The 70,467-nt window shown below is 45.6% G+C and overlaps 4 protein-coding genes across 6 annotated transcripts; 1 reads left to right on the forward strand and 3 right to left on the reverse strand.

Moving 5' to 3' along the window:
• Positions 1–4,675: 4,675 nt before the first annotated feature.
• On the forward strand, positions 4,676–12,633 carry PPP2R5B (protein phosphatase 2 regulatory subunit B'beta). The gene is made up of 14 exons (XM_080913503.1): positions 4,676–5,002; positions 5,423–5,885; positions 6,555–6,751; positions 7,650–7,751; positions 7,898–7,990; positions 8,119–8,249; positions 9,347–9,406; positions 9,511–9,619; positions 9,949–10,002; positions 10,068–10,118; positions 10,231–10,350; positions 11,127–11,254; positions 11,447–11,548; positions 11,911–12,633. Exons 2-14 carry the CDS (start codon positions 5,687–5,689, stop codon positions 12,056–12,058), a joined length of 1,494 nt encoding a protein of 497 aa, XP_080769629.1. The 5' UTR covers positions 4,676–5,002; positions 5,423–5,686; the 3' UTR covers positions 12,059–12,633.
• A 115-nt stretch (positions 12,634–12,748) lies between these two features.
• GPHA2 (glycoprotein hormone subunit alpha 2) lies at positions 12,749–17,463 on the reverse strand. Of its 2 annotated transcripts, none has more exons than XM_080913528.1 (4): positions 17,324–17,463; positions 13,373–13,472; positions 13,065–13,249; positions 12,749–12,979 (listed from the first exon to the last, which is right to left on the reverse strand). In XM_080913528.1, the coding sequence occupies exons 2-4, from the start codon at positions 13,470–13,472 to the stop codon at positions 12,878–12,880; spliced, it is 387 nt and encodes a 128-aa protein (XP_080769654.1). In that variant the 5' UTR covers positions 17,324–17,463; the 3' UTR covers positions 12,749–12,877. The 2 variants fall into 2 exon arrangements, with proteins under 2 accessions (XP_080769654.1, XP_080769655.1); XM_080913529.1 differs by lacking the exon at positions 17,324–17,463 and adding an exon at positions 13,787–13,818.
• On the reverse strand, positions 16,454–37,800 carry MAJIN (membrane anchored junction protein; the record flags this gene model as incomplete). Its single annotated transcript, XM_080912957.1, has 10 exons — positions 16,454–16,538; positions 17,324–17,432; positions 18,360–18,432; positions 24,591–24,654; positions 26,164–26,255; positions 26,511–26,542; positions 27,352–27,477; positions 27,763–27,838; positions 32,782–32,827; positions 37,700–37,800. The coding sequence occupies 10 exons, from the start codon at positions 37,798–37,800 to the stop codon at positions 16,454–16,456; spliced, it is 804 nt and encodes a 267-aa protein (XP_080769083.1).
• Positions 37,801–62,026: 24,226 nt separating this feature from the next.
• On the reverse strand, positions 62,027–70,389 carry BATF2 (basic leucine zipper ATF-like transcription factor 2; the record flags this gene model as incomplete). 2 transcript variants are annotated; one of them, XM_080913519.1, is made up of 3 exons in its annotated part: positions 62,027–62,716; positions 68,383–68,484; positions 70,351–70,389. In XM_080913519.1, the coding sequence occupies 3 exons, from the start codon at positions 70,387–70,389 to the stop codon at positions 62,027–62,029; spliced, it is 831 nt and encodes a 276-aa protein (XP_080769645.1). The 2 variants fall into 2 exon arrangements, with proteins under 2 accessions (XP_080769645.1, XP_080769644.1); XM_080913518.1 differs by having other exon boundaries at positions 68,380–68,484.
• Positions 70,390–70,467: the final 78 nt, after the last annotated feature.

A 70,467-nucleotide genomic window follows, 5' to 3' on the forward strand; every position in this document is an offset into this window, starting at 1 on the left:
CAGTATATAACCAAAGGTTAGCTTAGAGGAGTCCGGTGTGGTCAGCCCGGTTTCCATAAGGACCCTGGGAGGTGGGGGTGGGCTGTAGATGTAGCTCAGTTGGCACAGGACTTGCCTAGTGAGCATGAAGCCCTCCCTGGATCCAGTCCCCACCACTGCATACACTAAGTGTGTGGTCCACCCTGTAAACCCAGAGTTTGGGAGATGAGGAAAAGAGAATAAGAAACTTAAGGTCATCCTCCACCACATAGCGAGTTCCTGGATAGGCTAGGGGACATCTCCCTTCCTTCCTCTCGTTCTCTTTATTTCCTTCCCTCATTCCTTCCTTACTGTCTTCTTTTTCCTTCCTCCCCCTTTTTCTCTCTCTTGCTCTTTCCTTTCTTCTTTCCTTCCTTCCTTCCTTCCTTTCTTCCTTCCTTCCTTTCTTTCTTTTTCTTTCTTTCTTTCTTGCTTTCTTTCTTTCTTTCTTTCTTTCTTTCTTTCTTTCTTTCTTTCTTTCTTTCTTTCTGGTTTTTCAAGACAGGGTTGTTCTCTCTGTGTGTGGCGGCCCTGGCTATTCTGGAACTCACTTTGTAAACCAGGCTAGTCTCAACTCACCGGCCTCTGCCTCCCACTCAGGACACCCACCACACCCAGCTCAGAGAGACCCTTTATTAAAAACAAAGAAATTGTGTAGAGGCAGGCATAAGCAAAAATCCTGGCTTGGGGCAGACAGTGACCTGGCTTCTCAGCTCTTGATAAGTGATAGGTTGTTGCCCCCACAGCTTGTGAAATGAGCCAATTCAGGACATCTTAAATTATATTAAAGGCAGATTTATTGGAAAGCTGTACTCAGGTGAGTTCATTGGCCCCAAGGAAAGATACCATGGGGCTGGAGAAGGGGAAGGGGATGAGAGCAGAGAGAGAAGGACGAGAGAGAGAGAGACCAAAATGTCTGGATTCTATAGGCAAGAGTAGCTGAGGAAGAGCAGCCCAGCCTCTGGGCTGGAAAGTTCAAGATTGAGGGTGGGATATGCCAGGAAGGAACTGAGGGATGCTGGGAGAACCTAGAGGCCAGGTCTGCTTTGGTATGTAAAATACCAAAGTCCCTTGTCCTGGGGTTCAAAACCAAATACAAATTATTAAACTCTGAGCTTCAAGACCAGGTTTGACAGTTTGGGCTGCTTAAAAACTGTAGTCAAGACTGGCCTGGAATTCCTACTCCTCTGCTGTCTTTTACGTGTGCTGGAACTTCAGGCTTGCTTCTTCAGGCCCAACGGGAGATTCTATTGTTATTTATTGTTGGTTTGTTATTTGTTGCTGTTTAGGTTTTTGTTTGTTTGTTTTGCTTTTAGCAATTTTGGGGATTGAATCCAGGTCCTTATACACATTAAATACATACTTCCACTGAGCTGTATCCTTGATTCGCCTTTTAAAAAAGATTTGTTTTATTTATATGAGTACACTATAGCTGTCCAGAAGACAGCATCGGGTCCCATTACAGATCGTTGTGAGCCACCATGTGGTTGCCGGGATTTGAACTCAGGATCTCTGGAAGAGCAGTCAGTGCTCTTTACTACTGAGCCATCTCTCCAGTCCTGATTTGCTTTTTTTATGTTTACATTTCCCACCTTTCTGTTATGATGGCATCATGACAGCTCATTTTATAGTAGTGTCTTTAGAGAGCCTCCAAGAGAAGTGAGAAACTATTCGAGGCTCGATTCAAAGAGATAGATTGATGGTGGGAGCCATTTTGAAAGTGTTTATGGAATGAATCAAGAGATCTATCTGTCCTTGACAGGCTTGAGTAGTCCTATGTCCATCATTGTATATTTAATTAATAATAGTAACAACTGGACAACATTAGGGCTAGGAATGTAGCTCAGTTGGTAAAGCACTTGCTTAGCATGCACAAAGCTCTGGGTTTCATCACTAGCATAATTTGGACTTGGTGATACCAAATTTGTAATCACTGGGAAGTGGAGGCAGAAGGATCAATTGAAAGTTATCCTAGGCAACATAAAAAGGGTGAGGTCAGTCTGGGCTACCTGAGACCATTTCTAAATAAATAAATAAAATAAAAACATGTACTACTACTAATAAAGTAGATATAGTAGCTCACACCTGCAAACCCAGCAACAGAGAAAGGAAAGCAGAGGGTTGGCTGTAAAACAACCAGCCTGAACTATATTGTAAGCTTTAGGTAAGCCTGGGCTAGAGAATAAAATAACCAAACTGGTTGTCCTGCACCTTTAATCTCAGCCCTTGATAATCAGAGGAAGGTTCTGTGGACTCCAGGCTGGCCTGGCCTTCATAGTGAGTTCCAGGAAAAGCCAGGGCTACATAAAGGGACCCTGGCTCCAAACATGTGAACTGTTTAAGTATGTACACAGGCGTGGCAGTAGCATAGCATACCTTAAAGTCCTGCACTGGAGGCAGAGACAGTTCAAAGCCAGCCTGGTCTGCACAGTGAGTTCCAATCTGCACAGTGTCTCAAACTTGTAAAGAATGGCCGAAAATATAAAAGAGTCACTCAAAAATCCCACGCAGAGAGTCCCCACATAGCTAGGATGACAGACACAGGCACACAGAGATAGAAATAAATATAATGAAACATTACTAAGAGTAAGAGTTTAAAAAGTAAGAGTTTAAAGGTGTGGCCTTTGCGGTGCACACCTTTAATCCCGGCGCTTGGGAGGCAGAAGCAGGCAGATCTCTGAGTTTGGGGTCAGCCTGGGCTGCAGAGTGAGTTCCAGGACAGTCATGGCTTCATAGAGAAACCCCTTCTCAAAAACAAACAAACAAACAAACCCAGAACAACAACTCCTCCCAACTTAAAAATAGTAAGAAAGGACTTTTTAACCCAACCCTTTATCTTTAATGTCTGTTTGAAAGTTAATTTAAGGAGCCAGAGAGATGGCTCAGAGGTTAAGGGCACTGACTGCTCTTCCAGGTCCTGAGGTTCAATTCCTAGGAACCACATGGAGGCTCACAACCATCTGTAATGGAACCTGATGCCCTCTTCTGGTGTGACTGAAGACAGTGACAGTGTAGTCATATAATTAAAATAAATGAGTCTTTAAAAAAATACAGAAAAAGTTTTTTCTTTTTTTCTTTCTTTTTTTTTTTTTAAAGAAAGTTAATTTAAATTCTACTTCTGAGGTAAGGGATGTAGCTCAAAGTAAGCATGTGTGAAGCCTTAATCTCATCCTCAGCATCCAAAGCAGAGACTCTCAAAGCCACGTCTTCCACTTGTCTTATTCCTGCATCGTCTAGGCCCCTGCTCGGCACGGCCAGTTGGCTTTAGTCAGCGGGGCCTGAAAACTGCAGCAGGGAGAGTCTGTGGAGAGCACTACAGTGTTCCAGGCAAGGCTTTCCTCCTGTCTTGGCATCTGGGTCCTGGTCTGGTGGTAAGAGGCTCTGTGGGTCTGGCTTCCCAAGCTTATTATTAAGGAGTAAGGAGAGGGAGGCAATGTCTGAGCCTTGGAGGTGGGGCAAGTAGTAGTTTAGAGGTTCCTGTTCTGTCTGGCAGATTAAAAGCAGGAAGTCAAGACCTGCTATTCCTAGGCAAAGGGAATACTGTCTCTGGGCATTTATTTATTTAGGTGCCAGATTCTAGGCCAGCTGAAATGTCCTCAATATAGACCTCTGCTGTTTGTTGCTCTACAGGTGGGCACTTCTTGGGTATACAGACTTCTTTTGCAGCACTAAGTGATCACCAGGGTCTATAAATGGGTGGGGCACAAAGCACCACTGTTTCCCCAACCTCATTTTCTCTCCTGCTGCTCAGCTTGGACCAGTTTGTCACCCAGGTAAAACTTCAGGGTAAAGATCTCAGTCACTGAAGAAATGGAGTGTTAGAGTGTTGGGTTCCAGGTACTATGAAGGGACCCCAGGACTGCAGACTGGGAACTTTTGGCCAGAATGCCAAACTCTTGGAATACAGCTGAGCCTTCATACCCAGGGTTTTGATCCAGAACTTCCCACTCTCCAGGGCACATCTTGGAGCCAGAGGAGACTAGAGGTTCTGTGCCTTAGGATGGGGGCAGCTCCAGAGTAGCAAGCACCTTCTCCCCTACTTGCTTTGGCATCCCAGGGCTGTCCCTTTAAACTACAGACCATGATGTCACCACAGACTGTAAGTGACAGGAGGGGCACTGCAGGCCCGGAGAATGGACTGCATTTCCCAGGAGCCTGTAGTGAACCACACCCCTCCCAGCAGGCGCTAGCGCAAAGCAGACCAGTAACCCCTTCAACGCCGGATTCTAGGGGTTTTGTAAGTGTCGGGCCTCATTCTGGGCTGAGTATGAGGATCCTGTGGGGGATGGCCTGAGGCACAGATTGCTCAGACCAAATTGTGGACCTGGTACACGGTGCTAGGCCTCTGTCCTGCTGCACTCCTGGCATTAGCATGTTCCAACACCAAAGTCTTCTTTCCCTACACAGTGTCCCTTCCAGAATTCTGGAGTCCAGTTCTGAGCTGGGGTCTGTCCCACTTTGCTTGCAGGTTTTAAAATCCTTATCTTTGTTTCAGGAGTGCGGAGTTCCTCCCTTTGCTCCGAGGTTACCCGTAAGGTTCGGTAGCTTCCTTTAAGCAGAGTAATGACTACATTTCCCAGCGGCCCTGAGTCCTCCCTGACGCAGCCCCCCCTAGCGGAGGGAGGTGCGGGTCGGGAGGGGGGAGGTGACTTGATGTCATCCTGAGCAGCTGGGCGGCGGGTGCCGGTGCGCAGCGAGCCGGGTCTCCCGCTGCGCTGCACCGCGCTGATCTGAGTCCGGAGATATCTGTCGAGGGTCGCGTGCTGCCGGGGCCCAGCCCAGAGCCCACCGAGAGCCCGACCCCTTTGGGGGCTGAGCTAGGGGTATGCTCCAGCACCCCCAGAGCCTGGGAGCGAACCCAGGAGCGCCGCCGCCCAGCCCCAGCGCCCCGAGCGGCGGAACCACCGCTAAGGACCCCTGAACCGTTGTCCCCTCCACCGAAGCAACCTTTAGGGTCGGCGACCAAAGTCTGGGTTTTTGAGGAGTGAGTGTGTACCCCAGTACCACATTGAGGTTTGGAGACTAGGAAGGAGCGGGATATGGGGAAGAATGCTAGGGTCTGAAAGGGGGTGCACGAGAACAGGACCCTCTTTTTGGGGGGGGGTTGAGTGCACCGGGACGGGAGACATTGATGGAGCTGGAAAGTCACACTGCTGTAAGGAGCTGGGGATGCTGGACAGAGTCCCCATCCTGAGTAGAAGCCATAGGCCGTATTTGGGGAGGGGCTACTTTAGAGCTTGGGTCTGGAAGAAGGGAGGGGCATGATTGCACCCTTGTTTTGGGGTCTAGCGAGGGAAGGAGGGAAAAGAAGTGAGGGAGTAACTGCAGCACGCGGGCTGTCTTTGGAAAGAACCGACCTGCTCGCTATGTCTCTCCTGCTGACCTTTCTAACCTGACTTCTCAGAAGAGCCAGCGTGGGAACCCCGACTGGACTCTTCTGGACCTCCAGGAAAGACCTGAGCCATTGCCTTTCTACTTTGCCTGCCCCCCCAGGACTGGGCAGTTGCCAGAGGCCCTGGGGGGGGTCAGGACTGTGGTCGTTCTCCCCATCCCCTCCAACACGCTGGACAGGATGGGTCCCAGTTAGTGCGTGTGGCTTCATTCAACTTACTCCAGACCTACAAGGAGCCCCTTGGGCTCTGAAAGATTGACGTGTTACCTACTGGCCATGGAGACGAAGCTGCCCCCTGCGAGCACCCCCACAAGCCCCTCCTCCCCAGGGCTGTCTCCAGTGCCACCACCAGACAAGGTGGATGGCTTCTCCCGCCGGTCCCTCCGCAGGGCTCGGCCCCGTCGCTCACATAGCTCTTCTCAGTTCCGCTATCAGAGTAACCAGCAAGAGCTCACTCCACTGCCCCTGCTCAAAGGTGAGCTGTTGGTGGTTGCCTGAGTACCTTAGCCCAGAAGGAAGCAAGGTGGGGGAGGACCAAGGGAGAAGCAGCTGTCAGGTAGGGTTTGGATACTCTTTTAGGCTAGGAACTCTACTGGAACTGACCCCCGGTCTCCAGGCCTCTGCTGACGCATAGCCTGACTGGCCTGTCATCTATGGAGGTGGGGCATCTGAAAGTGGTGCCAGGGGCAGGCAAGGGCCAAGGGTGGGGCACACAGCCTAGGTTTCAGGAGGCTACTATCAGTCCAGCCAGCTGCCTATGTCCTGGGGTAAGTGTTTGGCATGCTTCCCTGGGATCACCACATCCCCCCACCTTACTCCAGTCCTGCTTTCTACTTTTGGCTCATAGATACACGTGCAGAGGGAGGTAGTGACTGTTGGGGGGCATGCCTGCATATCCAGGGTTTGTGATCTTGCTTTAAAGTCATGAGGTCTCTGATCCTGGATTAGAAGAGAGGACCACTTTCCTACACTGACTTCCAGGAGTGAAGGATGGGACTAGAACTGTTTGCTCGCTGTACCCAGTACCTTGTATGGGGGCAGTTGAAGCTTCCTGGATAGTCAGCCTGAGGGATGAGCAGTTCTACCCCTGTCCAGAGCCCTGGCAGCTTGATCCAAGCTGTCTCCTTTTGTCCCTCCCTCCCAGATGTGCCAGCCTCTGAGTTACATGAGTTGCTGAGCCGGAAACTGGCCCAATGTGGGGTGATGTTTGACTTCTTGGACTGTGTGGCTGACCTCAAGGGCAAGGAGGTGAAGCGTGCAGCCCTCAATGAACTGGTGGAATGTGTGGGGAGCACCCGGGGGGTCCTCATCGAGCCCGTCTACCCAGACATCATCCGCATGGTAAGCACTGTGCCCAGTGGGACAAGATAGGGGACAAGAATCCTATCAATCTACCTCTAGGACTCCTGTGGCAAGAATTAATGTAAACCCTTCCGCTTGGTCTCGGGGCCTCACTTCCATTTCCACAAAGTCCCACTGCTGCCCACCTTCTCAGGATTTCCTCTCCCTGCTGTCCCTACACTTGAGTGAGCTGGGCCTAGGGTACCTGTCCTTCAGGCCACTCGTCTTCCATGGTCTGACTCGGGCATGGGCTAGTCTATAAAACCCTCTCTCACAGTCTGGCCAGAAACACTTTGGCTCTGAATGCTTGGGGATTTCACTTCTTTCAACCTTACCATCACTGCTGAATCACATCCAAATACAGATGTGTCAAGCCACCCTTGGGTCTCCAGCCCTTGGCGTAGGGCTTGCCCGAACTTGGTGTTTAGATGAAGATTGCCCAGAGGACTGAGTTGTTTGCTGGGGGGTAGGTCAGTCTAGGAGAATCAGATGAGGGCTGGTGGTAAGACTCAGTGCAGGGCCTCAGGTTCAAGCCCCGTGTACTTAGAAAGTGCTTGGGCATGCTAGGCAGTGGTGGCATGCATACCTTTAATACCAACACTTGGGAGGTGGAGGGAGGTGCATCTCTGAGTTCCAGGCCAGCCTGGCCAGAGAGAGTTCCAGGATAGTCAGAGCTCTGTTACACAGATAAAACCCTGTCTCAACAAACAAAAAAACAAACAACAACAAAGTGTTTCTCCTGATATTGCATGCCTGTAATTCTAGTTACTTAGAAGGCTGAGGCAGGAAGGCCACAAATTTATTTCCTGCCTGGGCTATAGAGAACTTTGAGAGTGCCCAAAACTTCTGCTTCTATGGTCTCATCCTTCAGCTCCCCCCAACCCCTTTCCTCTACTAGATATCAGTAAATATCTTCCGGACCCTGCCACCTAGTGAGAACCCTGAATTTGACCCTGAAGAAGATGAGCCCAACCTTGAGCCTTCATGGCCACATCTACAGGTGTGAAGGGCTGGGGAGTAGGGTCTGCATTTCAGAGTGGACTGGATGATTTGGGGAGACCCTGACTGTTGGCCAAGAGCTGCAGGGTAAGGGAAGTGGACAAGGTTGTAGTTAAACTCACTGTTTCCTCTGTCTCCCACCCCCAGCTGGTATACGAGTTTTTCCTGCGGTTTTTGGAGAGTCCAGATTTCCAGCCCTCTGTGGCCAAGAGATACGTGGATCAAAAGTTTGTCCTGATGGTGACTTGGGGAGCCCAGGCTGGGTGGTACCATACAGCAGGCACAGACTATCAGAGGGACATGGGATAGGATGGGAAAAAAACAGGTTGACATCTGACTTTATCTTACCCTGACCCTGGGTCCTGCAGCTCCTGGAGCTATTTGACAGCGAGGACCCCCGGGAACGTGAGTACCTCAAGACCATCTTGCATCGGGTGTATGGCAAGTTCCTGGGTCTCCGGGCCTACATCCGAAAACAGTGCAACCACATCTTCCTCCGGTACGTTGCACTGCCGAGATCTGGGAGGGAAACAGGGAAGAAGGGACCTGCTGGGCCTCATTGGGTATATGTTCAAGTTCTGAGTGTGCAATGTAGTATTGATTATATGAAGCCCATGAAATCATCAGAAAATAAGTATTCATTCCCATTTACAGATGAGAAAATAGAGGCTAAGTGAGAATACTATAGGAAGTTAGAGGCCTGTTAAGTAGTTCAGAGGAACCAGGGCAGCTCAGAGGGATGTAGGAGCTATAACTTCTAATCCTTATCAGCCTGGTCTATAATGACCCAGAGAAATTCTCTCTACAAACATGGTCAGAACACCATATCCACTGGACATGGGGAGTCCCTGTGACCTTGTAGTTGAGACCATGGCTGTATATTTGAGTTTGGTTCCAGTATTTGGGTGAACTTGGGCAGGTCCTTGAAGTTCTCCTCTTGCTTCATCCTTTGAAGTGGGCACACTGCCTGTTCTAATGTGGGGCCATTCTCCAGATAAAGCCAGATGGGCCTCTAAAGCACCTGGCATAGCTGCTGGCCTGAGGTAGGGCCTCTGAAACATTAGCTGTTGTTTCTAGTGATAAAGTAGAGAAGCCCTGACCCATGTTCTCCAGGAGCTCAGAGTCCATTAACTCCCCACTTATTAACTTGGAGGTGAGTAGCCTTTAGCTACAGAGTCTCAACTTCAGCTCTGTGATGGCTTTCATGGGCCTTGCCTCCTAGGGGGATTTTGAGAATTACAGTGCAGGGTAAAGGTGTTTTTGCCTTCACTTTGGTTGATTGCATGAAAGTTGAAAGTCCTAGGCTGGTGCCTGCTGGCTGGGTACCAGGTAAGGAGGGCTAGGGATCTGAAAAAGTGAGCTGGGGCTGTGTCAGGGAAGAGACTGCTGGGACTGACAGTGGTTGTGATGCCTGGACTGGGAAAGACATTTTGCAGGTGGGTGTGGACTCAATGGGGGCTGGTTTGGGGCACCAGGAAGGGAGCACTCCCGTGGGGAAAGTTGGACAGCTGTGTGGGATGAGTCAGAATTTCTGGCAGGACGGGTGAGAGAGCTCCCAAAGCTCCCAACCCTCCAAATTCATCTCTTCTCCTACAGGTTCATCTATGAGCTGGAACACTTCAATGGTGTGGCTGAGCTGTTAGAGATCTTAGGAAGGTGATTCTCCGTGGGCTTTTGCTGGAGCTGGGGTTTCTGGTAGGAGGTTCTGGGGGGCCTGCTTGGCTGAGCTCTGCTCTTCTTTTTTTTTGTCCACTCCAAAGCATCATCAATGGCTTTGCGCTGCCCCTGAAGACTGAGCACAAACAGTTCCTGGTTCGAGTCCTGATCCCCTTGCACTCTGTCAAGTCACTATCGGTTTTTCATGCTCAGGTGAGCCTAGGCCTGGCCTTGCAGCAGCAGCCGCCTTTGCTGACGTTCAGGGCTGCCTGTGGGGCGAGGAAGTCAAATTGACACTTACTAATCCTGTCTCACCCCCGAGTCTCTACTAATTCAGTGTCCTGTACCTTAACGCTGACCTCACACTCCAGCTCTGTGCCTCTCCAGCACTCAGAGCTGGGTGCCTCATAGGTCCAAGTGCTCAGTGAACAAGAGTGTGAAGGCAGTAATGAGCAGATGCCTGGCACACTGTCCTAGGCAGCTAGTTCTTGGCTCCTGGCCCTTCCTGACCTTGGCTACTTCTTTCCACCCTGGCCCTGCAGCTGGCATACTGTGTGGTGCAGTTCTTGGAGAAGGATGCAACCTTGACAGAGCATGTGAGTACCTTGGAGGGAAGGTGGGCCCCTCACTCTTCAGGTCTGACTCCTTCTCCACCCTATAGGTTATCCGGGGGCTCCTCAAATACTGGCCTAAAACCTGCACCCAGAAGGAGGTATGAAGGGCTCTCACAACCCTGACAGGAGTGGGGAGGGCTGTTTCTGGAAGGCAAGCGAGCAGGTGTTTACTTTAGGGGAATGTGAGCTGCTGCCCTGCCCTCTCCCCAGGTGATGTTCCTAGGGGAGATGGAAGAGATTCTCGATGTCATCGAGCCCTCCCAGTTTGTGAAGATCCAGGAGCCCCTCTTCAAGCAGGTGGCTCGCTGTGTCTCCAGCCCCCATTTCCAGGTATGTGACAAAGGGAGGTGGGATTAGGGCAGGGGCATAGCTTGGCAAGGATTCTCAGTTGCCCCAACATAGCCTTTTCTCACTCAGCTTCTCTTCCAGCCTGAGGCCTGGTAAGAGGGGGATGATAGCCTAGGGCCAGCCCTCAGATATGTATTCCACTGGCTGAGCGGCCTTTGGGTAAATCACTTGTCTAAGTGGGGTTCCCTGACTAAAAGATGGGCCAACATTTCATATTGAGAGGAACAAGAGTTGTCAACACACCAGGAAAACTGCCCCAGAATGGGCTGCAGAGCTGTGGGGCCCGCTTTTCTTGGTAACTTTAGACTTCATGGTCCCACTTTCTGGTCAGAAGGTTCAATTCCCTGTGGTATTCTATACTCACTCCCTAGGAGTCATAACCTGGTGGGAGTTTGTTCTTCTTCATGATGGCTCTGGATTTCACTTTTAAAACACCTCAAAGTATGGGACCTTCTTTCATTCTGACAACAGCTGGTGGAGATGGGCATTCATACCCCATTCACACAGCAGACAGCTGAGGCTAGGAAGCTAACTGCCTTGCAAGGCTGCACACGTGGGCTCTGGAGGAGTCAGGACTACCCATGTTGACTATAAAGTCAGAGCTTTCTCCCCTCCATTTGTTTTCTCCAGTGGGTCAGATAAGCCCTCAGAATGGGGTGTGGAGGTTAGGGGTTTGGAGTTTGAGGGTAAGGAGAAAAAACAGACCTTGCACACCCAAAAGCCATGACCAGGCCCTCTCTACTGCTTCACCTGCCCAGGTTGCAGAGCGGGCTCTGTATTTCTGGAACAATGAGTACATCCTGAGCCTCATTGAGGACAACTGCCACACTGTGCTGCCTGCGGTATTTGGGACCCTCTACCAAGTGTCCAAGGAGCACTGGAATCAGTGAGTGTCCAAGCTTTCCCACCCTTTGGAGACAGACACCACTAGTCCAGCCCCTGGGGCCTGTCCTAGTCATGAGCAAATGTCAGGATGTCAGAGGGAGGTAAAAGCAGTGACGTGAATGGGCAGTGCTCTGGGACTGGGCACAAGCAGAACAGTGGGTGAATCTCCTCACACCTCTCCTTGCTGTGTCAGAACCATTGTGTCCCTGATCTACAACGTGCTCAAGACTTTCATGGAGATGAATGGCAAGCTGTTTGATGAGCTTACAGCCTCCTACAAACTGGAAAAACAGCAGTGAGTACCGGCTAGGCTAGCCACTGGGGAGGGACAGAGAAATGAGAAGGATCAGACCCTCAGGCTGAGGGGGAATGAAGAGAACCCATCCTGGTGTGCTCAGCCTCATCCTATCTGTCCTGTGCAAGTTCAGCTGCCCACTGCACCCCGGCCATTCCTTTCAGTGCCCATGCACACTGGCTGCTCTGACCGGTGCCTCAGTCAGGACAGCTCAAGGCCCAGCCCTCCCTCTCCTTTCTCTCCTTACTTCTCCCCTAAGCTGAGGGTTCCCATGGAGTCCTAATCACTTTACAGTGGGGTGGCAGTGAAGTTAGACTGCTGGCAGCCAGAAGGGGAAGGGCTGCCTCACTCTCTCTCCCCAGGGAGCAGCAGAAGGCCCAGGAGCGGCAGGAGCTATGGCGAGGCTTGGAGGAACTGCGGCTACGCCGGCTACAGGGGACCCAAGGGGCCAAGGAAGCCCCTATTCCACAGCCTACGCCCCAGGTGGCTGCCAGTGGAGGTCAGAGCTAGATAAATCTAGAACAGGAGACGCTAAACCCAGAGCTATCAGCCCCTCCATCCCTTCTGTCCAGGGGCCCAGTGAGGCCCACGCCTCCCTGCGGCCTTGCCAGAGTGGCTCTAGGACTCCCTACCAGCCCCATGGGAAAAGCTTTCATGGAGGGGAGACAAGAAGGCAAGATGGTAGTCTTGGCAGCAGAACTCTCAGGCCTTTGTGGCAAGATTCTGGCAAGACTATACCAGGGCAAGTCTGCGACTGGGAAGCTGCCATCAGGGATCTTCCCCTGCCCTACACAGCTAGGCTCCAGGCGACAGCTGGGCTTCTACCCCTGCTCCTGGCCTGGGGCATGGACACTCAGTACCTGGCTTGGCCTGCCTCAGCCTGGCCAGGATCTTCCTCATCCCCACCATGGGGGTACAGTCTATTTATTCTGCCCAGCTCACCCTCAACAAGACACTGTCCAGGGACATCCTCCTCTCCTCTCCCTTGCCCTGAACTTCCTTATCCCCTTTTTATTTATTGGGCAGGGGGAGGGGTGAGGGCACAGGCAAGAAGAGATTCACATTGTCCTGGGGTGAGGGAGGGGGTCACAGTAATCATGGTCTGCCCCCTTCACCTGGCTAGGGGGCAGACTTAATAAAGAGCGAAACTCAAGCATTGTTTGCTTTATTGAGGACAGGAGCGAAGGAGAATGTGGCATGAGACTGCTGAGAAGGCCAGGTAAAAAGAGGTGAAACCCCACGTTCACAGGCCCTAAGAGGGTCAGAGGCCCTCGGCTGAGAGACTCATGACAAATCAGTGGCAGGACTGGACCCTGAGCCCCTCAGGGACTAGTAGCGGGAGAGACGGCACATATCACACTGGCAGGCCCTGGCAGTGAAGATCTCAAGTTCCCCACGATGGTTCCCCACGCAGTGTAGCCACACCCTTACCTGTCGGAGGTGGACCCAAGTTTGTTCCTATTCCTCCCACCCTGGATCCCCACCCTCACGCCCCCACCAGGGTCAGGCCCCTTACCTTCTTAAGGCTGCTGACGGTGCAGCACTGAGACGCAGAGGTGATGTTGTGTCGATAGCTACTAGCCACCAGCACAGAGTACCGAGAGGGGAAAGCACTAGACTCACAGTGTCCTACACACGCCTGTGCCACATGGGAGCCCTGGCAGGTGCCGTGCCGATCACTTCGAACTGTCACGTTGAAGGCTGGAAGGAGATGAGAAAGTAGCCTGTGAAGGCTGTGCTACCTGTGCTTCTTGTTTGAAGCTCGGCTCTTCCCCCCCTCGCTGCCCCCCCCCCCCAGTCCACTTTCTGAGTAGAGTAACTCACGGTGCAAGTGGCAGCCTGGGATGGCTGCCTCTGGGCCATGCCCTTCAGTGACTGCCAGGCCCAGTAGGCAGAGAAGCAAGACTCGTGGTGCCATGGGCATCTGAAAAGGAGTGGGTGGGAAGGGAAGTCTTTGAAGCTGTGCCTCTCCACCAGCAAGCCAGGCTTCTGGGTCTTCTGACTGGTAAGGTGTGCCTGGGTGGTATTGTTTATCCTCTCTGCTTTTGGTGGGAATGTGTGGGGTGTTTGCTTCCCTCAGCTAGTCTAGAAGGCTAGCCACTTGTATGTCATCTTCCTATGCAGACTTCCCTGGACTGTCTTTCACTGTCTGGGGTACATACCAATTCCTCCATCCATGTGCCACTGGCCTACAAGGCCCTGGCCCACCACCCTCCCTCCCTAGCACTACTTGCTTACCAGTCCAGCAGGAACTGTAGATTCTCGGTGCCTTCTGCTGGTCTCCAAACTGGTGCTGGCTCTCCAGGCTTTTATTTGCTGGTGTTTTGAGCCCCACCCTCCAAGATATCAGCTTTCAGGCCCCTCCTAGCCTGAAGCCTCACCACCTGGAGAATTCTTTTCTTCAGAATGCAGTCTGACTTTTCCCGTGCCCATTAGGCTGTTTAGTGTTGCTTGCATACTAGAGGGGGTGAGGCAGGCCCAGGAGTGGGCAGTGTGACATGTAGGCAGTTGGGTTTTCTTCACCCTCTGTGAGCTTTGGCAGGACTCTTACCTGTTCAGCCATTCTGTCTAAAAACTATTACCCTCATCCCTGCTGCCAATCTGTCTTTTAGTGATTGCAAAGGAATGGAACTGAAAATCAACTTTTTTCTTAAAAGACAATCTCATGCATCCCAGAGGCAACCTTGAACTTGATCCTCCTGCCTCCACCTCCTAAGTCCTGGAATCCCAGGCATGAACCACCATATTCAGTTCATGCTATTCTTGGGTCAAGCCAGGGCCTCCTGAATGCTAAGGAGGCATTCTACCAGTGGAGTTACATCCCCAGTCCAAGAACAAGATTCTTTGTTCAAGGGCACCCCACTAGCGAGGGTACTAGTGTGCTTGGTGGCAGTCTAGGGGTAGGTCCTGAGAACACTTAACTATCATGTGGCCAAGCTGTAGAGTAGAGTTCTGAGCTGGACCAGTCTACATGTGAGCAGAGCTAGACTCCAACCTCATTGAGTCTAACTCTGCTTACAGAGGCTCCCTATAAAAGTCACACATCATATTATCTAACCATGTGCTAAGTGACACCTGAGACACAAATGTGACAGTTGAGGGCTATGGATGTGGTTCCATGGCAGAGCACTTGTCTGGAAGCTTGGGGTTCTGGGTTCCATCCATTTTTTGGGCACCAGAACACAAGCAAACAATAAGAAAAGCCTTAGTCAACATTAGCTGGAAGTTGAATGAAGACGTGCCCAGACCAGAGGTCTGTGGTGATCGCAAGCGGCCCCTCTTAGACCACCACCACACCGAGGGCTCCTCGGAGTTCTTCAAATCCAACCTTTCACTTTCCAGATGATAAAAAAGGGCAGCCGAAGCCCTGTTAGCTGGTCCCAGTCAGCATGGGCACTCAGCACTCCAGGCTTTGGAGCTGTGCTCTTTGGCAGCAGCTGTCAGTGAAGTTATGCTCGGGATTATAGGACAAATGTAGTGAACAGGGTTTGGGAGAAACTGGTACTACCCATGTTGCTCACCCCTATCCCTACACCCTTGCTTGTCATTTGGTGTCCCCTGGGTTGCCTGTGCCAGCCCCCCAGAACTGTACTTCCTTTTCCCTATCAAAGGTAGAGACAACCAGGCAAAGAGACTCAGAGAAACCCAGCACTTTAGGCCCAGGCTTCCCATTAGGGACCTTGTGGCATGGGACAGACAAATGGCTTTATTTAAAAAAAAAGATTTATTTATTTATTTTTATATGAATACACTGTAGCTGTTTTCAGACACATCAGAAGAGGGCATCTGATCCCAGATGGTTTTGAGCCACCATGTGGTTGCTGGGAACTGAACTCGGAACCTTTGGAAGAGCAGTCAGTGCTCTTAACTACTGAGCCAACTCTCTAGTCCGACAAATGGCTCTTTAAAGACCGGGCATGGGGGTAGTCCATCTTAATATTGGACTTTACTAAAAAGCCAAAATGGGTTTTTCTAAATTCCTAACCATTATTCTTTTGGCTCTCTGAAGTCACATAAGCCCAAGACAGGTCTCTAGATGGCCCTGGGGTGAAGAAAGGGCTTAGGTACCTTAGGGAACATTTCACATTCTAGGCACTATCCTTTGGGGCCAAAATGAGGATGGGATAGTTTCTTTGGGGCAGTGGAATGAGACTCAAGCCAGTGAACCTTGTGTGGCCTTATTCCCTGAACCCTAGTAAAGAACTATAATTGCTGAAGGCAGGTATACATCTTGTGTAGTTCACTAAACAACAACAGGAGACTGGGGGTTCGGGGGAAGGCCCATGGATGCTTCTCTGTTCTCTTAGGCCCTGGTTCACCAAGTTCAACCAATGGTTCATCATGAGCAGTTATCGGCATTAGAGTCCTAAATACTAGAGACAAAAGACTTAAACCTTAGGGCAGTAGAATTCTGTAGTGTTTCGTTTATTTATTTAACTTATTTATCGTGAAATTTTTAATAAAATTACATTTCATTTTGTGTGGTGTACATGTATGGAGGTTGAACTCAGGTCAGTAGGTTTGGCTGCAATGCTTTACCCATCTAGCCACCTTGCCAGCCCTTCTTAGCATTGTTTTGTTTTGCTTTTCCAATTATGGGGGTGGAGGGCGGGGTACACAAGTCAGCCTCACTCTTAGTGTTCTAAATAGAAAAAACCAAAGGCAAACAACAGGATAAACACACATGAGGACCCGATCTGGTGCCCGAATCCCCATGCCTAGGGGTTGGGAGAATAGGATGGCACCGTGGAGTACACACTGGGAGCCGAGGCATGGATTTGAAGCCAGCCCGGGCTGTATCACGGTAACACTTGTCTCAAAATAAACAGAAGACAAAAAGAAAACAGAAGCAAAGGAGGTGTGGCATAGCTGGGGAGGAGTCACTTCGAGGGGACATCTTCTTTCCTATGCTGCCCCATGACCTGTGCTGTGGTGCCTGGAAGGCTCACTGATGCTCTTCCGGAAGAAGTACCGAAATGGGAAGAGAGCACTACAGGATGCAAGATGGGAGAGGGTCTGAGACTGAGGAGGTTGCTCCTTCTCCCTGGTTCCCATTAGTGCTTCATTAGCCAGGGCATTTTGCTCTGGGGAACCACTGAATGGAAACCCAAGTCCAAAACAGCATTTGAGAAGGCACCCAAATTAGATTATCCCCGGAAGAGGGAAATAAAGGAGAGAGAACTGCAGCAGAATTGCTGCGCTCTAGGCAGACAAAGACTTGCTCAGTGTTCTCTGCAGAAAGGATTCCAGACACACACCTAGGTTTGGAGGGGAGAGTGAATGCATTCTGGACTTCAAATCATCTGAATGACCCAAGATAGATGTTTCTGTTTCATCAACATGTGAAACAGGCCTCCTGTGGGCCCCTCAGCACTTCAGAGTGGAAAGAGCTGTATAAATGAACAGAGAACAGAGCAGCCCAAGCTCAAACCCACCAGGGTTACAAAGTGAGACCCTGTTTTAAAAGAAGGGAACCTGGTGCAATGGTGCACACCTGTAAACCCAATACTCTGGAGGCAGAGGCAGGGGGATCTCTGTGAGCAGGCCAGCCAGGATTACATAGTAAGACCTTGTCTCAAAAACAAACAAAAACAGTACACAGTCTTTTGAGTCAGGGCCCTTGCTCTCAGCTCCATTTCCATTATCTCTCTTTGATATGGCTGTGAAATCACAGGAAGAATCTCCTTCTCTTGTCTCTCCCCACCCCCCCTCCAGCTCAGTGAAGCAAATGAACCCAGAGATTGCTTTTCAGCTTGATGGCAAAAACTGTCTTACCTTAGAAAGCCCAAGAAGCCTCTGACTGCTGGCTCTTTCAGTGGTGGTGGATTGCTATGTTCCAGTGGAGGGACAACCAGCCCTGGCAGGCTATGCCCCAACATATCATCTGTAAGGAAAACACTCAGGCAGGGAAGAGACGCTGGCCCACAGACTCCTTGATCTAAGAGGAGATCACAGGGTAGCCTCACACACCAAGAATTATTTAGAGCCAGGTAAAATGTTTGTCTGACCTTTCCAATTTCATCTCTGCTCAGCAAGATTCTATTCTGACCTTGGCATATTTTCAAAGTCAGGCTTGAGATATTTATACAGCTCAGGTCTCAGCCATCCACCAGAGCTGACATGTTTCCACAGAAAACCACAACTGTCCAGTAATTCACAGGCTCACATCTTGCATCTGGAAAACTGCATCCACGTCCTTACTCAGGGTAAAAGATCAGAATGCTGGAAGGATGTTCCTCTTTGGGCATTCCTAGACCAGGCAGAGCATCTGTCTACACCTTCTTTTTTTTTTTTTTTTGTTTTTTTTTTTTTTGTTTTTTGAGACAAGATTTTATGCAACCCATGCCAGCCTCTAACTTGTTTTTAGTAAACCACTGGAGTTCTAGGATCGCACATGTGTACCTTGACTGGTTTTTCAAGGTGCTGGGGATTGTCTCTGGGGCTTTGTGTAAGTGAATTCAGTATTTTACCAACTGAGCTCCAGTTCCAGTCTCTGAACCTTCAATCTTAATGTTGATGCCCCAGGTGAAGAGAAAACACTTCCCAGAAATAGTCTTTCAGTCCCACAGCAAAAGATACCACATCCCTCTAGCTTTGCTTTGAAACCCTCCACTTTATTAGGAAATGTTTTGGAATTTCTGGGCTACTGAGTTCAATGTCAGAAGCAGGGCTTGGCTGGACATGGTGGCTCATACCTGTAATCTCAGTTTTCAGGAGGCAGGAGGAGGCTCAAGAGTTAGAGGCCAGCCTGGGCTCTACCACAAGAACCTGTCTCAAACAAAAACAAACGAGAATCTCCCCCCAAACTTACCCTGTTCCTTGACAGCAATGGGATCAGAAGCTGAAATATCCTGATATTCCAGCTGGGCTTCTTCATCCCTGATCTGTTAAAACAACAAAACAAAACAAAAAAGATCAAGGATAAAATCTCTGTCTGTCTCTTGTTTTCTCAAGATAAGGTTTCTCTGTTTAGCCCTGGCTGTCCTGAAACTCTCTGTAGACTAGTCTGGCCTCAAACTCACAGAGATCTGCCTGTCTCTGCCTCCCCAGTGCTGGGATTAAAGGCATGCCCCGAGTCTGTCTGTCTGTCTTTCTTTTCTGTTTTTAAAGATAAAATCTTAAGGGGCTGGAGAGATTGCTCAGTGGTTAAGAGCACTGACTGTTCTTCCAGAAGTCCTGAGTTCAGTTCCCAGCAATCGTAAGATCTGGTGGCTCACAACCATAAGATCTGGTCCCCTCTTTTGGTGTGCATAAAGACAGAAAGTGTACTCATATACATAAATCTTTTTTTAAAAAATAAAAATCGTAAGACTTCATCTTGTAGGGCCTGTGATCAGGGTGCTACTGACTGGCTTCTGATTACCCAAGCAGGTCCTATACTTCCTTCTAGTCATGGTCACCCAGCTTCCTATCACAGACCCTCTAAAACCATACGATTCAGGAACTCAGAACAAGCCCAGCTGGGTTGCCTCTATCCCTATTGCTGAGTGCCTCCTGGTGCTGAAACTAGCAGAACCAGATGTCATTTTGGTACAGTCCATACAGAACAACTGTACCACGAGCCAGTGTGGTGAGGCTGCCCCAGGAGTCTGTAGTGCTACAGCTGCAAAGTGGGTGGAAGGTCAAGGAAGGGCTTCACAGGGATAGTGACATTTAAATAGAGGTTTTGACAGATGAATGTGATTTTTGTCATAATTAGGATGAGGAGCTGATCAGGGAGAGAGCAGGGCTTTCTGGGCAGGGACATGATGAAAAGGGCACAGTACCATTACTGAGTAAATACAATCAGAATGGCTAGACCCAGGCATGGCAGAAACATAACAGCTTGAACAACACATGATACCACACAATCTATATCTCTCCATGTGCTACTCTGTAGAAATTCCTTTGTACCTTGAGGAGGATATCATACAACCTGGTTCCAAGTTCACATTTCTAGTAAATGCTCTGATGGTCAGAAACAAGCATTTTCTTGGGAATCTCTGACACTGGCCTTTCCTCATCCAATATAGCCTGAGGGCAGAGCAGCTTGGATGCTATTCAGGGTGAGCTTCTGGTGAAGAATTTGTACAGGGTACTGAGGTGACAGAGTTGCAGTAGGTCCCTAGGAAATGAGCACTGGCCCCTATTCTAAGCATGCATTTCAAGTTAGAATCTTTCTGAGTATCTTCACAACCCCTTCAAATTGGTGTCTATAGGGGGCATGCCCAGGGAAATCTTCCTACACAGATGAAAGAGCTACAGGAGAAAAAAAGTCATTCTCGCTCTCCTAGATAGCAAGGAAGATCTCAAGGGCCTACCTCTAGTTTCTTGAGAGGGCAATTCTTACAGACTTAATGAGACTATGATTCTGGACTTAAATCTTGCTTCAGAGATGACCAAAGAGTCTGGCATTTATGAGGGTTGGATCTAAGTGGTCAGCAAAGGGGCAAACCTAATCCCAGAAGCAAGGAAACTCCTCTCACAAAAAGGGTAGCTTTCCTGGAAGGCAGTGTGGAGGCTCAAGCTGTAGAGCAGAAAGACAGGCTGAGGAAGACTGTGGCGCCACTGAAGAAAGCCAGCAGGGTGTTACACCTTGAAAGCCACTGATAGTTCCAAGTCAGACCTGCTTAGAAGTGGAACAGAGGTGAGAATACACCGAGCAGTCTGGTCCACATGGGGCCATTTATCTGTTCTCTAATGTCTTTTAATCCTTTCATAGTCTGGCTCTCTAGGCCTGGGATCTGAAAGAACAAAAAGAAAGGGTCTTCCCTTCCCATTTTTCCCCAAACAGGTCTCAGGAGACAAGTATTGTGTTCTTTTATGCATTCCCTGCTAATGCTTTTCAATGTGTTCAGACATGCACAATCCTCCCTGGCTGTATGTGTTCCTACAACCCAAACTTTCCACAAAGGGGTGGGAGGATGCCAAGCACTGAACCATAGGAACAAATTCAATTCTTCCAGCTCAAGTGGCTTGCACTGAGAGTCTCTGTGGTTACATTAATTTAGGAGAAATCCTTTCCCCGGGAACAGGGTCTGTGATGGAGGCTGTCTTTGGGCGTTGAGTCAAAATCAATAAACATGCTCCTTTTGCTCAGCTTTTCTCTAAACCCAGAGTTGAGATGAAAGGTAATTATGTTGAGTAAGAAGCTGTGGGTACTGTTCTTGCAGGAGATGGTGTGTCAAACTAAGAATAGGAAGGTACGGAGTTAGTGCGGGGAAAATGCTCCTTTATAGCAATTATCTTGCTTGTAGAGCACTTTGTTCTCAAAGGCTTCATGCACACCTCTTGCACTTTCTCAGTTCTCTTCTTGACTTCCAGAGGTTGGCAGTGCAGAGGAAACAGCTTACGACCTAAAACCACTTGGTGGGCTATGCAGCTGACAAAATTGGGGCCTCATCTTCTAACCCTGGTCCCAGAGGCAGGAGTTTAGATTCCCAAGGAAAATAAGCAGCTAGGTTTTACATGTGTGTTAGGTGTCTAGGCACACAACATACCTTAAAAGGGTGACAAAATATTAGAAATTGTCTCCATACTTTACTCCAAAAGGTTAGGTAATTCCTGTGATCCTAGGGGACTGAAGGCCTACTGTCTAGTCCCAATAACAATTCCCAGCACTGAGTTCTGGATGCATTAGCCTGCAGGCATTAAAAGTGTCACACTCTTCTCTCTTGGCTTGGGCTCTTCAAGGACCTCAGCTTTACCAGGGGACTTTCCCCTCACAACCTCACTAAGTGGCCTGTGCTTCCTGGACACACACAGCTATCTGACTGTCTGGCCTGACATTCCTGGGGGCTTTAAAGGCAGGATAGCTCAAGTATTTGGCTCACAGTTGACACAGGACAGTGTCTTGAACAAATGTATATATATGGTAGTTCTTAGCTCCTTCACTGATCATGTTGTGGGTCCTGGGAAGTCCAATGGTGGCTATTAGTATCTGGAACTTAGGGTCAGAACTACTTTGGAGACACAAAGAACAAATTTTAAAAATACCTATAAGACACACATAATAGTTGCAAGATATTTAAAAGGGGGAGGAAATAAAAAAAATATGTGCTACTTTCTTTTGATGGGGTTAAGACAGAGAGTTTCTATGTGTAGCTCCGCCTCCAGAGTGTTGGGATTAAAGTCAAGTACCACCACTGCTGGCTAAAATGTGCCACTTTGAAGACAACTATCATGGCTGGAGAGATGGCTCAGGAGTACCAACTGCTCTTCCAGAGGTCCTGAGTTCAATTCCCAGCAACCACATGGTAGCTCACAACTATCTGTAATGAGATCCAATGTCCTCTTCTGGTGTGTCTGAAGATAGTGACAGTGTGCTCATATAAGTAAAATAAATAAATATTGGAAGAAGAAGGAGGAGGAGAAAACTATCAGCAAGAAGCCTTAAAATGGACAAGTAGCCAATATATAAACATTTAAGTGAAGAAACAAACCATCAAATAAATCAAGTAAAACTGCATCACTGGGACAGCCTGTCCTTGTTCTGTTTTATATTTTAAAGGTTTTATTTTACTTTGAATTAGAATTACCCCCCTCTCTCTCTCTCTCTCTCTCTCTCTCTCTCTCTCTCTCTCTCTCTCTCTCTCTCTGTGTGTGTGTGTGTGTGTGTGTGTGAATTCAGTACCCACAGAAGAAAGGAAAGAGCTCTCTGGAGCTGGAGTTACTGGCTGTTGTAAGATGCCTGTCCTTAATTCGGGAACCAAAGTTAGAACCTCTAAAGATCAGTAATGATCTTAACCATTGACCCATGTCTTCAACCCTTTTAATTTCTTTTTTTATTTCAGGCAATAGGGACAGAGTCTGTGTAGCCCTGTCTGGCCTTGAGCTCACAGCGATCTGCCTGCCTCTGCCTCCCAAGTGTTAGAATTAAAGGAATTGGCAATCATGCCCTGGTTTAACTACATATTTATGTGGATATAGGAATGTGAGGTGCATGAGGGTAAAGTGGAAATTTCTGTTGTCTTTGGAGACTCAGGTTATAATGATGTTGTGCTGGGACAAGTAGGGGAAACAATGTTTTAATGATGTTGTGCTGGGACAGGTAGGTGAAACAAACAATGTTTTAATGATGTTGTGCTGGGACAGGTAGGTGAAACAATGTTTTAATGATGTGCTGGGACAGATAGGTGAAACAATGTTTTGCTGAAGCAGATACAGGTGAGAGGATGTCTTGCTAAAGCAAACACATGAAAGTACACATGATGTTTAAAAAGAATATAATTATGACCCCACAGACAGTGGGAGCTCGAATGTTGGTTCGCCTTGCCCTGCCTCACCCGTCGTCACTGATGACACGCATGTCTTGGTTTGCCTGACATTGCATTGCTAAGCTTCAGTTGTGGTGACTTCATAGAGAGAACCTCAACAAAGAACTTCTTGTGAGGTTCCTGTGGCTTCTTCCATGGACTTGGGCCGACTGGCATGTCTCACGGTTTCTTCTGGATTAAACTGCCCTTGATGATTCCTGTGTGGTGTCTGCTGAGTGGACTGGACTATAGCTGCTGATTTGTGTTTGGTGTTTGCTAGTTGACTAGACTGAGAACAATGAAGATTGGAATCAACCCAAAGCACTATTTCTAAACAGATCCACTTCCCCCGTGTCCTTATAACCTCTGGTGGATGGTGGGCTAGAGGGGAGGTTGAACCCTTATTAAAGTAGGTTGTGAAAAATATATGCCTACATGTGCTTGTGTCATGGCATGCATATAGAAGTCTGAAGACTCTGTGTGAGTCAGATCTTTCCTTCCACATTATGGGTCCTGGGGATGGAAGTCAAGTCATCAGGCTTGGCTGCATGTTCCTTTGCCAAATGAGCTATCTTACTCTGTGCTCACAGAGGCCAGAAGAGGGTTTTGGACCCTCTGGAGCTGGAGTTACAGGAAGTTGTGTGCTGCCTAACATGGATACTGGAAATTGAACTCAGGTCTTCTACAAGAGCAGCAAATGCTTCTAACTGCTGAGCCATCTCTTAAACCCTCTGTTTATTTTAGAGACATGGTCTTACTGTGTATCCCTGGCTGGTCTGGAACTCTCTATATAGACCAGGCTGACTGTAATCAGAGAATTCAGATCCTGCCTCTGACTCCTGAATGCTGAGATTAAAGGCATGTGTCACCATGTCCAGCTTCCTTTTTACAAAGTAATTTAAAATGTATCCTTTCAGCATCCTATCCCTGTAAATACTGTATCTGATCCCTTACTCCTGCCCCACTCTCACCCTCTTCCCCTCACTCTTCTCTCCAGCACATCAGACTCCTGCTTGGATGTTCTTTTTTCCCCCTGGACCTACAACTCTAACATAATTAGAGTTACCTGCATGTGTATAAGTGTAGGGTTATCTACTGGGTCATGGGCAGCTTACCAGCTACACTCAGGCATAAATGACTCCCCTTCCCCAACAGTTCATGATCTGCCAGCACCTTAGTTTGGGGTTGAGTTTAAGAAGGGATGGTAACTGCCTAGATCTTGCCTGGGTGTAATTCAGCTAACCTCAGTGGCTGTGGGCTTATGAATGCACAGACGTGTCAGTCCTGAAGACATCTCTTCACAGCACCAACCCCCTCCAGTCTCACTCCACAGCTCTGGCTGACCTGATAAATGTGGTTAGCCAGGTCTCAAACTCTAGCCATCTTGCTGCCTTGGCGAGAGTTATAGGAAGGCACCTCCACTCCCTACATGCCCACCTCACCTGCTAAAACAAGACACGCCCAGACTCAAACTCCAGTGTAGATTAAGGCAAAAATTTTTCTACGGTGAGGATTCTATATTGGATTTCACACCCATTAAATACAGACCTATTTTTAAATTATAAAACATGAGCAGTTAAGTTGAGAAGACTGTCATCAGAAAAAGATCCATGGGTGTGTTCATTATACAACTACTTTAGGGACAGTGACAAGTGCAGAATAGTTTGAATGTCGGTCTACAGAGAGTGAAACCCAAGAATGAGTTCAGTCAAGTCAGTGTGCAGCAAGGACCAAGCGGAGTGTGTAACAGGAGCCGGCCTGTAACAGAGGAGCCATCAGAGCCTCAAAGCTCCCGTCTCGATGCTTACCTTCTTGCTCTCCTTCAGAGGCTTCTTACTGCTGGAAGCTTCACTCAGTGTCTCCATCTTGGCCCTGAAGTGGGGGAGGAAAGCCCAGGAAATGTCATTGGCTATGGCAACATCACCACATTCAAGCAAATGTAGCCCAAATGAATATTTCAGCAAGTTGGCTATTTTTATACTACTCCTGGCTGGCAGGATAAATTGTGTGGCAAGATTTTCTTTGGTTGCTTCAATTCATAATAGAATTTCAATTGGAGACATTTAAAGGCAGGGTTGAGACACAGTATATGTGATGGAAAGAGGGATCAAACTATGAAACATTCAGCTGTACATCAAAACCCAGGGGAGATCCGGGGCCTCATCTCTATAGGAAAATCAGTTAAATAAAATAAAACCGAGTTTTACGCCTCAAATATGATCACATTCCACAAGGCTTGGGATGAACTCCCTACTTGTCACTGACATGTTCACCCAGAAAGCAGAGTCAGCCCCTTTGTAATCTGCTGTCACTGGAATGAAAGCATCTTGGACTGGGGAGCAAACCACACCTTGGATTATTCCAGGTGGCCTCCCTGGGATGGTCTTACTGACAAATTCTTCCACTGACAGAGAATCAAAAGGACACAAGTAACCTCTACAGCAACAACTTCAACGTGTTTGAATATGCTTGCATTCCCTCTAACAATTCATGCACACTACATTTTAAGACAAAGTGTCTCTAGTATCCTTGAATGGCCTCTTGCGGTGAGTGATTCTATAAGATTGTGACTATGTACCACCACACAGACAGTATCTTTACACATTTACATTTTAGCCAATTGTTCATGGGGTAAAATTCTATTTTATTTGTTTTTCACCTTTCAAAGCCCTTTGCACATGCATGTTCATGTATTTACAGGTATGCAAGTGTAGAGATGTGAATGTACACATGTGCAAAGTTCAACCTCCAGTGCTGTTCCTCAAGTACTGTCCACTTTTTTATTCAACACAGGGTCTCTTACTGGTGTGGACTTGTCAAGCAGGCTAGGCTGGCTAGCCAGTGACCCCCATAGTCCAGTTGCCTGCATCTCTCCAATACTACAAGCCTGTACCTTGCCTGGTAGCCCATGTGCTCCGGGACCAGGCTCAGGCCCTCAGACTTGCATGGCAAGCATGTTACCAACCAAGATGTCTTTGGCCTCCTTCTGTTTTTGTATAACATTCTGCAAATTCCTACATTTTGTGATTTCTATTGGATAACACCATAATACTCACTGACTGTGTTGAGTTCAGTTCTATAGATCTGACAGTGTTTCCTCCTAGCCTTTTCTGTATTTTTCTCTTCTGATAGTAGGGCCTCCACCTATCTGTGATTCTCTGTCATGCTACAATCCAGTTTAGCCTCTAGCTTGAGGAATAGAACAATCTTACTTTGCTGAGAGACTGATCAAATGAAATAGAAAATATCAACTTATTTCCTTTCCTCAGTTTATCTACCTGTAGGGTGGGCAAGGTACTGAAGAACCCTCCAAATCAAGCAACTGCTCACGGCTGACTCAACAGACAGCAATAGGTGGCAAAGCCTCTCTACATCACTGACCTGTGTGGCCCTGGCCTGCTAGGGGAGCTGGGTTCTTCCATGAATTTCCGTTTCCTCATTGTGGCTTCTTCTGCTCCCTTCTCAGCTAGGACCTGCAGAGAGGAAACCAGATTCCTGGGACCCCTCTTCTTCTAGAGAAGCTCACGGGACTGCCTACCAAAGTCAACTTGTAACATCTCTACTTCAGCAAGACATTGCCTCTGAAATCGAGATGGAGACATATAGACTCATATTTACAGTCAGTGGGACCTACGCACAAATGGAGGGGCAGAGACAGAAGAGACAGAGCAGTACTTTTGAAGCAAGAGAGACAATTTTCAGTTTTGTATAGAAAAAGCAAAACTTACCAACTCAAGAGGAATATCATTTGTTGGTTTCCCTACAATGGGAAAGTTGAATGTTATAATGGATCAAGACTGTTTTACCTGGGATTCTGGATTTTATTTACTTCTGGCTTAAGATAAAACTTCTGCCTGAGGCCTCCCCCCCCCCCCTTTTTTTTGGCCTGCTACACCTTTCTTGAACAAATAGTGACTTTGAGCTTCTGCCCTACCTTGAGGCAGAACAACTGTTACCTGTAGGCTGAAGTGAAGTTGATTCAAACTGTACTTTAATAGTACATGCTTCAAAGGAGGACACCTTTTACTACCTGACAAACTGGGTGCCCTCTCTTCTCCATCTCATTCCCTTCAGAACCTCAGCATTTCATCTAGGCTGGCCCACCTCCAGTGAGCTCCTAGAACCCACCCATCTCTGCCAACTTCCTACCTACCACCCTCGTCCCTGGTCAAAGATCAGAGTTACAGATACATGTATGTAGCCATAGGCAATGGGGATTCAAATGCAGGACCCTGTGCTGATCTCACAAACAAAAATAAAATTAAATGTTTACCTGGGTATCTGGCACTGAGCAATTACTCTCCAGATAAACTATGTATTCCCACCCACCAATACTTACACATACAATCCCCCATATTAGTGTGTCTCTTCACTATTCACAAAGGAGACATGGGTGGATTAAATAATCTAACATGGTGCCTAAGCCATAGGGCACTGAACCAAGCTTGAAGGAAATGCTCCAGGGCTCTGTCCTGTGTGGTTAGAGCCCAGTTGGGCAGACAGCTCCATGGGGGCCAGGTCACAGTCCTGCCCTTTTTCTTTACTGCCCTCTTTCTCAGTATTTCTCACCCAAAAGCAGATTTTCAGCAAAGCATTTCATCTCTACATACAGAGTAAAGACAAATGGGTAGGGGGTCAAGATGATTTCTCCATGTTTAAACTTCAGGTGGGAAACTCTCTCCCACTTGCTTTTATCTGAGGATGGTGCTAAGGAACTGAGGAAGGAGAACAGTATGTGTCCCTGGAGGCCATGAGAAGGCTGAGACACCAGCTCTGCTTCTCTGACCCACCTGTAAATGGCCTTCGGTCTCACCGCTTCCATTGCACAAGCATCAGGCATGGCGTCTTACATAGGGCTAACCTAGCACTTGGAAAGTGGACATAGGACCAACCTGGGCCACATGAGATAGGGACTAACTTAAACATCAAACTCCACTTTTCTGGGGGAGAGTGCGGGAAGAACCAGGAAAGAAAGGATACAGGGAAATACAATGAAGTGTTCTGTAACAAAGGGCTGCAGGTGGTCCATGTTTGCCAAGACTGCACGGATAGAATTCTGAAAGAGATATTTAAAATTATTTAATACTGTTAAAGCTCATCTTTCCATTTACATCTTTCATTCTTTTCAAACACCTACATTGCTTGTTGTTTGTTTGAGTCAGGGTCTCACTGTGTAGCTCTGGCTGCCCTCAAACTCACTATGTAGACCAGGCTGGCCTCAAGCTCACAGAGATCCACTGCTATAGATATCAGCCACTATATCCATATTTGTATACTTTTTTCAATTTTTTGAAAGGCTGACTGTGGTCAGGAAGTTGAGGTAGGAGGATCTCTATGAGATTAAGACCAGGTTGGTCTACAAAGACCAGCTCTTCTACAAAGAGAAGTTCAGGAGAGCCAGGACTGAAAAGAGAGACCACTGTTTCAAAAACAAAGAGACAAAAATAGTTGGGACTGGAGCGATGGCTCACTGGTTAAGAGCAATGACTAATCTTTCACAGGATCCAGTTTCAATTCCCAGTACCCATATAGTGGCTCCAGTTCCAGTGGATGCATAGTACACAGACATACATGCAGGCAAAACACACATACATATAAAAACTAAAATGATAAAAAATGCATGTGTACACACTGGCCCCTACTCTTGGAAGTGGGGCACACACATGCTACAGAGGACAGCCTTCAGAAGTTCTCTCACCCTACCATATGTGTCCTGGGAATAAAACCCAAGATGTCAGGCTTGGCAGGCAGCATCTTTACCTGCCGGCCCATCTCAGGAGCCTCACATACCTATGTTCTAATGAAGTCTAATGAACCATTTGCTGTTTCTTGATCGTATCTTCTGCTCCTCTACTTCAAACATTTTTGCTGTTCTTTCTGCCTGACTTGCATTCTTTCACCAGCACATGTTCAAATCCTACCTGTTCTACCCAGAAGGTACAGTTCAAGACAGCCCTGCAGAGAGCTGTTCCTGCAGCAATGATTTGTTGTCTCAAACTTCACGACAGTTAGTCCAAGGCCATGTAAGGTATTCCATACCATTTCTCTACTGAGAAGGGTAAGGAAAGTGCTGTATGTACTCAGTCCACCTGCTTTATTAGAGCATCTCTCTCTTTTAAAAAATTTATTTATACTTTTTATGTGTATGAGTACACTGTAGCTGTCTTCAGACACAGCAGAAGAGGGCATCAGGTCCCGTTACAGATGGTTGTGAGCCACCATGTGGTTCCTGGGAGTTGAACTCAGGACCTCTGGAAGAGTTGTCAGTGCTCTTAACCACTGAGCCATCTTTTCAGCCCCTGTCAGAGCATCTTTTTAACAGTATTATTTTAACACTGAGGGATGAAGCAGAGCATAACAGGTTCTTAACAACAGATATAAGTAAAAAATAATAACAATATTTATTGACATATAGTTACTTTGCTTTTGCTCAAGTCAAAAAGTCTTGCTTGCTTTAACTGTTAATTAGTCCATAATTAATCTTGAGAAGTCTAAATAATTTGGCTTTTCAATTAGACTCCTTAAGGAGTCTAAATAATTTGGCAGTATACAATGACTGCTTGGCCTGCAGGCTGGCTCAGAAGAGAAAAGCCTGTTAGTAGGTTTGAAAGTGTGAGTTTAATCTCTAAAACCTACATTGTAGGAGAAGACCAATTCCTACAAGTTGTCCTTTGATCTCCACATATAAGTTGTGGTGCGCACACGCACGTGTGCACACACGCACGCGCACACACACACACACACACTAATTAATCCATTAAAAAAATTTTTCTATGACTTTTTTAGGGTGAGGAGTGGATACTGTAACTGAACCTATGACTTTGTGTGCCACCTATTCTCCCACTAAACTGTCCTAGCCCAAGACCACTTATTTTCTTTCTTTCTTTTTTTTTTTTTTTTTTTTTGACCACTTATTTTCTATGTAAAACATCCTGAGTTTGGGTTCCAACTTTTGTAATTTTACTTTTGTAAGTGTCGTTTGGTGTTGCGTCTGCTGTATTAGCACTGTGTGTTGCTTATAATGGCAGCTGACATCTACTATGATGGCAGTTCTGGTGTAGTCATGTGTTCTGTGGGTAGGTACATGTGTCCATATGCACCTGTGTGCACATATATAGGGGCCCAGAGATCAATGATGTCTGGGAAGAGGGAGAAGGAGAGGGAGGGATATCCCTGAATCTAATTTCTTTCCCTTTGATGCTTCCTTGAGCATGAGTACTAACAGTGCAACCAACCTCCCTCAACACCTAACAATCAACCCCACCTATGGAGCCCTAGCATTTATACACCCTCCGAAAACTTCCCAAAATTCCAAATGCCACACAATCTGCAGATGGCAAAACCACACTTCTGCTAGAGCAGGAGGCAAATCATGGCCAAGCTCTGTGGACAGTCTGAAGCAATTCCATATCCCTACACCTGAGATTAAAATGAAAGCACATAAGAAACCAAAAATCTAGAATTCTCACTAGAGATGGCTCAGAGGCAAGGGCTATTCTTCTAGAAGACTCTGATTTGATTTCAGCACTCACATGGCTGCTTATAACCTGTAATTCCAGTTCCAGGGATCCAACACCCTCTTCTGGCTTCCACAAGCACTTGGCACATGGGTGGCACACAGACATGCATGCAAGCAGAACATCTACACATATAAAATAAATAAAATTTGTAAAAATGGAAGACATAAAAAGTATTTTACTGCTAGGTATGGTGATATATGCTTGTAATCACATTAAGGAGGCTAAGGCCAGAGGGGTATAAATTAAGGGCCAACCTGAGGTTCATATTGAGATCTTGTCTCAAAAAAAATGGTTTTAGGGACTAAACCACCAATCAAAGAGTACACACAGAGGGACCCATGGCTTCAGCTGCATATGTAGCAGAGGATGGCTTTATCTGGCATCAATGGGAGGAGAGGTCCTTGGTCCAGGGAAGGCTTGATGCCCCAGTGTAGGGGAATGCCAGGGTGGTGAGATATGCTAGTGGGTGGAGTGGGTAGGAGAGCACCCTCACAGAATCAGGGGGAGGGGGATGGGTTAGGGGGTTTTGAAGAGAGGAAACTAGGAAAGGGGATGAGATGACATTTGAAATGTAAATAAATAAAATATCTAATAAAAAAGGAAAAATGTTTTTAAATACTTTGTGGCATGATTCTAGCCCTTGAAAAGCTGAAGCTGGAGGATTGCCATTAAGTCCAGGTATGTTTGGGCTTTGTATCAAGGAACAGTCTAGCAGGGTTACTACCAAACAATAGCCTGTCTCAAAAACCAAGAAAAGGGGCTGGAGAGATGCTTCAGAGCACTGACTGCTTTTTCAGAGGATCAGAGTTTAATTCCCAACCCCCCATGTGGTGGCTCACAACCATCTATCTGTAACTCTAGTCCCAAGGGATGCATATGCACACACACACACACACACACACACACACACACACACACACACACACACACACGTGCGCGCGTGCGCAATGTACCCATACACATAAAAGAAATAAACAAACATTAAAAAATAAAAACAAATTGGGGTCTGGGCAGTGGTGGCACATGCCTTTATCCCCAGCACTTGGGAGGCTGAAGCAGGATATCTGTGAATCTGAGGCCAGCCTAGTCTACAGTGTGAGTTCCAGGGCAGCCAGGGCTACATACAAAAAATACTGTCTCAAAACAATGAATAACCAAACCAAACTAAATCAAAACAAACAAAGAGTTGAGATGCATCTTAGATAACAGAGTCATTACTTAGCATGAAGTCCTGGGTCCAGTTCCAGCACTGTATAAACCAGGTGTGTGTGTGTGTGTGTGTGTGTGTGTGTGTGTGTGTGTGTGTGTGTGTGATGATATACACCTATAAGTCCAGGCAGGAGGATAAGAAATTTCAAGGACATCCTCAGCTACACATACCAGCCTGGGATAAAAGAACGAATTACAAAAATGAAACACACATAAATGTACATAAAGAACCAATAGTGGAGGCTCAAACCTGTAATCTAAGTACTTGGGTGGCAGAGGCAGAAGGATCTCAGAAAGTTCAAGACCAGACTCATCTACACAAGTTCCAAGCCAGGCAGGAATATATAGTGAGACCCAACGTCCAAAATAAATCAAAAAACAAGCCAACCAAGCAAAAAAGCAGTTTGCAAACTTTAATATGCACACAAATATATGCAAATGCTTTCTAACCTATATGTGTGCCCAGCATTGGACACATCTATTTGAAATCCACACCATAATCTTGGAAGCAGATCAACCTCATCTGACAGGTAAAGAACAGACCGGAACAGAGGGCTGGGCTGCAGCATTCTAACTGCTGGCCCAGTGCCTTCAGTGGTTTATAGAGCCCTGCCCCTGTTCAGTCTCCTGGAAATCTCTAACAAGCAGACTGTGTAGAAAAAGAATGAACATGAACTTGGAACAAAGTGATGGCAAATGTTTCCAATGAAGATGAAGACACAGGCACTTGTCAGTGTATTTACCACCCAGTTTCCAGGCGGTGATTGGAGTAGTGGCATGCCTAGAGCCCCAGAAGGCAGCAGTCCTCTAGAAGCTTCTTTGTGCCAACTGCCACAACAGAGCTGCCCTGTCTGGGAATCCCAGTGGAAACAAACAACAACCAGTCCCAAAAGGCTAGTACTTAGTAAGAATTGAGAAAAAATATGGGCTTTAAATTTTCCTTAAAAAATAGTGGCATCTTTGCATGTAGATACCAATTTATCAGGTGGAGTTTTTGATTCAGTTTGTAGGGAATAATATAAGTCTGGGTATGAAGCTGGGCAGTGGTGGCACATACTTTTAAGCCCATCACGCAGAGACAGGTGGATCTCTGAGTTCAAAACCAGCCTGGTCTACAGAGTGAGTTCCAGGAGAGCCAGAGCTACACAGAGAAAACCTGTCTCAACAAAACAACCACCACCACCAACAACAAAAAGAAATTTGGGTGTGGATTCATCCTTGACTTCAGGAGTAAATAATTTCTTCAGAAGTTGCTTCATTTTCTTCCTACCTCCAGCTCCTGGATGATGACTCTCTTATCCTCTATTTCTTCTCCTCTAGAAGGTAAATAGAGAAGTACCATGAAAGAGCAATCCCTGATAGTGCCAAAATAGCTTGGTTGAGAGAGTGTTAGACTGAAGAAAGCAAGCCCTGTCTAGTATCTGAAACAAGATATGTTAAAGTCTGTGGCTCACCCAGTGTTCACCTTACATAGTGTGGTTTGAGAATCGGTACAAGGTTACCCCCCAAATTTTTCTCTGTAAAACTTAAAAGATATTATATTACTGCTGTAATGGTTTAAATTTTTGTAGGTTTTATATATATATATATATATATATATATATATATATATATATATATATATATATGAGACTATATATATAGTTAATAAGTTATACACACACATATGTTTTTTTGAGACAGGGTTTCTCTAATCTTTTAAATAAGTTTTTGTTGGTTTGTTTTTTTGAGACAGGATGTGTCTGTGTAGCCCTGGCCTTCCTGGAACTCACTCTGTAGACCAGGCTGGCCTCAAAACTCACATAGATCCTCCTCCCTTTGCTGGATTAAAGTCATGAGTGAATCTTCTTCCCAGGAGCCACAGAACTCAGTTGTGGAAAATCAAACAAAGGCCTTCATTGTGAGGCTGGATGAATTACAGCAAAAATTCAGGTCCTAGCTGAATCAAAAGTTAAACTAAGGGCACATATTGTTAAAGGAATTTCCGATACTATAATTTGAGACGGATAAGTGTGTGGGAGAACCCTACTGAAACTGAGAATTTTGAACCCTCAGATTCCCAAGAGTTTAATCTCACCTGAGGAAGACGTCTCTCCACCTGTGGCAGAGGTGGCAGAGGATGTACTCTTACCCCTGCCCTCCTGAGACTGCCTTTTCCACCATTGGCTGAGGAAATCAATCTTTCACTGTCTGCTATATCAGCAGTGACTTTCCTTAAAGGAAATGCCAGACATTACTAATGACACTCAGGACCCACCAATAGTTGCCTCTAGATCTACAAACAGACTCAAGGCTATGCAGGTTCCTAGGGGGTAGTAGAAAGTGTATAGCTGGGCATGGTCGTACATGCCTTTAATCCCAGCACTTGAGAGGCAGAGGCAGAGGCAGGAGGATCTCTGTGAATTCAAGGCCAGCCTAATCTACAGAGTAAATTCTAGAACAGCCAAAGATACACAGAGAAACCCTGTCCAGAAGGAGAAAAAGTTAGTAAACAAACAAAACAAACAAAAAACAAAAAGAAAGTGTAGTCCATGAGGTGGCAGCAGCCTGGAGAGCTGCAGCAAGGTTCTGCAGAAGGCATACTATTCTTGGAATCAGTGTCCAATGTATGCTATAATTTCTTAGATAGCCAGGATCCACCAGTTCTGGAATTAAGGGGTGGAAATGGAAATAGTTTCCAACCCACTAGGAAAAAATTCACTTCCTGTACCTGCTGGCCTAAAAATGTTGGTTCCAGATGGGGGAGCACTCCTGTCAGGAGAAAAAACAAACCTTTCTTTCTAGAAGCTCAGACTTCCCCCTGGGGAGTTAAACCATGGGGCTAAGAAACAGTGATTGAAGGAGATTATCAAGGGGAAACAGGATTGCTTCTGTACAATGGAGGTAAGAAAGATTATGTCTGGAGAGATTATGTGCAGGAGAGCCCTGGTGCTAGCATGTCCTGTCATTAAAGTCAATGGGAAACAACAGCCTGACTCAGGCAGAATGACTCTTCTGGAAAGAAGCTATGGGTCACTCCTCTAAGAACAGAACCAAGACCTGCTGAGGTGCTTGCTGAGGGCAAAGAAAATATAGAATGGGTAGTAAAAGACAATAGTTATATCAGCTAAGACCATGTGACCAGTTGCAGAAACAAGGGTTATACTTGACATAAGTGTTTGTCACATTTTGTTAAGGTGCATAATGCATCTGTAGTTGTGCAAGGGATAGTTATATCATATTAGCTATATTTGTGACCAGGTTAAAATTTATCCTATAAGTTCTGTCCCTCTAGGGAACCCTGACTAATACAATATGCAATAAGACAGAAAGCATTGTATTTTTTCAAAAATGAGTAAGGTTGGAATGTCTAATAAAGGAAAATAACTGACAATATTTGCTGTCAATAATAAGTTTTAGGGCTTTCAAAAGAAAAATTTGAAATTTGGAAACTTACATCCATCACCATGGGTTTTGACGGCTTTCGTAACTTAAGTACTCCATGGATAAGACTGGAAGCAATATTAACAAGTTACTTTTAAAAATAATTTGTTTATTTTTACTTTATGTTCAGTGATATTCTGCCTGTATGTAAGTCTGTGTGATGGTGTCAGACCCCCTGGAACTGGAGTTACAGACATTTGTAAGCTGCCATGTGGGTGCTGGGAATTAAATCCAGGTTCTTTAGTTAAAAACAGCCAGTGCTGTCAACCAATGAGCCATCTCTCCAGCCCCAACAACTATTACTTGGTATTATATAATGAACTCTGTCATTATTTGACAATCTACATAAGTTAACGAATCAACATTTTCCAGATGACCAATGGAATGCTTCATATTATAAGGACAACCCAGGCCTGCTTAGTGGCACATGTCTTTAATCCCAGCACTCAGGAGGCACAGGCAGGTAGATTTCTGTGGGTTCTATACCAGCCTGGTCTACACCACAAGTTTCAGGACAACCAGAGCTACACAATGAGATCCTGTCTTAAAAAAAAAAAAAAAAATCCCCCAAACCCAGAAACTCAAAAGTGGGAGATGGTACTTGCAACCTGTATTCAGGAGGCTACAGCACAGGGATGCTTGGGCTATACAAACACAGCACCTCAAACAACAAAAGAAAACAGACCAATGAATCTTCATGTAGTAGAGTTCAAAAACTGTAATCATAATTTCAGATCTTCAATGCAACTAACCCTAAACTACCATGTAAAAACCCCGAACTCCTACTTTTCCAAGTTTTTGCTTCTGTTTATGGTTCTAGGGACTGAACCCAGTACATTCTAGCTAAGTTCTTTACTACTGAGCCTATACCAGGCAAGATTTGTATGATGTCAAGAGAATATCTATAGTGACCTGAGAGGGCTTGAATATATTCCTACCTTTTTCCAGTACAGATCTACATGTCTCTCTCATCCCCAAACCAAAATACTCTCAAGTGCCCAAGCAGATATAACATTATAGTGCTGTTTATCTTTTGAAGACTTTACTTTTGTGTGAGTTTGCATGAGTATAGGTGTGTATATATGAGGCCACATCTGCCTGCACATATGCAGAGGCCAGAGAAGAGTGTCAAATCCCTCAGAGCTGAAGTTACAGGCACTCATAGTGAGTGCTAGAATCTGAATTATACTTCTTCTAACTGTGCATCAAGCCCTTTTATCCACTGAGTCCTCTCTCCAGCCTCCAGTACTCTAGGAATCTTCTATTAAGCTGGGCGCTAATGAGATTTATAGAAATGTAAATGTATGAATTTCTGTATATCACGTGTGTCTCATAGGAGGCCACGAGTGTTGCATTCCTGGGTACTGGAGTTATAGGTGATGTGAGCCACCTATGTGGGTGTTGGGAACTGAAGCCCAATCCTCTGTAAGAGCAGTAAATACTCTTAACCACTGAGCCTTCTCTCCAACCCCTTGGCACTTCTTTATACATTCTGGATGTTAGAAACCTCAAAGATACATGGTTTGTAAATACTTTCTCTAACACTACTGTTTAAATGACCTTTGACGATTTTTAAAAATTAAATAGCCAGAAGTGGTGGCAGAGCCTGTTAATCCCAGCACTGGGGAGGCAGAGGCAGAAGAATATCTGTCCATTCAAAGCTGGGCTAGTCTATACAGAGTTCCAGGCCAACCAGGGCTACATAGTGAGACTCTTGTCTCAAAAAATCTCTTTAAATAGCTCAAAAATAAATTCCAATTTATTATTTTTGTTGTTTCTTTGGTGTACAAAATTAATGCTAAGTACAAAATTAAATCCAAATCCAAAAGAAAATTTGCTCATTTATAGTACTGACTTACTGTTTTTTGTCTTGCTTACTTGTTTTGAGACAGAATCTCATGTAGCACAGGCTGGCTTTGAACACATGACTCTCCAACCTCCATCTCTTCAGTGCTGTAATTACAGACATGTGTCTGGGTTCTTTCTTTTTTAAAATTAAGTTTCTAGAATTTTTACCTGCCACATTGTATCTGCTCAGCAGTTCCAAGCTCTTATGTCAGACATGTGTATGTATTAATGTGTGTGATAGTATGATCATGTGGATGTATAGATGTGTGGATGTGTGGGTGTACAGGTGTATGAATATGTATGTGGGTTCCCTCAGAGACAGAGGTGTCATATCCCCTGAAGCTATCAAAAGTAAGCCATCTGACTTGGGTTTTGAGAATCTTGCCTTATTTGGGTCCTTTGGGAGAGTAATATATATTCTTACTGCTGAGTCATCTCTCCAGCCTCTTTTTTGTTTCATAGATAGATTGATTGATCGATATTGCCTGTATGTATATCTGTGTACTACATGCATATGGTGCCTGTGGAGGCTAGGCTAGAAGGCCATCAGAGCTACTAGAAGTAAATTTACAGAAGAAACCACCCCATACCACATAGGTTCAGGGAACAGAACAGGAATCTGGAAGAGACATCAGTGTTCTTAACTGACAAACAATTTCTCCAGCCCTATTTACAATGTATATATGTATGTATGTAAGCATGTAGAGACAAGACCAAGCAGAAATAATTCTGAGCAATATCTTCTCAAAGGTATATTGCCCCTAACTTAGGAAACTGTATCAATCACAAGTGCACCTGGGAAAGAGCCTGACCAGGTGCTACTGCAGTCCCTTCTCTGGATGAGGAGGCAGAGAGGATGACCTGGGGAATGCACTCATGTGCAAGTGCATGAACTGTGTTCCTAACTTTCAAATTACCTGACACTGTTGCCATATCTGATTTTGAACTTATACACATTGGGTCCTGCATGAAGGAACCTTGTCTCTGGAAACGGGTAGGTGAACGGCTTTAAACTCATTGTTTTTGATGGTAGCCTAAAAAAAAAAATGTAGAAATAGTAATCAGTAAAAAGCTAAAGATGGCTCCTTATAAATATAGGAAAGAAAGCCTATCTAGTCCACAGCATCTTTTCAGGGATAAAATGTTCAACATAATACTGGTGGCCATGAACTAGGCTCACTCAGCACAGTTATTGATTACCTGGACTATTCTCCTACCTATATAGTGAGGACACATGCTGTATTGGAACCACACTTATATAAAGGCAAAAAGACAACGTTCAAGTTTGCTTGGTTTTGGTTTTTTGAGATGGGGTTTCTTTGTGTAGCCCTGGCTGTCCTAGGACTTACTCTTTAGACCAGGCTAGCCTTGAACACATAGAGATCCACCTGCCTCTGCCTCCTAAGTGTTGGGATTAAAGACATATGCAACATTCAAGATTTATTTTTTTATTTTATGACTATGCTGATTAGTTATGGAGTTTCTTGTTTGTTTGCTTGCTTGTTAGAATCGACTTGATATTAGCTAGACTTATCTGGAAGAGGGAATCTCAACTGAGAAAATGCTTCCATCAGATTGGCCTGTGAGTAACTATGTGAGGCACTGCCTTGGTTAATGACTGATGTGGGAGGATGCAGCCCAGTGTGAGCTGGGCAGGTGGCCCTGAGCAATATGGGCAAGTAGGCTGGGCAAACCAGGGTGAACAATACAGTAGAAGCATTCCTCCATGGTCTCTGCTTCAGTTCTTGCCTTGGCTTTCCTCCAATACCTCTAACCCAAACTAACCCTTCCCTCTCCTAGTTCTTTTTGGTCATGATGATACATTGCACCAACAGAAATCAAACCAAGACAGGTCACATTTGGCATGAGGTCAGAGATAAAAAATCAAGGACATTATGATTTTCTAAATTACTAGGGCTTTCCTGTGCCTCCCTTCATGTTAAAGTACCAATAATAAACACTGCAGTCTCTCAGCCTTTACATAACTTTTAATAATAAAGAGGTCCAGAGTGTCCAAGGATCAAAGTTACCCATATACAACTCCTGGACATTGATTTTAGAAGAAACAACGGAGATGTAATAAACACAAAACAGAATCTTGTTTTGAATCTCAGCCCTAATGTCCCTATTTGATTTTTGAACACCAATCTCTCTTCTTTCTCTCCATCTTTTCCTCTTTAATAAGAAACATTTCAGACAAGTTCTTACTTTGTAACCCAGGCTGGCCAGGGACAATATAGCCTAGGCTGCCTTCAAACTCATGGCAATCCTCCAGCCTTAGGCTTGAACCTTAGTTTTCTTACACAGTAACAATGTTTGTTTTGCTTTTTGGACACAGGGTCCTATGTAGTTCAGGCTGACCTTGAATACCCTATATAGGTGAGAATGGATGACCTTGAACAAACCCTGGGTCCTCAAAGTCCCAAGGGCTGAGATAACAGGTTTAGTCGTGGTTTTGTTTTAAAGGTGTGGTCTTGTTAAGTTAGTTGCCCGGTCTGGCCCAGAGCTACTGAGCACAGGTGATCTTCCTACCTTAGCCTTTTGAATTGCTGGTGTGGAGGCTTAGTCTGTAGATATATATTGAAATGCTAAATTCTGTATCCCAAAGTCTAATTGTCAGAAGACAGTGAATTTTCCCCGAATACAAACCTGGGTAAACCTAGCTCCTGAATTTAAAACTATTGGTTCAATAAAGAGGCCTACAGCCTGTAGCTGGGCAGAAGAAAGGTAGCAGGGCTTCAGTTCCAAGAGGAAAGAGGAAGAAGAAGGAAGAAGGTGCCAAGGGGTAGGTGGATCCTGAGAGCATGACCATGAGAGTCACCCTATGGACAGAGAGCAGCCCAAGCCGAATGTAACAAGTAAAGTTCCGGGTTATTAACAGGGAAGTAAACAAAATAGCACAGAGGGTTGATGTCTGCCCAGCTCAGTGCTTAAAGCTTATTATAAAGGTTTTGTGTGGGGGCTGGAGAGACGCTCAGTGGTTAAGAACACTGGATGCTCTTCCAGAGGACTCAGGTTCAATACCCAGCACCTGCATGGCAGTTCACAATTGTCTATAACTCCAGTTCAGTGGATGTGGCACCCTCGGAGACATGCAGGAGGCAGAAAACTAATGCACATAAATATAAATATTTCACCTCACACAATAATAGTGGGAGAGCTCAACACTGTACTCTCATCAATGGACAGATCATGGAAAGAGAAACTAAACAGAGACAGTGAAACTAACAGAAGTTATGAACCAAATGGATTTAACAAATACCGATAGAACATTTCATCCAAAATTTTTTGATTAAAATTTTAATTAAAATATTTTGATTTAATTACATTTTGATCTAATTAAAATTTTTGATAAAAAAAGGTCTTGTGTGTTTTATTTGGGAACTGAACAATCTAAGGTGGTGTAAAAAAAACCCAAATATTTACTGAAACAAGCTGGGGCTACAAGGTGTGACTAGCTAACAACTACTTTTGCTATACCCTATTCTGAGTTCTGGATACATATTGCACTGGCTGGTTTTGTGTCAACTTGACACAAGCTGGAGTTATCACAGAGAAAGGAGCCTCAGTTGAGGAAATGCCTCCATGAGATCCAGCTGTAAGGCATTTTTTCAACTAGTGATCAAGGGGAGAGGGCCCAGCCCATTGTGGGTGGTGCCATCCCTGGGCAGGTAGACCTGGGTTCTATAAGAAAGCAGGCTGAGCAAGCCAGGGGAAGCAAGCCAGTAAGTAACATCCCTCCATGCTCTCTGTATCAGCTCCTACTTCCTGACCTGCTTGAGTTCCAGTCCTGACTTCCTCTGGTGATGAAGAGCGATATGGAAGTGTAAGCTGAATAAACCCTTTCCTCCACAACTTGCTTCTTGGTCATGATGTTTGTGCAGGAATAGAAACCCTGACTAAGACATATTATCTCACTTGTCACAGCTTATGCAACAGCAGCAGAAACTCGACAGAGGAGGGGACTGAAGCACTACTGAAGGATGTATGTCAGTCAACTACTTTGTTAGCCAAACTTCTTCCAGTTATAGAGGAAGAAGCCAAGATTATACGCATAAATATACTACAGGCTTTCCATATGCGTATGCATCCCAGCAAAGCCTTGAGCTCATTGATGTGGCTAGTGTGGCCCAGACTTGCCTCTCATTCACAACAATCTTCCTGCCTCAGTTTCCCAGAGTTCTGGGATTCCACGCATGCACTGTCATATTCTGTACTAATTTCATTATTTTTCCTCTATATATCCTACACCATTTCTGTCCAGCAGAGAAAAATCTTGTATGGCAGGCAGCATTATAAAAGCTATGTGCCAAAGAAACTGAATTTCCTTAAATTTCCAAAGTTCAAGTTTGAGCCATAAGTAAGGAGATTAAGTAAGGAAATACCCCAGTGTCTGATCTTGGCTGCTCAGAGGCAGGGACTATTTAGACTAGAACTTCAGTCAAAAATGAAAAGTAATTTTTGCCAACTGCAAAGCTACCAGAGGAGGGGGGGTAAATGGTAATTTTCCCTTGCTCAGGGTATGGCAGGAATCCAAGGTGAAGTGGATCAGGGTTGGTTCCAGACGATTTTTCTAAGTAGGCAGAGAGCCCACCAGGCGAGGCTCAGGTTTGCCTCAGAAACTCAAGTTATTCAGAGCGCTGCAGATCTAGTCATCTCCCCATAGCCTAAAGCCTGGAGGCAGCTAAGGAAAAAAAGGACATTTGCTAAAGATGAAAGTCCAAAGAGTAAAAACTTCACGCGCTGCACCATGGCTGGCTGGCTGAGAAAAGAAAAGCGTCTCTCTTCGAGCTGAGAGGCCTATTCCTATTCATTGCTGGCTGCCTGCTTCAGAAACAAACACCACTCACTAATTACTTCATTTAAAAATAAAGATTAGACAGCACAGTCCAAAACAACCACATGGCAGTAGTAGCTCAAGAATTTTATAGGGTTATTTTCCAACTTTGGCTACTGTAGTGACAATTCTAGAATTTTGCTTTCTTTAAAACCAAAAACCAGAACTATTATAAGAATGTGCTTTTGTTTTAATCCCAGGTGTGGGATGTGGGGCAGCTTCAGATTGACCAAAGCAGCTATGATTTGCCTGGTGCGCCATTAGAGGCGTGGTTCTGTCAGCTCCAGATAGTTTCTGCAATTGTGTGAAGTTTGGAATACTGGAAACTTTTCGGAGAGTAAATAAATGCTAGAGCCTCAATAGGCAGGGTTGGTGGTTGGTGGTCATGTGGGGTGGGGTTGGTTGTGGTTTGTTAGTAGTCATGTTCAGAAAAGAAACAAAAGGAAGGAAATTAGATTCATGGATCTCTATCTCTCCCCTCTATCCTTCTTTCTCTCCTATTTAGTGATGGGGTAAAATAGGAGTTGGGGGATAAATGATGGGAAAAAGAAGAACCCACAAGCAGCCAAGACCAGCTACAGACTGGTAGTCATGGTGACATTAGGTACCAGTAACTATTAAGTTGATGGGACCTTATAGAATAAAGGTCAGACTCACTACAAATCTGGATGGAAGAAAACAAATCCAGAAAAATTACAGGAAGCTGTGCAACAGACATATCAGTTTAGGAGACCACACCTTGAGTTGTTATTTTCTTTTCCTAAACAGGGTCTCACTATGTAGCCCAGGCTAGCCTGGAATTCAAAATCCTCCTGCCTTAGCCTCACACGTATTGGGACTAAATCATGTGTTAAAACACCAGGTCTGAGTTCTTCTTCTGCTAATATAAGTCACTAGCCCTAAAAAGTAGCTTGGCCTTTTTATTTCTTATCGTGAGTCTGCCTACTCCTGAAAAACCCCATAAACCTCCTACACCTCATAAACCCCAAAATACTGTATAAGCATCAGCAATTAAGGATGGTCTTTTTGTGCACGTGTGTATGGAGCACACATGTGAGTGTGCAGGTAGGTCTCCTAGGTGTACAATGTGAAAGCCAAAACAGGACTTTGGGAATTTTCCTCTATCAATGTCTGCCTTTCTGCCTCTAGATGAGGTTTCTCACTGAACCAAAAACTTCCTATTTGGCTAGGCTGGCTTACCATTGAGCTCCAGGAACCCTTCTGTCCCACTCCCATACCCTCAATGCTGGGGTCATGGGCAGCCAGACCTGGCTCTTTAATATGGATGCTGAGGATTTGAACTCATATCCTCATGATTGTGGAGCAAACAGTCTTATCCACTGAGCCACCCCCTCCAACACTTACTATTGAAAAGTTTTCCTCTTAATGCTTTACAAGAAAAGCAAATTTAAGAGAGCAAAACTGTTTAGCTTTAACACAGACACACCATCTGACACAGGCCTCCCTTGAGCTTCCCAAGTATTAGATTTAAAAGACATCTAAAGACTTTTCAAGATTTGAATAATTTGTTTCACATAAAGAAACATCTGGGTCCCAACACAGAACCAGTGGGAGACCAAATGCTAATGAGCATGATAATGAGTTGCCATGGAAGTTGGCAGTAGGGAAGCCCTTGTCACTACACTTCTCTACCGCATTGGAGAATAAAGAGTGTCTACATTTACTCAGAATACATGCACACAGCAAACCTAGCCTAGCAAGCTGCTGAAACCACAACTGAGTATGGCAACAATATAAGGGATCCTATTGATGCTACAAACCCATCACCCAGATTTCAGGTTTGAGATCAAAGGTATATGACAACTTTCTCCTCTTTCCAAAGTCCTTGATAGTCTCAAGAGATCTTCCTGTTATAACTGAAATAGATTCAGAATCTCTGAAAGCCTGTTTCTTTCAACTAGATTTTTGCAGATAGAGCACTTACAGATCAAACTATTTAATTTTAGAGGACATTGAAGGAAAGCAACCTCACCAAAGAAGGAAAAGTCTTTCCCGGTCATAGTGCTATAGTGCTATATGGATTGTTAAGCATATGCTTCCTAGCTGGGAGGTGGTGGCTCATGACTTTGATCCTAGCACTCGGGAGACAGATGCAGGTGGATCTCTGAGTTCAAGGCCAGCCTGGTCTACAGAACGAGTTCCAAGACAGCCAGGGCTACACAGAGAAACCTGGTCTCAAAGAACAAAGACAAAACAAATAAAAACAGTATGATTCCTTTGAATTTTCCCTACAGCCTACCATAGTTTCATTTTACTAAACTATACCCTGGGCACTCTCTTAACCCAGGTAAGCCAAAATATCAACTTTTCTGATTAGTTGTTATAAAATTATAATTTGGGGTATGAAGAGTTAAGCCACATTTCTCTCCAAGAGGCATCTTTTCAAGAGCTGAGCATGGTGAGTAGTATATGTCTTTATTCTCATCAGAGGCATGATCTCTGAGTTTGATACCAGCCGGGTATCCATGGTGGGTTTCAGGATAGCCAGGGCTACACAGAAAACAGACTCTTTGATATTTCCATGCTTATTGAGATCATTCTAATCTTTTACCTTGTTTTTCCTCTGACCCTTTCTAATAAAACATAACTTTAACATTGGACTCTTCGCTGTAAAAATATTGCGTTTAGAGCTGTGCCAGATTTGGTTTTGTTTAGCAGGGAAGGGTAAACAATAGTTGTAAAGATACTGAAAATGAAATTAAAGTGTCTTAGTAAACAATTCAATTATTCAGAAGTCAAACTCTTAAATTACTCATTTCACCTATCATCTTCCATTTCTCCCTAAACTATACTGGAAGCTAATGGAAATTACCTCTGCTGAATAGGTCCAGGACTATGTTCCTACTCTAGAAAACAGTATTTTCTTACCTCATTACCCTATCCAGTGTCAGTTCCAAAAGAAACTGGTGGCAAATAGCTGTGATGTCTATTGGCATGCTATATCCTGGCTCCCCCCAGCTCTTCTCACAAGGTCCCCTACCCTAAGCTTCTCTAGCTCTTCAGCTACCTTTTCCCCAGCTTCTCATTCCTATACAACCCTGCCATTTCAGCTATGTGCTTTCTTGATTCTCTTGGGTCCTTTCAGCCCCTTGGTCCTCCGCTCTTGCTCTCTCCACTCTCTTCTCTGCTCTCATCGAAAGTCTTCAGGATGCTTCTGGCTGTATCTCCCTTGTATCCACAATAAAAAGCCTTCCCCTCAACCATACCTCGGAGCAGTCAAGTCCTCATTATGAGCTTCTTTCCAAGGGGCTCAGCCCCTCCTAACCAAAGCAAGCTGCTGATGTGACTCTCCCAATGTATTTTTGGATCATTTGTTTCTATTGGCTTCTTTTACCCACCAACATATTAGCATTCATATCACACTGACTTCACTCTCAAAATTCTACCTATCCCAGGAATCATTTCAAGGTAAAACTGCAGGTAGCAGGAACTTTTATTTTATTTATTTATTTATTTATTGGTTATACCAACTGGGTCTACTAGTTTAAAGTAACAAAACTAGAAGTTTACGAAAGAAAGAGAAGCAAAGTTGTAGTTTCAGAAGGGCAAATGGCAGAACTGCTTCAGCAAGAGAAAGCAAGCATTTTTTACAATGTTGAGTCTGTGTCTCTGAGACACATACTTCAAGGGCCTTAAAGGCAGAAGGAAGGGACATGGAAGTGTGAAAGAAAGCTCTCAGAACACACAACTTTGTTCTTGGCGTGAAACAATGGAACACTCTGAGGAAATTAAGTTCATAGGAAAAATGAAGCAGTGTAGAGGAAACTGATGTGGGAGGACGGGTGCAAATTCAAGGGCAGCCTGGAAACCCCATCTCAAAAAAGAGAAGAAAATGAAAAAACAAAAATCCCCAACAACAACAACCCCGCCCCCCAAAACCTCCTTGTACTGGCTGGTTTTGTGTCAACTTGACACAAGCTGGAGTTATCACAGAGAAAGGAGCCTCAGTTGAGGAAATGCCTCCATGAGATCCAGCTGTAAGGCATTTTCTCAACTAGTGATCAAGGGGAGAGGGCTCAGCCCATTGTGGTTGGTGCCATCCCTGGGCTGGTAGACCTGGGTTCTATAAGAAAGCAGGCTGAGCAAGCCATGGGAAGCAAGGCCGTTAGTAATACCCCTCCATGGTCTCTGTATCAGCTCCTGCTTCCTGACCTGCTTGAATTCCGGTCCTGACTTCCTTTAGTGATAAATGTGGAAGTACAAGCTGAATAAACCCTTTCCTCCCCAACTTGCTTCTTGGTCATGATGTTTTGTGCAGGAATAGAAAGGAATAGAAACCCTGACTAAGACACTCCTCTTTATATAAGGGAAGAAAACTTCACTCAAGAAAGTTGAAATATTTTACTAGCTTTCATTCAATTTTTGGTGAGATATTAGGGATATAAAATTGCACTCAAGTTTACAAAGACAGGCAATTTAGTGAGGCTCAGTTGTAGAGTTCTTGCTCAGCACGCATGTGGCCTCCAGTTCTATCCTACTACACACACTAAACTGACAGGTATACCCTGAGGTCATCTGATTTGGACAGAGTTATACAGTAAGGTTAAGACTAGGTCAGCAGCTAAGTGTACTGGCACACACGATTAATCTCAGAATTTTCTATTTTGTTTGTAGGTACAAATACGCTACAGCAAACCCAGGAGGTCAGAGGTCAGTTCTGCCAAGTGGCTTCTAAGAAGAAAAGGACTGAAAGAGACAAGAACAAGGTGAGAGGCTGTTAGAAAGCTGCTGTTAACTTGGACCTGGAGCTTTTGTCCTGATAACTGGACTGGAGACATGTTACACTCATGGAAAAGAAGGATACCGAAATCAAGGATGGCTTCTGGAAACTGGATACTGCCAATTCTGAAGAGTTGTGGGAGGTAGAACCCAGAGTTCTGCTTCTGTGAAGTCTGACAGGACTCACACACTAAATGGTTCTACTAAGGAAGCAGTGTTCTACTGTTCAAGGGATGGGAATCAGGGTGGAAATACAAAATTGAGTCAGCAGTGTTTCAGTGGCGCTGGAAGCTGTTAGAAGGGATGACATCATCTAGAGAGGAAGTGCAGAGAAGGGACAAAGGCCTTTCTCATGAGGCTGTTTATGGATCAGAGCCTATCCAAAAATCGGAAAGCATTAGCCGGCATCATAAAAGCCTCTGGCCTTTATGCAAACACATGCATGCACATCTGCACACATCCTCATGTTAATGTGCATATAAATAATGTGCACAAGCATGCACAGAAGATGGTTGGTGGTTTTTTTGTTTGTTTACTTGCTTTGCTGTTTTGACACAGGTTCTCAAGTAGCTCAGGCAGGCCTTTAACTGTTCCTAAGGATAATCTTAAATTCCTGATTCTCTTGTCTGTTCCTTTCAACTTCTAGGATTATAGCTGTCCAGTTTACTGGTTGTAAGGTAGAAAACAGCCTATGTGGTGGTTTGAATGAGAATGGTCCCTATAGGTTCATGTTTGAATGTTTGATCCCCAGTTGGCAAACTGGGATAAAAGAAGAATAAGAAGGATTAGGAGGTGTGAATTTGTTGGAGTAGGTGTGGCCTTGGAGTAAGGGTGTTGTTAGGAATGGGCTTTGAGGTGTCAGGCCCCGTGTGTCTCTCAGCCTGTTGCCTGTGGATCAGGATGTAGCTCTCAATTCGGTCTCCAGCATCATGCCCGCTTGCCACTCTAATGGATTAACCCTCTGAAACTGTAAGCCAGCCCCAACTAAATGCTTTCATTTATGAAAGTTGCCTTAGTCATGTTGTCTCTTCACAGCAACAGAACAGTAATGAAGACAACTTGAAACAAGAGAAGATGAACAGGAGCACATTGTGTAGACTCCTGTTGTTCCAGACAGAAGCTAACAGGCAGATGGGCTTGAGTGAGAAAGATGAACTGCAGTATAGAGTGAGCTGGGCACTTGACCAGGTTTAGGAAAGGGAGCAGTCAAAGATGACTCCCGGAGCTGTGCACCATGGCTCACACCTGAAACCCTAACCCTCAGAAGGATAAAGGAGCACTGTTACAGGTTAGAAGACTGCCTGTCTCAGAAAAGAAAAGAGAGCAGACAAGATAGCTCGGCGATTAGTGTTTTCCAGCACCCATGGAAATGCCTGATGGCCTGGAATCCTAGCCTCAGAAGGCAGAGACGGGGATCTCCACAGCAAACTGCCCAGCAAGACCAGTTGTACTTACAAGCTCTGGGTTTGATTGAGAGGCATCGCCTCAGCTGATGAGGTGGAAGAGTATGGAGGCCAATTCCAACATCAACTTCAGGCCTCGTACACATGCACACCACATACGCATGAAAATAAAAAAAAAGAAATGTTAAAAAAAAAAAAAGCAAGCAAACAGATGATACCCAGTTACCTGAAGACATATACATGCCCTTCCTAGGGAAAACAGAAGTCTTGGAAAGTAATTTCTTTGCAGTTTTTTCTTTAAATATAATTGGCTTTGCTATTATTATTATGTATATCAGTGTTTTTGCCTCTATAGATATCTGTAAAGGACATTGAGCCTGGTGTCCATAGAGGCCAGAAGAGGACATTAGATTCCTTGGAACTGAAGTTACTGATGGCTGTGGACCCCCAAATGGGTGCTGGGAATCAAACCTGGTTCCTCTAAAAGAGAAGTCTGTGCTCTTAATCTCTGAGCCATCTCTCCAGCCCCGGAAACTATGTCAGTAGTCCATACCTATGATCCTATCACTCAGGGGAATGGAGGCAGGAATCAGAAATGCCAGGTCATCCTTAGTGATATGCTTGCTGAGTTTCAGGCCAGTCTGGGCTACATGAGACCCTGATTCCAGGAGTCTTCAAGCCAAAAACGAACAAACAAAAAGAAAGAAATTAACAAAACTACCAAGTAACAATGAATGCAAAGCAAAACAAAACAAAACACAAGAAAAAGCAAGAAAAAAAAAAAACATGTGACAGGAAACATTTCAAAGGAAAAGTCTTCTGTGTGTGTATGTGTGTCTGTCTGAGTGTACTATTAAACCTGGATTAGGGAGTAGTTATAAACCAGAATAAACACGTTCTTTGACTATCTGGAAGTTTCTGTACAGAAGGACTGGATGGGGGCCTCTGAGAAAGCCGGATAGGTGCCATAGGCAAACATGGCACCACCCTTGGCATGATAGGGTTGAAGAACACTTCCCAGTAGCTCAGAAGACAGCTCTCATTATCTCCGAGCTGGTTACCATCTGGAGGCTGGCTGAGACTTAGTGGTTGGCCGGTGCTCATGGCCGCCACCCCCACCCCTTCCGCCACCTCAGCTCTCCACGCTCCTCAGTCTCCAATCCGCACCAGTGCCCAGACTACACATTCAAGGCCTTATATCCAACGGATGTGCTGGACAATCCCCAAGCCAGGCCTGAGAAGGTGACCTCAGGGATGAGGGATCCCTACAACGGCTGAGGAGTGGGACCAGGCCCAGAAACTTCCCTCAAAGGCAGAAAACGCTCAAAGCCGGTCTCCCGGAAACACCAGGCAGCGGGGAGGTTACCTCAGCCTCGAACTAGGGTTCCTCCAGCACCTCAGAAAAGTGGCCACGCTTGAGTTCTCGCTCAGAAATCTTTTCTCAGAGAGGACTCTGAAGTCAAAAGACTGCGGTTCAAAAGACTAAGGTCCCCGTCGATCTCTCCTGAACTCGGCCTCCAGTCTGATCTGCACAAGTGAAGCCTCGGACCTTCCCGCCAAATCCTCTGCGCACGCGCAGATTTGAGGCAGGGCGGGGTTTCACAAAACTGACGTAACTCTTGCTTCTCGCGCAGTCTTATGACCTTTCCCTTGGCTGCTGTTTTTGTTTCTTTAAGAATCTTTCTCATTTATGCGTGTGCACGTGCACATGCGCATTCGTGAGCCCCGCCCTTCGTGTGTGTGTGTGTGTGTGTGTGTGTGTGTGTGTGTGCGTGTGTGTGTGTGTGTGTTACAGGGAGCATTTCGCTTCCTTCCACCATGTAGGTTCTGGGAGTTGAACTGAAGCCAGCAGGCTCCTTTACCCACTGAGCAGTCCGCCTTTCTTAGTTCTGACAGGACCACACTTAAGGCCATAATGGGCGAGATGTTCAAGAGCATTTTATACTGAGATCTATCCATGCATCGTTTTCTTCCCAGCTGCTCCAGGCTGGGCACAGTCCAATGAGCACATGCTACTTTGAGGTCTCTGCTGTGTACCAGGCACTATTCATACATAGCACTGTGGTATATGCTCTCCTTTCATCCCCATTGCCATACCCTAAGGCAGATCTTTCATATTCTGATTTTAATACAACCAGGAAATGGAAGGACTCATGAAGGCAGAATGCCCCATTAGTCATGGGTCTGTTACTATTCTACTTCCTGTTGATCAAGTTTTGTGTCGTGAATCATTAGGTAATTTGACATCCTTGTGTATACAGCAGAGTATTCTGGATTGGTGATGATGGGCCTGGGTCTGCAGGAGATGACCCATGGCCTTACGTTGTCCAAGCTCTGCTTTTCTCTGTTTAACATACAAGGATGTCACTACCACCACCCCTTCTACATGTCTTCATATTCAGAGTCATCAAGCATCTACTGGCTTGGGAAACTGAATCTCAGGAGTGGACATGTTTTATCTATAGAGGATCTCATGGGCTGGGGATGAAACTCGGTTGAGTGCTTGCCAACCATGTACAAGGCTCCAGCAGCACATATATGGGCATGCTCTGGAGCTCCCCCGCGATCCTGCATTCAGGAGTAGAGGACCGGAAGTTCAAGGTCATCCTTGAGTACACAGGAGTTTGGGGTACATGAGACCCTGCCTCAAAAAACAAACAAACAAACAAAACAACAACAACAAAAAAAGAAAGAAAAAAAGAAAACAGAAGTCTGGTCATGGAGGCCCACCACTAATCCAAGCTGAGGGAGGCAGAAACAGGTAAATCTGAGTTAAGGCCAGCACGCTATTCCTTCTCCTTTAAGCTTAAACCTAAATCTAAGCTTATCCTGCTCCTTTGTTCCCAGGGACTCCCAGGATAAATCCTGTCCTTGGAAGGGCGTGGGCTTGCAGGGAGAAGGGGCAGAATGTTAGATCAGAGATTCCATTGCCCTAATAGGGCTCTTGGAGCAATACCCTGAAGACTTGGGATCCTCTTGAGACAGGAAGGGTCAGAATAGCTCATGTCTCCTTTAAGAACCCTGCTGTCTATTAGTTCCTGGGTCCCTAGAGCTGAGGGAGGAGCCACTTAATAGCTTCACTTCCTACCACACCTAAGGTTCTTCCCCAGTTCCTCCCCATCTCCCAGTGGAACTCCCAGGGCCAATTACTTGCCAGGCAACAGCCCTCTGCTCAGAAAAGCCAGCAGGCAAGACTAGGGCCTGGTGAGGAGGCCACTGGGAGCAAAGCTGCCTGGCTCAGAAATGCACCCTAGGTATGGGGCAGGAGGTCTGCAAGGGTAGAGACTGCTATACAGTCACTTCCTCCCTTTCTGGGTTGTTATCTGGGTCACTGTAAGTGGGTGAATCCTGGAAGCTACCCAGGTGTGAGATGTATGGCTTAGAGAAGGGATAGGCACCAGAGGACAGCTTAAAGTGGCCTCCTGCAGCTCTGAGGTCCTTGCTGCCTTTGTGTACAGTTAAGGGTGGCTCTGCATAGGTGAGAAGAAAAAAAAAAATCCCAGAAAGAATGTGAAATTCCTAAAAAGATGAGCAACTGGGCAGGAAACCCACCACCCACTTCCCCTCCCACTTCCCCCTCCCACACCCAAACACGCCTTTAGACCTGGGTGCTCTTTGCATCCACTCAGACAATCCTGTGGAGCGCAGGACTCAGGAGTGAGATTCAGAGGTCTGGTCATTCTTCTGGGCTTCTAAGTGATTTGGGGTCTCTAACATGTTCTTCCATGCCAGATAAACACAAGCCTATGACAGACAGGAAGAAAAGATCTGTGATATCCAGGACAAGCCTCCCCTAGGGAGAGTTCAGCATTCACTGGTTTAGAAAGACAAGGGACTGTAGACCCTTTTGCAAGGGAATGAGAATCTGCACATCGACCAGATAGACACACTCCCTAGGGAATTCTCTCCTGGCTCCGGAATGGGATTGATCCCCAAAGGCACTGACAAGCCTCATGCAAAGGAAGGTCTGAATCTTTCCCGATGTGAGTCACCTCAGTGAGACCTGAAACCTCTGCTTTTTCCTCTGTCAAGGGTTCCAGAAGGCAGCCTTGGATCTGTCCATGGTTCTGACTGCTGATGATTCCCACATGGCAGCAAGACCCCAGTGTTTCTCCTAACCCCTTCTCTTCCTCTTCCTTCCTGCCTGCCTGCCTTTTGTTTAAGGTGCACACGTGAGGCAAGTATTCAGTCCTTAATTGTTTTGAGACAAGACCTTGCTCTGTAGCTCAGGCTGCACTTCCATCTCCCAAGTACTAGTGCTGACTGGAGTCACTGCTCATATCCCTCCTTCCTTCCTCTCTTCTTTCTTTTTAATGTGTGTGTGTGTGTTATTGACTTAGTTGTTTTTTTAAAACAAAAACAAAAAAACACAATCTCACATAGCACAAGCCGGTCTCAAATTCCTGGCTACCCTGCCCCACTTCTATATACCAGATTTTAGGCACATGCCATCGCTATCCAATTTTGGAGGAGCCTTGTAGCTCCAGTTCCAACACCCTCTTCTGTCCTCCAAGGGCACTGCATTCAAGTATATACATACAACTTAGAAAGGATTAGCATTTAAACTTGGCATGGTGATTGACATGTGTAATTCCTACTTTTAGGAAACTGGGGTTGGGGGTAAGAATGCAGTTCTCAGAAGTTCAAGTCCAGCCTAGGCTACATAAGGAAACCCTTTATCTCTCACACATACACCCCCCCACACACACACATACACTCCATACATAATCACCCACCATACACACACACACACGCAGTTCAGGGGAGAAGCGCTAACATTCATTGAACAATTGTCATGTGTCAATTTACACCTTTGTGAAAGTCACTTTCCTGAAGTTTACCGGACATAGATGAAAATAGCACGTGTCATAGAGAGCTTAGTGAGTTCTCATGCAGTGGACACTTTCAGAGAGTAAGAAGAACATGGGAGATGGCTCAGAGAGTAAAAGCGCATGCTATCTAACCTGATGACCCAAGTTCAAGTCCCAGAACCCACATGTTAGAAGGAGAACTGAATGTGTATTCCCCCAACCAACAATAAATGTTAAAAAAAGTAAAATTTAAAAAAAAAATCAGAACATGGTGGAGCTTCTGAGGCCCTTCTGTGACAACTCACTTGGTTTTTTCTTTAAAGACAGGGTTTCTCTTTGCAGCCCCAAACGCAGCCTCCTAAGTGCTGGGATTAAAGGCCTGTGCTTCCACCTGGCTCACTCAGCTTTTAACACTAGATTTCCTCTGCACTCAAAAGAAACGAAGCATGCAAGAGTTCACCTCTTTGTTTCTGGCCTCTGTGCTCCAGCATGAGGTTTCTTGAAGCAAGATGGCAAGCCAAGGGAAACGAGGGTGGGGGGAGGGTGGCAGGAAAGGAGCCCTCAGCCCAGTCTGGATGAACCTTCTCACCAGCTGAGGGGGAGACTGGCATTTCTGTAAAAGCTGCAGACACAGAGATACCATCCCTTCAATATACTCTATTAAAAAAGCAAAGAGCCGGTTGAAGGGGAGACTTATGGGTTCTTGTGAAAGTCAGTTAGGTGGGATGGTGTTTTGCTGGGGCAAACAGGGGAAGAAGTGTTTTCTTAAAGTGGACACAGGTGAAAGGATGTTCTGTTGAAGCAAGCACGTGAAAGGACATGTGATGAAGGAGTCTTCGTTAATGACACGCATGTATTGGTCTGCCTTACATCGTCTAGTTGAGCTACATTTGTTGGGACTCTATAGAGAGAAACACACTGAAAAACTTTTGGTGACGTGTCAAAGCTTCTTGTTGCTATTATAGACTTGAGCTAATTGGCAGAGTGATGTCAACCGAGACAGATTCATGTGCTGAGGCAAAACATGTGATGAGACAAGACCAGTGGAGAACACGTGATGTTTGGAGGGAGCATAAAAAGGACTGGACAGGGGCTGAGCTAGGCTTGCTTGTATAGTTAAATTGCTTGTTGGTTTTGAGTCTTCACTGATCTCCGTTTCGTTGAGTAAGGCTCAGCTGAGAACGCTTCCTGGCGTCCCTCCCAGGTCCCTATTGTTGACTGGTGTCAAGGCTGAGGCCTGGCTGTCTCTGTTAGGTACTGTCCGTTATTGATTTGTGTTTGTTATCCCAACTCTACTGAACTGGATTGCTGATCTATCCTGAAGTGTTTGAAAGTGGATTGAGCTGTCACTGCTGATCTGTGAAATGAACTGCCAATTTCTAGACCATGCAGATATCTAGAAAATGTTTTTCCAAAAAAAAAAAAAAAAAAAAATCAGGTTCACTTCCCCCAAACTTTTCTTTTCCACTCCCTCTGGTGAGTGGTGGGCTAAAAGGTGGGTTAAAGCATTTAAAAGCCATCATTAAAAATGGGCGTTGAAAAGATTAAAATTACAGCCAGGTTTAAGGCCTGAATGTATATGACCTTGGCTAGGGCTTTGTTTCCTTTTCCATACATGTTCTGGGAATCCCAAGCAAGACTATAAAGACTATAATAAACTTGGTTAAGAGTAACGATAATCTTGTTTTAGCCCCTTAACATTTTTATAGCTAGGCATTGTGGCACATGCGTGTAATCCCAGCACTTAGAAGGCAAGAGGCAAGAAGATCTCTGAATTCAAGGCCAGCCTGGTCTACAAAATGAGTTCCAGGATGTCCAGGGCTAAACAGAGAAACTCTGTCTCAAAAAAACAAACAGACATTTGTTTTATTTGTGTAGGTGTTTGTCTGTATGTCTGTCTGTGCATGCCAAGTAGCCCTGGAGGTCAGAAGAAGGTATCAGATTTTCTGGAACTGAAGTTACAGATGGTTGTGATCTACCATGTGTGTGCTAGGAATTAAACCTGGGTCCTCTGGAACTATTTTTCCATTTTGTTCCATTTGTGAACAGTTTCAATTTTAACCCTACCAGAAACCCTGGGAACCACTCTGTACTTTCATTTAGGTTCCATAACAACTCTTTGAAAATAATCGCTTCAAACACAACCAAAATAGTGTGAATGGTTATTATGAAGACAATAAAATGTCACACATCTTTGAGAAGCCTGTACTCTGGGGTGTGTCTTTCTTCCTGAGTGCCTCTCTTCCTCTCAACCCTCACCCTTAAAGTCTGTATTAAAACATCTTTAACAAACCTCAGCTGTGACTCATACTGGCTAGTCCTGACACACCCTTTTCCAGAGAAGCCAAAGGATCCAGTTTGACCTATCTTGGGGTCTCCAAAAGATGAGGGGGCTTCTTGGGCTGTTAGCTGAAACCTGGAGTGGTGTCACTGCCTTGGTTATAATGACATTTGTGACTTTATCCATACTGACCTGGATAGCTGTATGCCTTATTTGGTCTGTGTAGCATTGCCCAGGTAAAATATTCCAGTCTACCTATTTTTAGTGGACAGGTGCTAGGTATCTAGGTTGTTTCCAGCTTTCTCCCATTATGAATATTGCTGATATAAGCACTTTGGATAATTTTGTTATTGCTTGAGACTGTGTCTCAGGTATCCGAGCCGGCCTCAAACTCCCTGTACTTTCTATGTAGATGAATCTGGCTTTGAACTCCCACTTCCACCACCTGAGTGTTAGGATGGACTGGGGAGCACTGCTGGGGAGCACTAGGAGCATGCACTGCCATACCTAGCTCCACTCTAGGTGTTTGGGGAATGAAGATGTGTTTCCACTTTATACAAATATGTATATTATGATATCCACATATAAACAAAAGTGGATACTTTTCATTTCTATTTTGCAGATTCAAAAAACCAACAACAAAACAGCAATAACCAAAAGAACACCTGAATCTTGAAGGAGTTGAACTGGAAGTGTAGGGACCTAAGTCTGGATCCCCAGACTCTATGTAAAAAGCTGACCAGTATATGCCTATACACCCAGCACTGGGAGGATAGAGTGGGAGCAGGTAATCCCCAAGGCTCCTTAGCTAGTTTTCCTGTCTCAAAAGAAGTGGAGAGCCATGAACCAGATGCATGTGCCCACGTACACACAACTGAACCAGGAAGTAGTTAAAACCCCCACTGGATCCCTCTTTTCTTTCTCCTCATCTCTCCCCTCATCCCACTAAGATGTAAGACTGGTCCAGACAGGCTTTTGAGGTGTTTTGCTCTCTTATTTCCAGTCCCTTTAATAGTGCCTGGCATGGAGTAGCAGGAGAGAAAAAGAGACAAAGTATATACCTGTGAGCTGTGCATGCTGGTGCCCGTGTGCATGTGGTCCACAGATCACGTGGGGAGATCGGAAGACAGCTTCTGAGGAGTGAATTCTCATTCCACCTCAGCATCTGGAGACTGAACTCAGGTTTGTCAGGTTTACATAGTAATGTTTTGCTTTTACTCTCCTGTTCAACTTGCCCCATTCCCCACCACCCCCACCTGCTCAACTTGACCCCTTCCCCACCACTCCCCACTTTTTGTCACTGAAACAGTCTCACATGTATCGTACACCAGAAGAAGGCATCCGGTCCCATTACAGATGATCATGAGCCACCATGTGGTTACTGGGAATTGAACTCAAGACCTCTGGAAAAGCAGTCAGTGCTCTTAATCACAGAGCCATCTCTCCAGCCCCATCCTTAAACTTTCATAGTAGATCAGGCTGGCCTTAGAACTGAACTTGTGGTGATCCTCCTGCCTCTGTCTCTCAAGTTCTGGGATTATAGGCATGTTGATAAATAGATTTTTAATTAATTAATTAATAATTAATTAATCAATTAATTATATCTGTGAGAGAGAAGGAACTGGCAAGTGCAGGTTTGAATGTGTGGCGACACACATGTGGGGGTCAGAGTACAAATCCCAGGAGTCTGTTTTGTGTTTTGTCTTGTTACCTTTTGAGAGATCTGAAGACCCAACTCTGATTGTCAGGTCTGGTCACGACTGCCTCTGCATACTAAGCCACCTCGATGGCCTTCAGTAAATCGTTTTAATGTGAAAGTGAGACGTGAAATAGTGCCTCTCACCTGCAATCTCAGCGGTTGGAACAGGCAGCTGGATCAGGAGATTGAGAGCAGCCTGGGCCACAGAGTGAGATCCAGACCAGGTTAAGCTCAAGACCCTCTCTCAAACAAATTGTGTGTGCGTGCATGTGTGTGTGTGTGTGTGTGTGTGTGTGTGCATGTATGTGTGTTAAACCACCTCCACAAAACATAACAGTTTAAAACTGTCCGGGGGCTCCTTACTCGCCCATACAATGTCATTCTGTGGGCAACATGATTTCTTGACCCATGCTCCAGCCTTGTCTTTGTCTTTCCCCCTCATTATTGATGGAACTCTACATCAGTCTCCTTTCTTGTCTTCAAATGTAATTAGCTTGTTCCAACCCCAGATTCTTCACTCATTTCCTGTCCTCTGCCTAGGATTCCTATCCAACTTTTTGAATGGCTGACTCCCTGTACTCACCCAGGGTTTGGCCTCGAATGATACATACCTGAAGATGCCTTCCCTTTAACGCCGATCTTCGAGACAGACTCTAACCATGTAGCCCAGGCTGGTCAGCTTTCCTCCCCCGTGTTGGAATGCAAATGCTACCGTTTCCAGCAGCCATTCCTTTCTTTCTAATTCCACTCTCTGAATTTTATGTGTATTAGTACTGGAGACTGAACCAAGGGGTTTATGCTAAGTAGGGACCCTTCCATGCTCCAGCCCACTTCATATTCTATATATGTGTGTGTTTATGTGTGTGGATAAAGAATATGCATAAATGTGCATACATGTGTGTACCCATGCTTATGGAAGCCAGAGGACAATCTTAGGTGTCATTCCTCAACTACCAGACATCTCCTCCTCCTCTTATTCCTTCTCCTCCTCCTTCTTTCTCAGAGCTTCTCATTGGCCTGAAACTAACCAAAGAGCCTAGGCTGGTTGGTCAGAAGTCCCAGGGATCTGCCTGCCTCTGTCCTCAGCACTGAGATTAGAAGCATGTCCTACAATACATCACCTTGTTTGTTAGTTAGATAACTGCAGATTGAACTCAGGCATTTATGCTTGCAAATCAAACACTTAACCAACTAATGTATCTTCCCAGACCCATACTTACTTAAGTTTTTGAACTGCTAGTGCTTGAACCCAAGGCTTCATGTATGCTAGGCAAACCCTCTTATCATTAAACACATCCCAACCATTTATTATTTTTAAAAAGGTTAATTTTAGTTATGTGTGTGTGTTTGCACCTGAGGGATGTGCACATACATGTACATGAAGATGCCCAAAGAGTTCAGAAGAGATTAGAGCCCCTCAAGCTAGAATTAACAGATGGCTGTAAGCTCTCTGACACAGGTGCTGGGAACCAAACCTGGGTCCTTTGCAAGAACAGTATGAGTTCTTGACTGTTGAGCCATCTCTCCAGCCCCTTCTTGTATTACTGAGATTAAATCTCCATGTAGATCACTTTGGTGTCAAACTCAGAGATCCACATAACTCTAGAGGTACATATCATCATATCTCATCCTATATATTTTTTTCTTTTAAAAAGTCAAGCATAGAATTGTTTCATTGGTTTTGAATGTTCCCTGAGAGAGACCTGGTAGTGTGTTAGGTGATGGGATCAGCCAAGTACCCTGATCTGCTCCTTATACACTGTATACCTGTGCTGAAATGCTGTTCAAAATCCCCATACAATTACTGTCAACTGGAAAATTTTAAAATGTAAGATAAATAAACTACCCTGAGTGTTCACTTAGTGTCCAAGACCAGCTCGAACTCCCAAGAGGTCCACCCAGAACGGGAGCAAGGATTGAAAGAAAAAGACAAGTTAGTTAAAGCTGCAATATCACTTCAGCTGGAATTGAGGCCTAAGCCCCGAGGCTGAAGCAGAAGCCTTTGTTTATTTGTCCTCTTTTAAGCTGTTTTAATTACATGCAAAAATGGTAACAACTGTTCAGAAACAAGGATCTTGGAGGTCAGGTGAAAAGGTCAGAGACAAGAATGGATACTGCTGTGCCTACATTCCAAAATCCACCCTGCATTACTGAGGATACTGCCTGGAACATCAAATACAAATGTACTTCCCTAGGCTTCATTCTAAAAGGCCCAGCCCCATACTAGAGATGTAAATATACTTCCTTAAAGCCTTATTCTTAAAACCTGCCCTAGGGCTACAGATGCACCCATGCTCAATAATTGCCTTTACAGGGCGTAGCACAGAGGCCAGATTCCTGCCTTGGCTAGCCCCAAAATGTCCTGGGATAAAATTAATAATACTCTGCCAATACTCCACCATCAACTGTTCAGGGGTGCCAAAAGCTCTCCACAACTTAGGGTTTGTTTGTTTGTGTGTTTTGTTTTGTTTTAACACAAATGCTAGTTTGCAATCTCAGCACTTGGGAGGCAGAAACAGGAAGATCAGATCTCACCTTGAGTTCTCTGCCAGTAAGAGAGTAAGGGAGAGAGGGAGGGAGGGAGGGAGAGAGAGACAATGAGAGAACTCAATAATTTTGGAGCCCTTTGTCACACAACAACAGACCAACAGTATGCTTCCCGCAGACCTCAGGATACACTGAGCCTCTTGGAGGCTGGTGCTGGCTAGCTGTGTTTACACATTCGGAGCCGCACAGACAGAGCGCCTGCTGCTCTTACGCCCCCACTCAGAGCCTGCTCCTACTCTGTTTGTGTGTTTAAGAAAACACTGGGATCAAACCACAGGGACAACTGGAGCGCTAGATTCCAGCTTTTCTGCTTACAATGTTACAAACATCGTCTTCTCTCATTTAACAATCTACCAAGCACTCTGTGTTTTTTAGAGTGCAGGTATGTTGTGGGGGTGTGCCATGCACCACCGCACACCTGTAGAGACATGAAGACCACTTCCTGGACTCTTCTACTTTTATGTGGTCACCAGCCTTAAATGACAAGTAACCTCCTTTGCCATCTGGCTGGCTTTCCAGAATATTCTTTATTCTTAGAAGCTCCTCAGTACTGCCAAAAAAGCAGTGATCTAAGCAGTCTTTTCATATTTGAGCAGAAGAATGAGGTTTGCCATCTTGGCCCCTGTCTAGTAGTATTTGGCCCTCATAGCAATTGAGACACTGAGGCAGGAGGACTGATACAAGTTTAAGGCTAATCTGTGCTACACAGTGAGTTCCAAGTCTGGACCACACCGTGAGAACCCAGATGGCTAACTATAGATTGTCCTGAAGCTGTTGTATTTTAATGTTAATTCCACTTCCTTAAGAAGGGGTGCCTAGTCCAATTACTCTAACTGAACCTTCCCATTTTAATTAGTAAAATAAAGGAAAGCCAGTGACTGGGCAGGGCAAGGGAAGTAGAGAGGGCTGAGAGCTCTAGGGTGGTCAGAGGACGGAGGGTGAAAGTCGTCATGGCAACATGGACTAGCTAGACCCAGGTGATATTAATTGGCGTTAAATAGCTATGAACATTAAGGATTTTATAGGTCTAGTATCTCATATAGAAGGGCAGTTTGTATCTTTATCTATTTGATGTAATCTTGTTGTGTAGAGAGTTTGTAGATTGAGAATTGAACATATAAACACGTATGAAAAGCTACTGGGCTATAGAGTTGTGTTTGTGTGGGATTTTGGGGAACAGAAATACCCCGGGACAGAGGCGGAGAACTGGAGATAGTAAACTGCCAAGGGAAAGGAGTTGTGCAGATGAGTTGGGCCATGGTGGCTTGGACTAGGCTACAGAGGTGCGTGGGGCTCCATATCAGGGTCGGGCCTGAGGAGTGAGACCTCAGGGCCTGTAGAGAGATAAACCAATTTAAAATTTTTAATACTTACTGCAACAGCTAACAAGCCTGAGCAAATCCATCGCATTCCTGCTTTTCTTTCGTGGTGTGTGTGTGTGTGTGTGTGTGTAGACAACCTTGGATATTGGTCCTCATGTTCTGTCTTGTTTGAGGAAGGGTTGCTCAGGCTTGCCCATGTCAGCTGTACATCCTGCAGTTGAGAAGAAGACAGGACTATAGACATATGCTCCTGGACTTGGCTTTACTTAGGCTCTGGAGATTTGAACTCAGTCCTTACTCATGTACAAGTGCTTTACCCACTGAACATCTTCCCATTGCCCAGCCTATTCCAGGCCTGTTTCCTCACCAGTGCTACTGGAGGTAGGTAGGGTTAGGCAGTCCATGAGGAATGCCTCTCTGAAGATTCTAGATCTTTGTTGTTTCCTTTTTAAAAGTAAAATTAATTTGGGGCTGGGGACACATGTGTGAAGGCTACTGGAGGGACATGGAGGACAATGTTGTGGAGTCAGTTCTCCCTCCCACGGTGTGGGTTTCAGGACTCCAACGCTGATTGCAGGCTTGCATGGAAGGCTGTTTACCCACTGAGCAATGCCAGGTCTACTCTTTTGTTTTTGAAGGTCCCATGGTTTCAATCAACAGTTAGAATGTAGGGGTCTGAGAGGAGAGGGCTAATACCACTTGGTCTTGCAGAGGACCTGGATTCAATTCTGAGCACCCACTTGATGGCTCACACCATTTACAACTCTAGTCCCAGAAGATCTGATAATCTTTTCTGACCAAGTATGCATGTAGTGTATACACACACACACACACACACAGAGAGAGAGAGAGAGAGAGAGAGAGAGAGAGAGAGAGAGAGAGAGAAACCACTCATACACATAATTTTGTTGGCTCTTTGTTTTTTGAGACAGGGTCTCTCCATATCATCCTCACTGTCTTGGAATTATGTGGATGAGGCAGTTCTAGAACTAGCGATGCCTCTGCTTCCTGAGTGCTGAGATTAAAGGACTGCACCACTACACCCAGTTCATTCATTTGTACATATACGTATACATATTATATACATATAATATACATATACATATATTTTTTATGCCAACAGAGTGTAACCAGTTTCCAACAACCTGGTAAAGCAAAGAGGTGGGGGAGACACTTTATTTGCCATCACATGTGCAGAGATGTGTGTTCTGATCCAGGAGTGGGTCCACTTCTGACACACTGTCTCACTCAGTTCCATGTATGAAAACTTGGTGAAGAGCTCCGGTGCTGTGAACAACCTTAGTTTCAGAGCGGGTAACCTTGCAGAGATTCCCACTTACTAGCTGTGATGGCCCCCATAATCCCAAGGCCTATGAAGGAGCCATGCTGGGGTAGCCCGAGAATAGTGTACAGGTACTGCGCAGAGCTGGGAGTGCTGCCAAGGACATAGGCAATGTTCGAGCCAGGTTCAAGGTTCTTGCACTTGGTCCTGTGTGGTCCACAGTAGTAGGCACTCAGTAACTCAGAAGAACAGAAATGGAGGCGCTGCCTGGGTGCTTAGACTACTTCAGGAACCCAGGTAAGGCAGCCCCTCTAGACACTGGCTAGAAATGAACTTTTGCAGAAGAGAGCAGGGGGAAGGTCATGAGGGCCTGTGGGCTAGGAGCCAATGGTGACTTCTGCCAATGCGTAGAGGAGCCAGACAATACAGGCAAATGCTCTCTGTTCTGTGGATACTCTGGTTCCAGAGCTGCTGGAGACTCAGAGGATGCCAGCCTCCCACTGGTTTGCTGCTTCAGCCTGAGGGGCTGTGGAGGGACCAGCTGGTCTGTGGGGCTGGGTATGAGGGCATTGAGCTTAGAGAAAGACCCCAGCAGGGTGGAGCCAGAAGATGATGATGCAGATAGGGCAGGGCTAGGGGATATCTGGGTTAGAGGTGTCCTCACCATGAGAGGGTCAAAGGACAGTGAGGGCAGGGGGGAAGGGAGGAGGCCAGGAGACTCAGGATAGTGTGGACCTGGAGAGAGTTGCTGGGCTCGGAGAGAGGAGCCAGGAGTCTGGAACAGGCCCAGGTGCTCCTGGCAGCCATGGTATCCATGAGGGGCAGGTTGTCCTGAGAGTTGCTTGGCCTGGACTAGGCATCCAGAGGGCAGCAGGGCAGGGCAGGGACCACAGTCCGCTCCACACAGCCGTTCATGCAGTTGCAGTGTCCGGCCCCACCCTGCCAGCTCAGATTGCAAGGCCTGGATCTCCTTCCGAAGGGCATGGTTTTGTTTCTCCAAGGATTCGTGTTGCTGGAGGAGAAACAGGTGGCAGGGAAGGATGTCAGCATCAGGACCTTATCTGGAGTTCTCACTGCTACAGGATACAAATATCCAGATGGGACCTCTTGGCTACTGTACCCTACCCCACTCCCCACTGAGCTGTGACCTTGCCACAAGAGCCCACTATGGCTCTTCTGAGAAGCACCATTTCTCGCCCCATCACTTAATTCACAGTGTTCTTGTTTGATGGATTGTATCTTTGTTTAGTTTGGGAGGGGCCACTGTAAACAAAGGAGGAGGTAACAGGAAGACATTGGGTATTTTACTCTCTTGTTTTCTCCCTCATATTCCCTTGAGTTCAGATCTCTCCATAACCCTGGAGCTGGACATTTTAGCCAGCAAGCTCCTGGGATGTGCTCTGCCTCTAATGCTGCAGCTGCGGCACAGATAGCCATACCTAGCATTTTAACATGGTATTAGAGATCTGAACTCTCGTCCTCATGCTTGCACAGCAAAGCACAAAGCATGATGGGAGGGCTTGCAAAAACAAGCAAGGTTTGATCTTTTTTAAAAAAATATTTATTCATTTTAGATTATTTATTTTATGTATATGAGTACATGAAAAGCATTTTATGCATATGAGTACATAAAAAGACATTGTAGATGTCTTCAGACACACCAGAAGAGGGCATCAGATCCCATTACAGATTGCTGTGAGTCACCATGTGGTTGCTGGGAATTGAACTCAGGACCTTGGGAAGAACAGTTGGTACTCTTAACCACTAAGCCATCTCTCCAGCCCTGAACTTGGTCTTTTGCTGCATAATATAATACTAAATTCTGTTCCCCAACTTTCCACCCAGGCCTGGGTACCTCCAGGAACAAGACCCAAATGAGGCTATGTGACCTTGTCCTCCAAATTATCCCTAATTGGTGAATGAGACAAGTGGAGCTTGGTGTTCTGGGCTTGGGTGTCTGAGAAGAATCACAAGGAGGAGAGAGAAAGTGGACAGAGCAGAAGACACTATGGGATAAGAAATTCTAAAACATGACCATAAGGTCTGGTCAATTGAAATTAATAGCAATCCAGATGGAACATAGCAGATTATAACTCTGGGTTGTGGACAGGGAAGTAAACATAATGGCATAGAGGGTAGAGGTCTGCCCAGCTGTACTGCTGATTATGGCTTATTATAAATACAAAGGTTTGTATTTTATCCTGGAACTGAATGTCAAAGGCAGGGTAAAAACTTCCAGATTAAGATTAAATACTTTCTAAAACAAAGGTTCTTACCTATCAAAGCAAACATGACCTCCAGGTTCTCCTGGCATCCCTCAGTCCCTACCAGGCACTGCCCTCTACCCTGAACTTCCCAGCCCTTCCCCAGAGGCTCTTCCCTATATAATCCAGATTTTTGGTCTCCTCCCTCCCTCTTTCTCTCTCTTTTCTTCTCTCTGTGTGTATACTTTCTGTTTCTAACACACACACACACACACACACACACACACACACACACACACACACACCATGGTGACTCCCCCTGGTCTCTGTCCTTGGGGTTAATGAATTCAATCAAGAGCAGCTTCCCAATAACACTGCATTTAACATAATGTAGTCTGAACTGGCTCATTTCACCAGCAGAGAGATAACTTCTCCTTATCCACTCAAGCATTTCCTGGTGTCCGGGTGTTTTGAGACAAGGTCTTTCTTCATAGCTCAGGCTAACCTTGAACTTGCTGTGGACCTTCCTCCTTGCCTCGGCCTCCCAAATTCTGAGATTATAGGCATGTGTCACCATGCCCTCCTGTGCCATTAAAGGTTCCCAAGACTCTAGGATCTGAATGCACTGTTGTGGGGCTCAAAGCTTCTCTCTTAATTCCTGTCCTCCCCCTGCACCCATCCCCGGGAGTTCACATGACTAATATCTGCTCTGCCGGGATTTGAACCCTGCCTCCGTGCTTCTCCGATATGGTCTTCATTCTGTCCTGGATATATTAAGTCAGTTAAAGGCCAGGGCTCAGCCTCCTGGTCCCCAGAAAGCACCAATATGACACTATAAGGGCTTCAGAGGACTGTTCCCTGAGTCAGCATTTTCTAAGCTCTATTCTGCTGAATGCCAGGTTCTGAAAACCCACAGGACAACCATCAACATGCAATTTTATTTGGAGGAAGAGTTGCATATAGTCCAAGGTCCTGCAGACTCTAGCTCTCATACCTTAGGATCACAGGCATGTGCCAACCTCCCCATCTACCTCTCTTTGCAAGGCTATGAATCCTCTTGGAGTAGAACCCTTTGGTGCATGTGCCACTGTGCGAGGACTGTGCTTCTAAGTTTTTTAAAAACATTTTTGGGGGGAGCGGCGTGTAGCAGGACCCATGTGAAGAGATCAGAGGATTAGTGGTGGCAAGTGCTCCCCCCACCACATCAGAGGATTAGTGGTGGTAAGTGCTCCCCCCACCACATGACTCCACGGATCAAGCTTCCTAGCTCCACCCTGCCCCCTCCACACCTCCATGCCACACTTATACTTCTTTTTTTAAACTCACTTCTTATTTTATGTATGTGAGTACACTGCAGCTGTCTTCAGACACCAGAAGAGCGCATCAGATCCCATTACATCAGATCCCATGTGGTTGCTGGGATTTGAACTCAGGACCTCTAGAAGAACAGTCAGTGCTCTTAATCTCTGAGCTATCCCTCCAGCCCCATGCTTGAGCTTCTAAGTGCCATTTATGGTGCTGGTAATAGCAAAGATGCAGAAACATTTATTTCCACGTCTTGTAAGTCTGAGTAATTCAGCCTCCTTCAGTCCCCTTTGAGGACATTTTAAAAGGAGAAGCTTTGAGGGCATCCGAATGACATGTGGGACAGCCATGGCCTCCGTTCTGAAAGGCCTCAGAGCCTTCAGCAGTCTGTCTGCACAATGACTTCTAAAGATGAAAAGGCCATTTCTTTTCTTTATAGAAATTTAAAGTATATTTTATTTACACATGTATTTAGTGTGTGGATATGTATATGCACATCTGAACAGAGTACAGGTGTGGGGGTCAGAGGACAACTTTCAGGAGCTGGTTCTCTTTTTCCACTGTGTGACTCTCAGAGATGGAGTTTAGGTCCAGCAAGTTCTCTTACCAGTTGAGCCCTTTCTGCAGCCCCAGAGAGGATATTTCTAAAGCATCTTGGCTGGGAGCTTGGCTCAGTTGGTCAGGTGTTCACCTGGCATAAATGAAGTTCTAAAATCAACCCTTAGCAGCCCATATACTAGACATGGTGGCACATGCCTCTCTAATTCTAGCATCAGAGAGGCAGAGGCAGCTCAGTGGTTAAGACAGTGAACTAGGGCTGGAGAGATGGCTCAGCAGTTGGGAGCTCTGGCTGCTCTTCCAGAGGTCCTGAGTTCAATTCCCAGCAACCACATGGTGGCTTACAACCATCTGTAATGGGATCTGATGCCCTCTTCTGGTGTGTCTGAAGACAGCTACAGAGAGTACTCATATCTCATGTCTATAAAATAAATATTTCTCTTTAAAAAAAAAAAAGACAGTGAACTAGTCTTTCAGAGGATCCAACTTGAACTCCTAGCACCCAAGTCAGACAGCTCACAACCACTTGTAACTCCAGTTCCAGGGGACTCTGACATCTCTGGCCCCTGTGGGCACTGTACCTACAAGCGCATAGACACATACATATATACATAATTAAAAATAAGATAAGCCAGGCATGGTAATGCATATCTTTAATCCCAGCACTGGAGAGACAAGATGAGAGACAGAGGTAGGCAGCTCTCTGTGAGTTCCAGGCCAGCCTGGTCTACATAGTGAATTCCAGGATAGCCAGGGCTAGACAGAGAAAGCCTGTCTCAATAAATATATAAACAAATAAATAAATAAAAAGTAAGCCAGTCTAGTGAGGTGATTCGGCAAGGACAGGCACTTTGCCATACAACCTTGATGGCCTGTTTGATCCATGGACCCATGCAAACATGAAGGGAGAAAACTGCTTTCACAGGGTGGTCCTCTGGCTTCCACATGCATGCTGTGGTACATGTGGCCCTCTCTCTCATCAATTAATTTAATTTAATTAAAACACAATCAATTAAAATCTAATAAGCATACAAACAAATTACAGGAGCTGGATATGTAATCTGGTGATAGCATTTGTCCAGTACCAGTTCCCTGGTTGGAGTTGTATTTCCCAGCATCCAGAACACCAGACAGATGCTGAGCTGTGCTGTTTAAGCCCATCTGTGGTGCTTGGGATGGCAGCCCGAGTGAGCCACTGTGTCCTCCCTCACGGTGTGTTTCCAGAGTTCCTTACCCTGATGTTGTCATTTGCTCTGCAGTAAATTGTGAGGCCTCTTTATTCTGCCAGGCCCTGTTGTAGGTGGTTGCAAACATAATGGAATGGGACAATTCAGTGTCCCCCACCCCCATGCACATGGTGTCCCAGCAGAGAAGCAACATGGGAGATGTAGAAGAAGCATGACTAATCAACTCACGAGTTAATGGATGCAAGGGAACAGTGTGGAATGAAGGCCACTGGGAAGGGTAGACTGATCCACTTGTGGCTTAGTGGGTTATGTTTCTGGCACACTCCTCCCACACCATGTCATGTTCTTGCTTTGCCTTGCCTCCCCAAGAAGTCCTCACTACCTGCTGGGCCGATGCTGGGTCATGCTGGGACTGGTTCCGTGTCCCAAGAACAGTGAGCTAAATGAAACTATGTTCTGGGCCTGGAGAGATGGCTCATTGGTTAAGAGCATTAGCTGCTCTTTCTGAGGGAGCAGGCTCAATTCCCAGTACCTACATGGGGGCTCACAACAGTCTGTAACTCTAGTCCCAGGGCATCTCTTCCCTCTTCTGGATTCCATAAGCATGGCACACATGTTGTACAAACATAAACCCTGGCAAATACCAATACATATACAATACACATAAAATACCAATACATATAGAATACACATAAATACCAATACATATATAATACACATAAAATACCAATACATATACAATACACATAAAATACCAATACATATAGAATACACAAAATACCAATACATATACAATACGTATAAAATACCAATACATATACAATACACATAAAATACCAATACATATACAATACACAAAATACCAATACATATACAATACACATAAAATACCAATAGATATACAATACACAAAAGATACCAATACATATACAATACACATAAAATACCAATACATATAGAATACACATAAATACCAATACATATAGAATACACATAAAATACCAATACATATAGAATACACATAAAATACCAATACATATAGAATACACATAAAATACCAATACATATACAATACACAAAATACCAATACATATACAATACACATAAGATACCAATACATATACAATACACAAAAGATACCAATACATATACAATACACATAAAACTTTTAAAAAGAAAGAGGGGGGCTGGAGAGATGGCTCAGCAGTTAAGAGCTCTGGCTGTTCTTCCAGAGGCCCTGAGTTCAATTCCCAGCAACCACAAGGGTGGCCCACAACTATAACTAATCTGATGCCCTCTTCTGGCATGTGGGTGTATATGCAGATAAAGCACTCATACATAATTTTGTTAAAAGAAGAAAGAGAAGACCTCTTCTGTGTAAGTTACTCAGTCTTTTGAACCAAGAATGAGCCCATCCCTACCTGGTGCAGAGCATCCGCCTTACTGGTGTGCTTCTGCCGGCTGCGCTGGGCAGCCAGCCGGTTCTTTTGCTTCTTCTTCAGCTGGTTCTGAGACTCCTCAAGGTCCTATGAGGCAGGAAACAGAGGTTCTGGGGTTCTGGGGTTCTGGCAGTAGCTTGCCCCCTCTACCTTGATCAGCTACTTGGAACATTGTCTCTCAAGTCTAGTCCCTAAGAAGCCCTGTTCTACCAAAGTCTGTCTCCTCCCATGGTGCCCAGAGTCCTCTTCAAGACACTGCATTCCTTACAGTAAAGCCAGTCCTACCCTGTGTCCAGCTTACAGCTTACATAAGCAGAGCTGGTGGGATCTGAACTCAGACCATAGCAACCTTAAACACACATTCTCAAAGGCCAGCACTGACTTTTCCTGAGTATGATAATCTCAATGGTAGAAAAGAAGCCCATGCTGTTTTCCTAACTGTCCACAGACAGTAGAGGAGAGAAGCTGGGAGTAAACACCCCAGAATGAGCTGCCATTTCTATGATCTTCCCAGACCAGAACTCCACAAAAGCTGCAGGGTCAGGGTCTGGTATGGTCCCATGTGCTTGTCCCCCAACTCAGTCTCAAAGAGCTGGTATTCACTTACTCAAAACACATTTAGTTTCCTCTGTGTTTGTGTGTATGTGTATGTGTGTGGTGTGTTAGAAGGACAACCTTAGGTATCATTCATGCTCAGAAGCCATCCACCTTATTTAATCTTGTAAGCCATATGCATTTGTACCCTGGGAGACCAGAAGAGGGCATTAAGTCCTCTGGAGCTGGAGTTAGGGTGGTTTGGCTGTGAGCCTTTCTGTGAAGGTGCTGGGAGTCCTCTCCAAGAATAGTAAGTGCTCCTGACGGATAGACCATCTCTCCAGCCCCCACCATGCTTGTTTGTTTTTGAGACACAGTGTCTCAATGACCTGGGACTCACCAATAAGATTTCGTGGTCAGCAAGCACTCCTTTCCCAGCGCTGGGATTACAAGTGCTTGGCACCCAACCAGGTGTTTAAATGGCTGGTGCTAGGGACCAGGCTCAGGTCTTCCTGCTTACAAGACAAGTACAGCATTGATTATACGATCTCCCTACCATGTACCAGGCACTAAGCTGGAAGAGCACAGAAGTGGCAAAAAGAAGAAGAAAAAGGAGGAGAAAAAAACAAATGAACAAACAAACAAAAGTTAGGAGGCAAAATGGCCAGACGTGATGGTGCCTGGCTGTCGTTCCAATGGAAGGATCAGTTCAGGCCAGACTTGGCTACATAGCAAGTTTGAAGCCAGCCTGGGATACATGAGATCTTTTCTCAAACAAAGCAGGAATGTTACCTGCCTGAGTATTTGCCTGACACAGGAAGAGGTCTACACTGAAGTAGGGCAGCTGCCTCGAATTAATGGAGAGTCCATTTGACAGAGAGGGGATGGCTGCTGATGGCTCTGAGCCTTCCAATCATGGGGGCCCCAAAACTTAAATGGAACTTGAAGCCAAAAGTCTAGAGCTGGACTCTGTCTCTGTCCCTCCACCTCAGGCAAGACTCCAGCCACTCTGCGTGTTCCTTGGATTGTGGCTGTATCCTCCTCAGGGCAAACTTCAGACCTCAGAGGACCAGAATGGAGGCTGGGGAAAGAGTCAGGGAGGGAAGAAGGAAGCTGTGATTCTCTGAGAGATTGAGGAGAGAAGGGAAGGATCTGGAAAAGGCCACAAGGTGAGAGCAAAAGACTGAGAGGAAGCAGTAACAGGGTCCAAGTTCAAAGCTGGAAGCTGGTCTGCAGCATGAGAGCTGGGAAGGCTTCATCACCACACCCAGGAGGAACTAAACCCCGAGATGGGTGTGTGGAGCCCAGTCTCAGGTCACACAGATTATGGTGACCTTACTGCATCCTTCCTTGTCTGGGCCCTGGGACCCTTAGCCACTTTCTCTCCGAAATGTTTCTTTCCTAGTCCCCTGTACTCACTGTCCCAGTCAGCAGCGCGCCACTCCCACTGAGTTGCATGGCTTAGGCAAGGGGAACAAAGGTTCAGGCCGGTCTTGGGTGTCCCCTCAGCAGCTGTCCCCTCCCAGTACCCTACTG

Source organism: Micromys minutus, assembly GCF_963924665.1.
Source record: "Micromys minutus genome assembly, chromosome: 2".
NCBI classification, from domain to species: domain Eukaryota; kingdom Metazoa; phylum Chordata; class Mammalia; order Rodentia; family Muridae; genus Micromys; species Micromys minutus.

Bases quoted from the DNA above. Each gene is read 5' to 3' on its own strand.
- PPP2R5B (XM_080913503.1), top strand. From the start codon at position 5,687: ATGGAGACGAAGCTGCCCCCTGCGAGCACCCCCACAAGCCCCTCCTCC. The intron at 10,351-11,126 runs GTATGTGACAAA...TCACCTGCCCAG, and splicing joins TCTCCAGCCCCCATTTCCAG to GTTGCAGAGCGGGCTCTGTA. The intron at 11,255-11,446 runs GTGAGTGTCCAA...TTGCTGTGTCAG, and splicing joins TCCAAGGAGCACTGGAATCA to AACCATTGTGTCCCTGATCT.
- GPHA2 (XM_080913528.1), bottom strand. From the start codon at position 13,472: ATGCCCATGGCACCACGAGTCTTGCTTCTCTGCCTACTGGGCCTGGCA. The intron at 13,250-13,372 runs GTGAGTTACTCT...ATCTCCTTCCAG, and splicing joins CCCAGGCTGCCACTTGCACC to CCTTCAACGTGACAGTTCGA. The intron at 12,980-13,064 runs GTAAGGGGCCTG...CACCTCCGACAG, and splicing joins CCGTCAGCAGCCTTAAGAAG to GTAAGGGTGTGGCTACACTG.